Raw genomic sequence first — 72,089 nt, forward strand, 5'->3', positions numbered from 1 at the left:
TATAAAACATCATAGACGGGCCGGCGTACGTTCAGCAATCATCTTTATATCTGGCGAGTCCGGTAATCTTCGTGGCAATATCAAAGATTTTAATAATTGAGTTATCGAACGCTATAGAACAAAGAAATAACTATATTGCTGACAGTTGCAACCTTGAGACATAGAGTAAATACAATTATTAGTGTCGCTCCGTACCAGTTTCGTCCGATTCCATAAAGGCATAATAAAGAAGAAAGAAACATAAACGTGTCCTGCACTGTAATCAAAATTGTTTTTTATATAGTGTGACGACAATAGCCAGGTATGAATAAAACTGAAAACCTCAGTTGCTGTGATTTATCAACGCATGCGCTCCAATGTCAGATGCTATATTTTGCGCATCCTTAGGATTTCACTGAAACATCATTGCGTTCGTTTAATACATTTTGCCGTCTGAACCCGATTCACAGCCATAATACAATTTCCATTGCCAGAAATTTACTCATCGATTGGCAATACGTTATTCAGTGCCTTCATGGACGATTAACTGGAACTATCATTGTTGCTGTCAATAGAACTGGTAGATCATCCACCTGTGATGGTGTCTGAGTTACAGATTTGCATAATTAATGTCGAGTCAATTTAACGGAGGATTATGGAATGGGAGGTACACGGGCACTGTATGGGTAATCAAGAGAAACGTACTTGTAAATTCTTGGAAAATCCATGTTACAATAAACACCGAGAGGCTTCATAACTGCCACTGACTATCACAAGTTAGATTAATCTAGATCACTAAAGAAACGCTGCCAGTGTCATGGCTGAGTGTTGGTTTGTGTTTGCGACTGAAATTTGTAGTCTTTTCCATGTTTGAAGAAAATGCTCCCCAATGACCTGTACATATCATGTTACCATACTGAACACGGTTAATTTAACATCTGGCCTGGAGGGCCATCTGAAACGCCTCTACGATTTTGTTTCGGACCCTAGGGGTTAGCCGGGGGAGGTCTTTCCACCAACAGCATACGAGGGAAATGGAATTGTCAGTGTGTGGGGTACCTACCGCTGTCAACAATTATAGCGAGATTGCTAAACTTGTTCCACTAGCATGTCACATTGAGGAAATTGGATCAGAGCTGTTTTGCCCATATGAAACTCGAGTGTGTGCAGGTGTACGTGCAAGACGACTAAGAGAACTTGTTGCACATCTTTTGCAAACCGAATTCAGATCTTCCGATGCTGGATTGTGACGTCAAAACTAGATCGGATATTGAAAGATAACATAATATTTAACCGCGACAAAAATAATATACCCTTTGTTTTATTTTTCACTATGGAATGTGCAATTTTCATTTTGGGGGGACGGTTTTTAATGCATGTCACGCACATACAAACTAATATTTAATTATTTCCTACGGATGTCAAGCTAATGCCCATTTTGATCTGTCAGATGAAATCTTCGTGATAACGATGGATTATGACATTGTAAACAAGCATGATTAACGGGCACTGATACAATCAAATAACGCTGGGGTACCTCTGGAGAAAGGCTGTAAATAAAACACAGCTGGGATGCTTGCATGTCTCATGCGATCCAGCCGAGATATAGCTGTATAGCTACCATCCACTGCGTCACATATAAGATTCGCATAAATCGTCGACGTCATATTAACTATAACCGGCGATACATGACAACCACTAATTGATTGTTAATATGTGTGAGAATATATGGAGGACGTCTTATTTAGCTCCATGTCTCAGAGAGTTTTAGAACATATTCGTCAGTTTTATCACTCAGAACCTATTGCATGCTATCAACATACAACCCGGGTAGTTTAAACCTAAGCAGATGAGCTTAGGTGATGTTAAAATGCTCAAGAAATGCGGTTTAGTATTCACCGCCGTTTACACCAATCATAGCAACCCGATGAATTACTGTGCCTATCACATTTTTTAAAAATCCGTTCTGCATATATTTCACCTATTTCAGATGATGTACTGTCTTAATGATTGTTTTGTTTAAGATCATCATTGGGATATTCAACTATACACTTCTGTAGCATTTTTCTCAGATATATTTGAGTACTCTTATATTGCTTCGCTAATGCACCGATTTAACGTTTAGTAGGATTATTAAGTCTATGCACGAATCCAGTAAGAATTAATACCTCCATATATAGATTATAGTAAACCAAACCACGAATGCTTTACCATCTGGGTTTCTCTCTATTGTTTTGGTAGGGAGGGTCCATATTCATAAACCATTACAGACGTTTTCTACAAATTTGTGTTAGTCTCATCAATAATCAGATCTTTGTTGTTGTTGTGGTCAAACAACACCTGTTGCTATAAACGGCTATGACCAGCACGGTTCTGATCGACGACTTATATCTTGCAAAAACGTAATCGGCGTTGATATTTCAGTGGCGGAGCTCAGAGATGGCTCATGTACTTTGATAATGACCTTTGATTCTTTACCTGTTATGGATTTGATTCTAAGCCGAAGTTCATAATTAATTTATTCAATAGCATAATCATGTTGGAATGCTAACGACTTTCTAGTCTGGTACAGTCTGGTTACTTTCATCAAGCTTGATTTAATGCGCGAATACCAGTGACCTGTTAATCTCAGGTGACCGACACTTAGGCGCTTTAATGGAAGCTGAAAATCTCATCTAATTCACTGATAGCATTGTAGTCTTCGGCGTCGTTGTTTTAGCTATAACATGTTTTAGTCGGTTGTTTATTTATTCGGTCATTATTATATTTATACGGATTCTAAATGTGGCATTGGAAACATTGTCGCCCGCAGAGTATCGCCGTTGACGTCTATCTGCAGGTTGTGATGCTGATAATAATATCACTAATTGCAACTAATTTACTATCTGATATTACACCTCGTTAAACCCCCGTTCAAAGTATCGATTGTACATGCATGCGTCGCCGCCCACGTTAATGTTGTGATTTCATCTAATTTCATACCCACACAAGTGGATAGATTTTTCACGATAATATTAAGGATACCAGCCAAGCCGACAACAATAGCGACACAGATTCCTATCACCGATGATATCACGTGTGTTGTTGATAATGTGCCTGGCAACGTTGTTACTTCAGCGACCAGCGAGGACATGGCATATACAACATTGGTGATGTAAACAAGATTTGTCTGCGGTATTTTTGTGTATTATCGTGCGCACTTTGACGATTTTTATCAGCGATGCCTTCCACCTATATGCTTGATTATATCTGTAAGATTATTGGGATTCATTGTCGCGCTATCCTATATACTAAGTCGTCATGTGCAGTCTTGCTGATATTCCAGACACCGTTGAGCTTAACAGATTTTGTCTTTTATATCCAATATGAATATTTTCTTGGGATTTTCATGTAGCACAATTGATGTGGTTCCAGAAAATCTATCGGTTGAATGATGTCTCGATATTTCGTAAATATCCAAATTTTTCTAGAGATAAACACGGAGAGACTGTACACCCAGGTGACCTCAGCGCTGTGTTTGATGATGTTATGTTATTTTGAATATGCTGCTGATTCAGAATCCACCATGTATACCGCATTAATGAACGCTGTTATGTAAATTGCATGTACCTCAATCTTTCTGATACGCTCAGATAAGTCGGGGATATTTGCGTGCGTTTTATTAATCGCAGCGATTGGTGTTTGAACGTTTACCAGTTCGCCGAGATTTGTATTAATTTCGGCGAGCTTCAGGTTAACGATCATTGGACAACCAAATAAATCATTGGTGAATTTATCAAGTCGTTGAAAGTTTCTGCGAAGACCTGTAAATGTGCTTACCTGAACGTCATATTCAGCTCGGAACATGGCTAATTTAATGTCAATCTTGGTGTCGCTGTCGTCGAAGCATTTCTTAGCAGGGCGTTGTCGTCAGACCCAGTTTTCTCAACACAACAATCATTTTTCTGCCCATGTTTTTTCACCAGTCATTGTATCACCAGTTTTAGCAACATATTTACTGATCTCGTCTCTGATCGTGGCAATTGATAATTCTAATCGTGGCAATTGATAATTCTAAGCATCAGATTCTTCCGACATCAGGAAATATTGGAATATTATTGGCGTTCGCACCTACAACTCTCTGGACAATATCAGTCCACTTGATTTTGCTTGTCATTAGACGTCCATAATGCCAACCCAGGCGACGTTCATGAGATCAGTAAGCACATCTTGCGTCGCCGACAAATCAGCGCCTGAGACCGGGTTTCCTAACTCTAGCGAGATATCGTTCTTACATAAATACCATTATAAACTCCTAACACGCTTAAAATAACCGCTAGTTTATTCATGCAGGACTGTATGCGGTTGTGTTGATGACCTTGACACCGCGCTAAGAACAGCAAGTTCTTTCTTGACCACATATAAGTGGATCCGCTAATGTCTGTGTTGTTAATGTTGAATACCAGGCAGAATCGAAAGGGATTTTGCTGACATATTTTAAACATTGTATCGATGACGCCAATCCATACGAATAAAAACAAACAACACGAAGTGGATCAAACGGGTATGCAACCCAGTGAGTACCTGGACCAGAACAGGCATCGAGATCAATGATACCCGTTTCCGAACGGTTCGGTTGTTTCGGCAGTTGATGATGCATTAAAATATCTTTGAAGTATTTGTCTTTAATCGCCGAGCATCATCATGTAAATCAAAGTTAGGCATAGGGATTTTCAGCGAAAAAATTCTGGCAGTCGCAGATCTTAACCGTACCGCGTTTTTCTCAATCTTAGACCCTATCCTTTTTGTTGTTTTCAACCGTTTGCTATTAATGCTGTTATCGCTGCTAAAAATGGAAATATACCACCATTCGTTGTTGCATCGTTGATTGTGCTCGCAGAAAGATCACGTGTCACACCAGTCACTGTAATGTTTGAACTGATACTCAGTCAACGAGTGTACATTAAGGCACTGCAACACCACTGATCTCAGCTATATTGTTGATCAGCAATTCTTCTTAGATGCCGATTGTAGCTTTTTAATCTGACCGGGTATCCGGGTGACATTGACATGTTGATACGACATTATAATATTAGTATGTTAAATATTCATCAATTTCTACACCATATCACATATATATTGATTTATTGCAAAGTTTACATCGCTATTATCTTTAATATAGTGCGGTGTATCTATGTTAATGGTTTTAAATTTTGCATAGAGACTCTTTAACTGCTTGATTAGTACTGTCCAGCGCTTCACGTCATTTGTTGACGGTGTCCCTACATTGTTCAATCACTTCCTCACTCAGATATAAACTTGTATTTTTTCAAGTGCAAGCTGCCTCGAGTTTCTCTGTTCCATTTCCTTAAGTGTTTACTTCATATGTTACATCCTCATTTCAGTTTATATTATTTAAATCAGATTAAAGATGGCAGATACTCCTGTTAAGGCATGTAATGAGAATTTGTATTGCTGCTTATATTTAAATTTCTTCTTCCACAAATACCAGGACAGCAAGTAATAATTCAAACTGATCTACCTCAGTTTCTTCGTGTTTATTTCCTAAACTCTTCTTTCTTTCTTAATCATCAGCATACTACTTTTGACAACACTTGCTACACCAGTTTGCTCTTTTGTTCCAAAATCATAAAGAATTCAAACTTATCATAAACATGTTTGGCAATATTATTGTGATGCGTTTGTGAAGATATACCTGTATAACAATGTTATCAAAGATAGGAGAGAATATTAAAGATATATGGTATATCTACATATGATAAATAAATAAAGAATTGTGTTTTATATTTTATTTCATTTTATCTCCTGTTTCTTTGAATGCATATTTACAATACCATTAAATATATAGTTATTCATGTTCAATCTGAGGCTTAACATAGGAAGGATCGTACGACAAAACAGTTTTATGAACCGCAATAATTTATATATCATATTAATACATGAAACAATTACCACGTTTTATTGTTTACCCCTTCTATCTCTCCACCCTTTTCCAAGAGCAGCTAAATCATAGGAATCAAGGCAGCAAGTGAGGTCATATGTTTTCCTTTAAACAAAAAATAAAAAGATCGGTCAGGTAAAACACCATATCTTCTGCTGTTTTGAATAACACTGACTTCATGCTGCAGTTTTTCTCAATTCTTTAAGAAGAATATTTGCTGTTTTCACCCTAATATATGAAACATATGTCTGCCTGAGTCGGCCTAATGTATTGCGTGTCTTTGACAAATCACAACAGTCTTTCATGTAAATTGTTTTAGTCTTGTTTATCATCAGCGGAAGAATTTCTAATCTTCTAATGTATGGGATATAATTAATGTTATTGTCTTTACTAAATCGGATCGACAGTGTTTGATATTTAAAATATTTTTAACCATACATACGGCTATACAGACACTGTACGGCATAACATATGTTTCCACTCAGAAAATTAAAATGTCTATTCGATAACTATGATCTTGAATGCCAACTGACGTTCTGTGCTCCATATTTGAAAATTGGAACGAACCGTGGTTAACAAACATTGCATGTATATAAAACATACGAGAACATGGTTTACAAAAAAGATAAAAACATAAATATTTGGACAAAACGTTTTTTATGGCTATTCCGTTTTGCTTAAATTGTAAAGTTACAATATCAGGTGCATAAGAAAGATACATTCTACTAAATAGTTTCAGATGTTCTTTATATTGTACACATTATGCAAACTATCAAACGACATTGTCAAATCACCCGCAAATGTACAGAATAACGATTCATAAAGTGGTGTACGGTTCATGCGTTGTGTACAGTCTAAACCAAATCAGATACAAAACGGAAGTTTTAATATATACTCCATGGATGGCTTTGCACAAAAACCGTTTTCCAGATTTCATTTATATATTCCTAAACTCTCACTGGATGACATTCCACAAACATTAAACAAATATGGCAAAATATTATTAAGTTGAGTTAAGAAAGTTGTAACAGAAACAAGCAGCCTAACATCTTTACGTCTCTGTTACAGAAGCCAGACATTTGAACAAACATACCAATACTAATATAATATATTGCTATTTCCCATATTTAATGGGGCGATACATTAGAAACATACTCTAACTTATAGCATATATGCAAAGTAGCTTCGAAAACTGATAATGAAAACATTCCCAATAACATCATATTCATAAATATTTAAGTAAGAATATACTTCCTTCTCACAAAGTAAAACGTAATACAAGCCTGTAGGTACACTTCACTGAAGAACGTGTGACTAAATATAATGTTTTCTGGATTACATTCAAGTGGCTAGCATGAGTACAATGCATTAGCTATAATTAACGATGGATACAATCTGATATATATATATATATATATATATATATATATATATATATATATATATATAGAATCTTTAATATAATAAATGGGACTAATACTTTTAAATCTTTCAGTCATGATTGTGACATGATCATAGAAAGAAATTTCTTAAATGAAATTAAAGCTAATAAAGAGCATTACAAATTAAACTTATTTAAGATGGGGGCCACATTAAAAACTATAAAGAAATTAACATACACACTCCGATGATATATAATCAATTCATTCCCTTCTATACACATTATCCCATACAGTATGGGCTTTTGTGTAATCAAAATATGAATGTGAATGTATTTGTGTAAGCGCGTCAAGTTGAAAGATTAGCCAGGTACCCAATAACAGAGAAACAAATCATAACTGTTAAGGCGATGTGTCGTATAAAGTGCAGTAAAGAATATCAAACTTGCTACATTTTACAAGAGATCAAAATAAAATGCCTACACATTGTCATTACATAATGAGGTCATGGAATGTCACGTGCTTTTTGATTGATCAAATGTTATAATTTACGTCAGGAAAATCCGTTATAACTGTCCACAATTTTTACGTTGGTTTGGCGTTATGCCTACCTTAGGACTTGTTGAAATGGAGAAATATATTTGTTCCTATCATTTCATAAATATTTTTTAGTCCCTTAGGATTGGAGTACGCTGGTGAGTGGGGTGGGAGTGAGGGGGCTTGTAAACGTTCCAGTTGGGTTTAGTGTCACAAATAAACGCTTCACTGGCTCCGTTGATGCATTTGTGTTCTGCTTATAGTAAGAACATCACGTTTAAGTAGAATCAAAACCCTTAAATAATAAAGCAACATATAACTCGAAGAAAGGTTAAGATCAATAATTTTGAAATCCTTAAACAAAACGGTTTCGTTTTTCATTGTTTGCTTGACATCACATACATATTTTTTTTCGGGACTAGTCGTGTCTCCTTCTGCGACAATCTCTTTACCATGTATGCAAGACACCATCCAGAAGACTAAAACAGAGAAATAAAATTTCCTGTTATACGAACGCAGAAATTAACTCTATTTCGTTCTTACTAATAAAATTTTAAATACATCAGAATATCTGAATCACTTTTAAAAGTTATTATCTTACCTCATGTAAACGACATATTTTTTGCTTATGAAACATATATGGTTACATAGTAAAAGAATAAAATGCCACTAAATATTATTTTGCAATCATATTTTGTTGCTCTTTGGCTAAGCCTTGTTGAGGAATTGACATGTTATTTTCGGTCGGATACTTCAAGACTGCCTAGTTAATAATAACTGGTTAAACCCTGTGATCATGCACTTTTGGTAACAAATACACATAATATGTCTATAGAAGAAATGTTACAGAAAAAACTTCATAATCTTTTTCAAAGCAATGTAGCATTTTGAAGCCGGCCTTGGTTCCTGCTATTGTATCTGTCTTAATATGCTTATCTAAATGTCTTTAATAAATGGTGACCCTCTTTTCAGCCAAAGAAGAAAAAAGTTGATTAATCATATTAATAAAATAATAAATATTGTATTAAAATGTATTGTTGTAGTGTTATGTATTATAAAACTGGTGTTTCAGTCAATCATTAATCATTTTTGTCAATTCTTCAACCATCTGTACAACCATTATTTCTGCATACTTTCATTTTTTGTTCCTACATTCGCAGCGATCACCAATGGTAAAGCATGGAAAGCCAGGAAGAACTCCAAAACAATTAGAACACTGAAACAGAAATAATAAAGTGCCGGAAAAGAGCAAAAGGAAGGAAATTTGATAGAACCATTAATTTACCCATTTTCAACAGCTGACTTATCTAGTGCTGTATATTGAATACTCGCATGGATCCATCCGTCTGTCACATACAGTCGACATACAGGTGTGTGTGTGTGTAGGTTTATTCTTATACAAACAACATTCAAGCATTAGGCTAGTTCAAGTCTGACATACAAATTTTATACATATATACATTTGCATCTTAAGGACATAAATAAGTATCAAACCCAAGATTTCCAGACTATCAGCTATTGTCCAAACATATACATGATGTGAAATTTATTAGGTATGATTTGAAAACAAAACTGTAGTAAGGTCTCATAAAAAAATCTTACAAAATTAAATTTCCAATCAGATGCATATGCATCAGATTTACTTTTTATACAATATTTAATAAAAGCCGCGTACGTCGTACACATATATTCAATCCTAATATTTGGAATGTATCATTTACATATATTTACATTCAATCGTAAGCATCACCCTTACATCAGAGAATCATATCTCTATCGTAAAATGCATTAATTATATACTGTTTTAACAGCGTATACGGAGACTCGTTTATCTTTGTAGCTGTATCTAACCGCCAGTTCAACCTCATTATTTGACACGAGTAATATTAACTTGTGCCCGGTGGCGAAAACAAATTTAACACATACTAAATTTGTTTTGTTGAGTGACAGTCAATATCAAACATGCTTATGTATACTGCCACTGTTTCTTCTAAAAATAAGTGGGTAATTAAATTGCATGCGCCGAAATAACCGAATTATCAATTTAATTGAACGATGCTGAAATACTTGTTGTAAAATATTTTATCTAACTAGGAACATAAATGATATGTTTTCGATTAATGTGAGCAATCTATTGACTATTATGTTTCTGAAAACAAAAACGAACCCCGATGTCAAGATATATGTATGAATTATCTTCTAAACACAGTAAAATGATCATAATGGCCCGTCAGCATTTAAACTGATTATCTGCCTTTTGCAAGGACGTAGTATCAGTATGAATGAGCATTAATTTCATTATCATTTAACTAAAACAGGGGAGGGGATGTATTTGTTATTTTTGTTACAAGACATAATTTTCATTATTGGCATTCAGATTATAGAATTTACCTGGTAATAGTTGTATTTCCCCAAACAGTAATATTTATTAGTTTCTCTAGCATACCAGTCAAAAAAATTAAAATTTGCTGCCAAATATACGACCCATCTAAATTCCAAGTCCAATCATTTCCATTTTTTGTGCATTTTTCTGGTCATACCTTAAATGTATTTATACTTGATATTCTTCACTATACGCAATTTAATATGTACAGTTGGAACGAAAAAGTGCAATATCTTGCATAAATTAGGATTAGAACACATAATGGATTAGTTGGAAAACATTACTTTCTTAGATACTGAAAAGCATTAAATTACAGGGTATAATTCACAATTTGACAATATAAGTATATAGCTATTACCACAACTATATATATGAAGACTTGCTATCAAGAATATATATATGGTGATTTGAAATACGAAAATGCAAAACGTATATTATTAGATTAGTCACTCAGTTTTATACCAGCACCCTAACAGGTGTGACCAGATACGTCAATATGAAATGATCAGTTTCCTGTAACTACAGATATAAGTCATCATTTACTACGGATATCATAATGTATTATTCAGAACTAGAGCGATCGTATTTTTACTGACGAATTTAAATGTAATACCTATTTGACATTTATGGCGAATTCGTACAATATCAATTTTCTAGCACTACCATGCGTTAATTCCATCAAACATGTCGGAATAAAAACGTAAGTAAACCAATGTGTGTTTTATTTGAAGTTATTAGTGAAAAGAAAATTATACGGAATGAGAGTATCGATTTTCAAAATATTGAATTATTCTACATTTCAATTGGACAAATGTAAATCAATAGTGAACTAAAATGTTTCAGTTAAAATAATAATGTAAACAATGGTAAGGATTAAGTATTACATCAATTATTAATGCTGTCTTCAAATTGCTGGTTTTTATTCTGCCAGAACAGTTGAGGTTAATACGTTGATATTGCGTTAAAGCTATATTATAACAGACAAAATATACCACTGAATTTAAACTACAGAACATTGCAAATAATTATTATCTGCACCTTCTTTGCCAAATGTTTTTTATACTGATAATCGTCCCAAATGAACCTTCTCTCCAGGACTTGTTAAAGACAATTATGTTGTATCATATAAAAATTGAGATATGTTGCCATAAACAGAAACACTCCATACCCTACAAATATATATGTATTGTAGCATGTCATTGTTATAAATATCATTAAGTGTGTATATTCCTCAATTTGTCATTTTACTAGACGGAACTAAGTTTAACTAGATCTTACACAAGAAACTTCACCTTTCTGCCCAATATGTTAGCAGAACGCATCAACGAATCAGGTGAGATTCGTTACTTAACGTCAGGACCATTGTTCAATGTGAATAACGGTACTTACCCTCTGAAATAAACGAAAGTGGACAATTAGTACTGTATAATCATTCAGATGTACTTTAAATACAGTTGGCATGATATGTTGAAATAAAACAAAGCGTCAGTCATCAAAGAGACGTCAATCAACATACATGAAAGTGATGTTTTCAGATATTAGAGAGTGCAACGTGATTTCTTTTGGAACCAGTAGTATTTCAATCACATTGTAATCATTTATAAATATATACAAAGTATTTGTTTTTAATAAGATATAATGACGAATTTATATACTCAATGTGAGCTACTTTGACTGAGTTTAGGTTGCATTATTTAAGTCGTTATCATATCACCATCGACAAAAATTAACTAAATGTCAGGGTTAGTGTGCTCAAAAATCGATGCCTGGACCATTTTCGTTTATTTTATATCAAATATAGTATCACTGATATTCAGTCGAGTACGAGACTATTTTCTGATGCCACTTCATTATTAACGATTGTGGAACTCCAGAACATGGCTGCTTGAGTTCTGATGGAAGACGTAGACAAAACCAAATTTTAGTCTGATAAGAATTATTCGTACCTTTAATATAAACAAAACTAAACCGATGATTACGTGCACCAATTTTCAAGAGGAATATCAGCCATGCTTATAATAAGGGTATTGTCAGTGGTGTGGAGAGAATACAACGAGGATTGCTCAAGCTGCTTTTTCTTGGCTGGAATGGGAGTGATTAGAGGATTTGCAATATGAAATATTCGAGAGACTTGATATTAATAGGTGAAACGAAAGAAAAGTATTGGGAAAGACGTAAATTTAATGCCATATGGATTTGCTGTGGTACCGTATACTCAAAACAGAGGTATGGCAAACAAATTTGACAACAATCTGAGAAAATGTGAATATTTTCTTATATGGACTTTACATGGAATTTAATTATTGTATTTGGGTGATGCGTATCATAAAAATGGCATGAATCTTTACATTTTTTTCCCTAAGTGTGTTTTGTTATGTATGTAGATAACAGTTAGTTTATAGGATTTGATCCTCGACATAGAAGAAACTATTCCACTATTTAGGAAAAAATGTACAGTGATTGAAGTTGCTGAATCATGACATTAATAGTCATTATTGTGAACATTGTTTTGAATGTTTGCCGTTTGTATATCAGTGTATAATGCACAATTTCAAACTTAATTAATCAATCAGTTGAAATAATCATTGTATAAGGTATCAACCAAATAAATCACAGCACGTTTATCGTATCACGTCTCCGTTTTGTTAAATCAAAGAGTAAATACAAGCAAGTGGTAATTTTGTCTTAATTTGGTACATTCACGTAATCGAATGATCGGTCACAAACACAACAAATAGCTTTAGCAGGTTCATGCCTTTTGTAAATATGATATAAAATGTTGAGAGTGACGTTATACACAGAGTTACATGTAAATATTACTTCAAGCTAACAATGATAAGGACATAATGATAAGACAAAAAGAATAATGTAACTTTGTCAAAAGTATTCAGGTACCATCACTATATGACTACCAAACAGAAAGGTATCACCTAGCTCAATACGACTAGATTGTCGTTTTTCTTTAGGTCAAAAGCTTATTATAAGGAATTAGGAAAGATGAATTATTTAAAACTGCCAACTATGAAAGATGTACAATACGGTTCCAACTGACTCTGTGATGCATATTTTTAAGTATCAATAAAATAATCGTTATGATTGAAAAATAATTATAATGCGATATAGTCATAATTTTACGTGCACGATCGAATATATTGTTTTCAAGAAATATGTTATCAGCATCCATTTCAAAATTTCATGGAACTTTATATCTGTTTTAGTCATTTTAGTAGGGATATATTTTTTAAACCTGTTTTTAAGAATGAGTGTTAAGTACTTTGGTATGTTATTATTTATATGATAAAGTTCAAGAAAGGAAATTACGGAATGAATTAAGTTCGGGTTCTGAGTGGGACGGAAACTATGACTCCCCAGGTTTGGAATCCCATCCCTTTTCCAACTTTGCTGCAAATATGCATTTCGTCCTACGCAATAACACCTTTATTCATCTAATTATGTTCCTTTTTTCAAACCTGAAACAATGGTATGAAACATTAAACCACGTTTGCATTAGAGATTTGCACAATTTGTGCCATATAGTGGGATTGCAGTGTGCTTGTATTGCATTTATTTCAGTGAACTACATCTGTGAAGATATCATCGAGTTGATGGATGGTGAATGATTTTACGTCTGCGGAAGTAGTGGGTCAAAATAAATCTCTTGAACCCTGACAAATCAGAGTGCCCATTGTTAATCGCAAAGTGTAGGACATAATTAAGGAATGGTAATAAAATATCAGACATTCAGCTACGACATACAAATATGTCTAATCGAGAGTTTAATTTCTCGTTGAAAGATATCAACAAACGTGTCAGTACCAGGCGCACCACTTCTGTAAAAACGGAATATTTAATTCTTAGTGCAAAAGCTCTCCAGCTGCATCGTTTTGTACAGATTACATTCTCTGTGCGCAGAAGGACTATCTAAATTTTACCACATTAATTGGTACATTAGGTTATATCCATAATCCTTGCATAAATTTCTTATTTTGTCATTATTGAACCCAACAAACTAAATATATATGGTGTAAAATTGCACAAACCGCATCCATCATACATAAATATGTCACATATGTTGTCTGTTTTAAGGATTTTTACTATTAATATATGGCCAGAGCATTGTCAGATTCTGTTACAATTACCATTAGCAATGTTGCACGTAGACAAATTTATACTGCGAATTAAACAATGTTATTTAAAAGCGATACTTAAAGCTCGGTTCACATGTTCGTTGCAATTTGTGTTAAATATTTTATGTGCTCTAGCGCGAACACTATAGACATCATGTATATAATATACGTAATTGATTCCAATGTCAGTGGAACACCTCAAAGAAACAGATACATTTACTTACGTAATTTCATGGCGTACATTCATTATGTATATAAGAACTTACCTCCTGAAAGAAAATAATACGTATAATTAGTATTGTATTTTTATTCAGACACACTGTTAAGGGCAGTTTCACACATGTAGAAACGAAACCTAAAACGTTTCATCACACAGGTCTAAATCACAATAAACTCATACCCAAATTTTGAGATAACATTAATAACACAGTAATACAACTCTGAACCTAATTGCATGTTCTAATTTAGTTTCTAATATTAAAGCGTTCGTGGTGATTTTACTTTCATTTGTTTAAGGTTATGATATCATTATCATGTAAACGAATGAACACATACCTCGCTTACATATTTATTAGGATGTAATATAGCAATTCTATTTTATTAGTTAAATCATGGTCGTAAAACTACCATATCTTATTAAAGAAGCACTACAGCAAATCAAAATGACACAGCCGATGTGCCTGAATGGTCTACACTTGGACAATTCTTATTTGTAATGTATATTAACGACATTGTCAATCAGACAATGTACACATCACCAAGAGACTATTTGCTTGATAACAGATCACTATTAATGAAAGTGGATGACGTAACCCTAGTTGCTTGAGTTCTAAACGAGGTCCTACATAAAAGCAATCTGGAAGACGAGTGGGTATTACATGTAAATCAAGCAAGGCCAAATCAATAATCATATCTAGAAAATCTGGAAAGGAAAAATAACTACCGCATTTAATGACTTATACTCTTATTAGGAATATAAGATCTTCAAAACGTGTGGGATTAACTAATGACGATATTATATTTAGGCATAAAAATACACAGAAAATAGGCATAATTACAATGACAAGCATACCAATATTACGATGTTTTAAATTCAAACTCATTAAAACATTATTAGAACTTCGTTTTATCTCTTTGATACGAATTATTCTGAGTATGAACAAATTTGATCGCGAAGTAGGAGAAGGAAGAAACAATAAAGATACAAGCTGAATCAGGAAGAATCATTTGTGAGACAACGATGTCTATCTCATATGCTAAAATCCTGAAGAAAAAAGTCTGAAATCTATTTCATAACATGCTACAAGCATATAATTATAAATATATATTTTCAAATTTGTTGTGGTATTGCTATTGGATACACTAGAGACCAAGGCTAGGTTTCACCATGGATAAATGTTATATGATTCGGTGACTTATCGCAGATTGCATTTACCAGGACCAATATATATTAAACTTACATTTTGCAAACAATAGTTTAAGCATAAAATATTCTTCCTTTCTTTGTTCAAAACGATTCGACCGTATGAATACAGTATTTCATGTTTCACTTAAAAGGGAATGCAGAATAAAAATACAAGTATTTAGATTAAAAGTGAAAGATATGTGCATATTTTAAAAAACAAGACATCATAGCACTGATGATATATTCTGAGATTTTCATGTCATTATACACTAATTTCATTTCCTGTGATGAACAAACAACAAACGGTTTCAACCGTAATTACCACTTTGTTGTAACTGACTGACAAGTTTATTCTCATATTAAATGAAAATTAACTTAAAGAAAGGAAAACTGACAAGAAATACAACTGCTCGAAAATGTTTGTTATGAAATACTTGTTTATTGCAGGCAAACAAGAAAAAGGAAAGTATGCATTCTATAACTTTCAAGATGTCTACATTATCTCAATGTGCAATCACACCAAATTTAGATCCGTAATATGTTATTTATACATGACCATTACAATCTACACTGACGCACAAGAGTTAAAAAAGCAATATAAATATAAATAGCACCTCCGCATCATAAAGAAATGGAAAATTTATACAATAAGTTTTCAATTTGGGTCAGCTAAATATATATATATATATATATATATATATATATATATATATATATATATATATATATATATATATATATATATATATATATACACATATACATAGGATAATGCGTTTGGAATGATACAATATATATATATATATATATATATATATATATATATATATATATATATATATGTGTGTGTGTGTGTGTGTATTGATTTGCCTAATGACAATGATGTATTCCTGCAACATTCAACTCCACCTCAAAAATCTGCGATTTCTATTTTTCCAATATTTGTACTGAAAGTAATGCGGTTTTGATCACTGAATATAATAATCAGAGGATGAGCTTAACCGAGCTTAACCGATACATACTTCAAAGGTTTGAAATTCTGACAAGAACATAACGCATTCCTTCTCGATTGTGGAATAATTTGTATGGTTTAATTTCTTAAAAAAATAGCATGCTATATGATACACGCCATTTTTGTCTTATTGGTGCAATACACCATTAACTTCAACGTCACTTGCAAACGGATAATTTTAAATAACGCACTAAACTTAACAGTTGAAAAACTTGTTGTACTCTTACGGATGGCCGTTAATTTTTCTATAACCAAATGATATTTGTCAGGGCAATAAAATGTAATCCTAATCAACAAAAATTGGTAAGAATTCAGCAAATATGGGCGAATTCAAGCACATCTTATATTAATATCCAGCCATACCCAAACATCGGATTAGTTGCTTATTACTAAGAGGCACAGGAAATTCAGATTTGGTCATGTCCTTAACTTGTACAGGTTTAACTGAACTTGTCAAACAGTAAGTCTTACAAATTTAAAACAGGCATGGCAAAACTTGCTTTTAGCCATATTAATTGTCAAATTTGCATAAATAGGTAGATCAAAATTTTTTGATTGGTTTCGAAGAGATATTTTTAGGTCTTGTTGTTGATGATGTAGTAATGAATTCAATCATCGCAATTATCTAGACAGCAGTTACAACAAAATTGACAATTGACTGAATGATTAACAGAGCTATCACTACCACAATTTCTTCCCACACCCCGTGAGTTTTTATGATATAAGGCGTTACTTACTTTCTTATTGATTACATATCAACCATGATACTTAGCAATAATATACTATGGTGTATCGGCAGGAGAGACATAAATATATCATCAGTGTAAAACCTTTTCTCCTCTATAGTTGTTTCATACTTTATTTTCGACTGAGTAGAATGGAGATCAGTTCAAGCTACTTCACAAGCCTTTGGAAAACATTTGAAATTAGAGATACGATCAAAAAGATTCATGTCTGACTCCTCTGTTGAAAGACGTCTCTATTTCAATAAATTCAACGGATAGTTCATAGTTAAAAAATTAAAGATTATTTGACTCATTCCTAAACAGCAAACGCGAGCGAATTAACAATATTATCCCTATATGTTCCGTATCACAGCAATACGACAGAATCACATTTTTCAAAGTTGGATGGGATCTTTCTTGACATTCATGATGATAGGGAGAAGATTTAGACTGCTGGGTTATTTATACATGCACAACTTGTTGGATCATTCCCGATATAAAATCACAAGTCCAAAAGTATATTGTGTTCCGAGTGAATTATTGTATAGATTTTGATGATATGCCATTAGCTTTTGTTGAGTTGATGAGCCAACTTTCTTGATAAATATCTTGGAATAAATTATTCATCTCAAATTATATTTGAACACAACTATCCATGATTTCAAGGTTGATTTTAAAATAGGAAAGGAGACGTTTGTTTAACTTAGAATTTTATATAAAACTTAATCACAATATGATGACCAGGATGGGGGTCATTTTCCATCACATTTATAAACAAGTTCTCTTCTAGAACAGTCTAAGCTTAGACCATGAACTCAAACAACGTATTAATAACTTACAAACAAAATAAAAAGCAGGTACTCCTTCTACATCACTCTCGTGTCAAAAAGCAATATCAATATATATATTCATCTTAAAGTATAATCTACAGTTTTGAATAAAGGTTAGATACATAATATATTATAAATGCCATTTAAAGTCTACAAATGCACAAAGGGTGGATACTAAATATATATTTGCATATCGTTATATATGCTTAACTCCTATTGTTTATTGACTTTTCTTCCTTATTATATGGTAAGTATATATGTATTTTAGAAAGTTAATGATCTACCTTACTAGAGACATTTGTTTTGTAGGCAACACATTACATACTTAATGATTCTCTTCTAGTATAGATTAAATATTCAGATTTAAATTAAAAGAGGTAAACACGTTTACATGAATCTGAGTCTAGCAAATTAGTTTTTCACATGTTTATAAACAAGAACGATCAAAACACGAGGATCTGGACATTAACTAGCAAAGTTCAATCCTCTCTCGCTTTCTTTGTCTCTCTCTCTTTCTCTCTCTCTATCTCTCTCTCTCTCACTCTCTCTCATCCGAGTAGAAAGGAAATCATACCGTTAGTGTTTTATCGTTATTCGGACAGACTAAACATTGAGCAATATTGTACGACGTATCGAAACAAAAGCTGTTTCATCACGTAGAACAAACATACAATGTACAAATGGATGTTTCGAGACAATAATACCAACATAGCAATAAATTTTTGAATATAATCACACTGTGTCTGGCACGTTGAGATTAGCTTTCATTATATGACCGTCCATCGTGCTCTCCCATACTTGCGTCAATTGGTTGTTACCTTAATTATTCAAACAAAAAATCACTCTTCATTTAGAAGGTTTCAAAATGCTTAGGACAGTTCAATCACATACATTGGTAAGCATAAAAGCCAATGATATTTATTTGATCCTAAGACAGTTGATGTATGACTTGTTAAAAGATTTTATTGCATTTATTGCATTACCCGAGATCATCGCCCCTCTGCATCAATTAGACACTATTTGTAGCATCCTTTACCACTATGTACATTTTGCCATATGTAAAAAATTAATCCAGAGGTATTTCACATAAAATGATATTGATTATTTTCACGATTGAAGTTTAATATATACAGCAAATAAACCGTATTGCTCTATTCTAATTAAACACTTTTCTTTTATGCCTTGTCCGGTGCTGGTATGCATGTGTTTTATGATTGGTATTGTTTCTCATGCTGAATTTTAAAAAAGATCTTGAATAAAAACTTGTATTATGCATTTGAATTCGAGTATGTAATATTTCAGCATGAAACAATCATTGTCTCATTTAATAACCAGCTCAAAACCGAGTGCTACTGTTTATAATGTTGATGGAATTATGCACCTCATGTACGTTATTGATAGCCCTCTAGATTTATTGTACACATTTGAAACAAGATAATGCAATGATACCGTTTATAGCATTCGACACAACCAGACGTACTGGTGTGATCAGTTTTGTCAAACAAGTAAAGATGCAAGATTGCATACAAATAGAGAGATAACGCTTCATTTACAGGAACAGCGCAAATTCCCAGACCAATTTATCCTCAAAATACTCAACAAGCTCCCCGTTGTGTTCCAAGTATAGCGTTTGAAATGATCAGTTAATTTTACTTACGTGAGGTCATGATGCGTGTTCATGATTAATATAGACACTTACCGCAGACTGAAAAGAAACACAACAAAACAATTATTTGGATATCATAATTCGGGCATACTTTTTGCTATGTTATAACAAAATAAAAGCAGAAAGACCGAAGTCATAACAAATTAAAGAGGCGTTTTGTAATAATGGTAATGTCAAAGCAATGAAACGTTAATCAAAAAACTTGGTATTCAGATTTGCTTCCAACATTTGAGCGTTCATGGTGCTTTAACCTGAAAACACTAATTCTTTACTAATACTATGTAAGCTTAGTCATTAAAAATTAGGAACACAGTACTCACGTACGCTTTTAATGCGATATAATATTGCATTTTCTACTTAACAACCAAATATTCTGCAATAAGAGAATATATAACATTGTTCAAGTCATTGTCATGAAATCAACGTTAAAAGGAAGCACTACAGATTATTAACAGGTCGATGTGGCTCAATGACCTAAACCTCTTGTATTGTTAACATTAAAGATATTGTCAATGATATTCACTCCAGCATAAGACTGCTTTTTATATTACTGATATTGTCACTGGCATTTATTCCAGTATAAGACCGTTAAAACACCGATTCTGCACTTATTAACTCAGAGTGGAATCTCCTTTCAGATGAATGTGCACTTACTTTTGCTGCTCGTTCCTGTTGTATCTGAAATAGCATATTAAAACTGACATTAGAAACGGTGAAAAACATTTCTTTTATTTTGTCTCAAATGACGATATATACGGTATATACTCATGAACAAAATGACAAATATAATAACAGTGTATGTTGTTGCTCCAAATACAGGAAGGTTGTCTCGGAGACAAATTTCTGTATTGCATCCTTTCCGCATTTTGTTCTAGGAGTGATTCTAATGTTTACGATAACCTTTTATGTAAAAAATACACACCAGCATATACACATATAGATCGATGCGTCGACTGATTCACTGACATTTACGAATTAGTACTATCAACCTTCAATAGCACGGTGGCAGGGGCATTTCTTTAAAATTAAAATAAAATAGCACACAACACCTATCACATTATGTGATCTTTCTACTGTGTTTGTTCAATTAACATTACGTGCTCCCTTTGGCTATGTAAAGTTTTCTTGTGATTTCGATTCACGTGAAGCTTGTTTTCAGTAAAAGTGTAATATGCAGCCTAGCTTTTGTATAGAAAAGGTAAGTTTGGAAACATATATACATAAGCAAATATCCACCAAGAATGTTTAAATTCTTTAAATTATTCTGATAACAGTCAATTTAGAGATTTGTGCCGTTCCACATAAACAATGTTCTCTTAATTATTCTTATAAAGGTCAATGTATAGGTGTTGCCGTTCCAAATAAATAATGTTTTCCTGTTTTCAACGCCAGACATTGTCTCTATTTTCTTTAATTTCTTTAAAGCAAAATAACAAAACGAGCTGCTGAAAATTTGTGTAAACGTGTTCGATACGACTATCTGTTTTCTCATTCCTCCTTCTAAAATCTATATTTATAATGCGTATCTTTGATATCAAATAACAATAAACCAATCAGTGTATAAACATACTTTTCCAGAGTGATATCAAACTAAATCATAATACAATGCATTTTATCGTGTTTCCGATACGTGGAATAATCGAGGCAAGCGTGCCCATTGAGTACTGTTTGTTATATTTGTTCTATTTCTAGGATGAACGATCTACTTTACAATGATGAAATTAGGCATTACTACGTCTTTGTTCCCTTCCAAAACTTTATAACTCTGAACTATTATAGAAAACAAAGCATATATATCCTACTTTATGTGAACAAATACAAGGGTTAAATAAGTTGAAGAAGCTAGAAGTTGTGGATATGGACGATTCCGTACACAAAAATTAATTATCCAGTACTTAACTTGCTGATTTGCTCAAATGATGCTAGTTGCGTTCGGTTGCGGGACCGTCTCTTGCTCAAGAGATACAAGGAGCCACTGTCATGAATTTATATAATTTATCGCTGTGGGATTAATTTGTGCAAATGTTAAACAGGTAGTAATTGCAGTTTTGATGAATATTCATTGTAACAATCTCAGTGTTCGAACGTGATCAAGTATACACCAAAATAGCTTCATTATCATCCGAATATCACTTTCCTTTGCTGAAAACTGATGTGTGACCAACCAATCAATCAATCAAATTTCAGCTGGCCGTGATATCTCACCTAGTAGAGCTTTCCTCACGTACGCCAAGAGTTGTGGTTTCGATAGTCGCGTAGCAGAAACGGGAAAAGGCACTTAGCTCTCAGATTGTCCGCATCATACAACCAATAACGTGTAATTAATATTAAGTACCAATTAATTAACCATCGTGGTTCCTGACTGAATTACGCGATCCTTAAACCTTAAAATTTGGAAATTAACAAAATAATAATCGTAAGTCTGTAATCATATCACAAATACATTATACAAAATTATCAAAATAGCAATGTCAAATTGTTAAATATACAAAGAATTTCGGAGTGGTTTTCTGGTGACAAGTGCTGCCAGCGAAAGATTTTGTAAAATGAATCTCCATCCACATGCATGGAGATCATTGTAGCTGAATTTGTCTATGTTGCTGATATGGTGGTGTGTGTGTGTGTGTGTGCGCGTGTGTGTGTGTGTGTGTGTGTGTGTGTGTGATTTGGTATATTCAGTGATGTAACGTAGCACCAATTATTCTGGTCCAATCACTGTGAGGTTACCGGGACACACATCTTTATTCTTTTAGTATTAAATGTGATAAAGATAACAATGCCAAAGTGGTGTTGCTGGAAACAAAAATCCACATCAGAAAATAAAATGTGACGTCAGTGAAGGCAAAGTGTAGTGTAAGTTACGATTTCTAAAGAAGTAACTTTTAAAATTTAAGTGTAGAAATTGAGACAAAATTTAAACTACTTGTGATTAAAGCAGTTACAAAAGTTAAAATATAAATAATCGTGACTAACGCATTTTTCATAAGAATTGAGATCCACGCGATCGTGATGTTTGTAACAATTAATATGAAAATTGTGAAAACAAAAATCACTTGATTGCCCTCGGTAGGCGGAGATCACTTCATTTATTTAAAACATCAGGGTTGTATGGCGGTAATTGCAGATTTAAAAATTATCCAGATTTTCGTGAGTGTGCTTTCTGCATTTTGATGAATTTAGTTGACTACCTTCATGCATGCACGTCTTTAAAATAATATTCAAGAGTTATCGGTCCACGCCGTTCTAACTTTCGACTGGCTGAAAGTCAAGATGAGATTATTGCAAATAATTAGGATCTTATCTCACACTTTTAAAACACGCATTGATAGGACGGCAATTCACTGTGTCAACTTATTATCTAACATCATGTAATTTCAATAACTCTTGTCTCAAAACAAAAAAGACGCTACGGAACACGTGATTGAGATTGTGAAACATTTTCAAGAATTCATGTCTATTAAAGCAATAATATATTTTGCATGATCTATTACTGAACGGCAAAACGAACATAATTAAACCACTATCACGTGGATTAGTAAAGAAGACGTTTCTTTGCTGACTGGCTATTGTCCAAGGATAGGCAACTTTAGTAAATATGATTGTATATACAATCTTGAATTGTACTGTGCTATTTGTATTTTTGTGCAATTATCTAGGAACATTAAGTTCATTTAGTAATTCCATAAAGTGAACGGTTTTCACACTTAATCGCACACATCCGTAAGCTGAACCATCGAATGTGAATTTCGCTTACATATTATTGGAGTCTAAATGAGTATTAGCTATGAGGACTATTAAAAGAATTCGTTACAACCTTCGGTCCATAGACAGCACCGTCAATATGTCTGGTAACTAGTTTGGATTTGTAAAATACATTTTTAAAGCGCACTGTGCACATTTCTTACGAATTTGGAATAATATGATTGATTCAAAGTTCTGTTTTTGCTAGTTACGTTACGGACAGTTCCAGCTCATAGGCACAGGGTTATACATCATATTCCAGCACCACGGTCAGTTTGTGTTCCGATGCGTAGAGCTGTGCAATATGTTCTGATCCTGGTAGTAAAAAATAACATGACTTGACACTTAGTTAGTTCCATGATGCCAAATGCGCTAGAGCCTCTTTCTGGTGCACTTAGATAAATATACGTCTTATAATGTAGCCTTGTCGTATTGTGCAGCTGAAGTATCGTTCCAGGCAAGAAAAATTCCTAAGTCGTATGGGCTATTACTTTCCTTATGAATCTGGATGAGTGTTTGTACGCTTCCGTATGCTTATGGTCGGATCTCCGTCAGATGTAAACTCGGCATACGATAATTTGAATCGGGTAGACAAGTATCGATAGCACCTGGTCAAACTTGACTTTAGAAGCATCGAAGTTTCCTTCGAGGTGACAGAGAGTTAGAACGCCAAAACAAAACGTATACAGTCAGTGCCTTTTATTTGAATGAAAATACGAGAAAATAAGGCCACATGCTTTCAAATTTATTCCTTATTGCAGACGGCGAAAAGGGGCCAATGTGGATAAAGTTCTAAGTCTTACTGTTATCCGAACAACAAATACAACGAGAAAAATCGCGTCTGCCACCGTTACCGCAACGCCATTAGCTGGATAGACCTTATTGGAAACCCGCACAAAGCAATGTCTCTGGCTGCTGCAGGTTAAGTGAACTTGGAGACCATTCGAAAACTAAGAGTTGGAAATCCGAACATGGTTTTGTACATCTCATTACTACTATGAAGCAGAATATAATTTCAGATAGCACTTTTGATTTCTAATATTCTAATATACATTATAAATGTTCGACAAGTAAATAGTGTTTTTGGCGATATGTCTGGTGATTGATATGCAGACCAAGTACTAGATCAATTCGGTAGATGAAATACAAAATAAAATACTATCTTTGCATGTCAGTCTGTATATGTTGTATATCGTGTTGTCGACTACGCAATTATTTTTCTAACTATTATGCCCTTTGAAGAGGTATATAAAAATTCATTATTAAGTGTGAGCTATTTGATACACTGGTTGGATCAATTATTTTACACTCATTCCTTGTTTGGGGTTAATGCAAAGCGGAAGGCATAACATTGCTTTATATTAAATTATGTTAGAAAAATTTATTAGATTAAAAACATTCAAAACACTGATTAACCGATCTATAGAATAAATTAAAATGTGCTTGATTATCAATATAAAATGTTTAAAGCTTAAATATTGGTGAATATTTCTTATATGGGAAACTATTCCAGCTCAGGTATTTTAAATTCTCAGGCAGGAAGTGGTACTTCATCTGGCGCTATAAATTGGACTATGTAGTTCAACATCATTGTAGGTTAATTAGAACATGCATATAGATTAATTAGAACATGCATATACTTTGAATAAACATGGCATATAAAATGCTCCTATGCTCCTATGCTTTTGCTATCGCAACATCTAACCCAAAAAAATATTCAAAACTGGAATGAAATAATAAATGTTTCTGGTAGGTCAGATTATGTTCGCAGATACAGTCAAACACGACTCACAGGATTAAGTGGTAAAAGATACTGAATCTCATTGTTTCGACGTGCATTAGCAAAACATTTTTCAAGATTGAATTGGTTTCAATGTCGTATTCATGTTTTCAAAATAGGTGTTTTGATAATGATTAGTATTATGATAGCTTCGGATTGAACACAGTTCATATAGCAGTGTACCCATTAAACTCGCGAAGGACTTCTGAATTATGATTAATGTCACACCCAAAGTAATATATAAGCACACACGCACACACGGCAATACAGACGACACGCTGGTCCATTCTTTACCATTTGTACGCAAACCCTCAGTCTATTGTGTACCTCATACGAATGTTATTGTTTCTAATATATAGTAACAATATACGTCTTCTTCCTTCCGTAGTAGATATATACGTTATTGTTCTTCTACCAGTGAAATAAGATACATGGAAGTTTCAATACGCACTAATGACAAACCATTATGATAACCTATTGTCATCTAAAACTGTGATATTGAGACTGGAACCTAATTAAATTATAACATATGCCCTAAATGAATCAATAGTCATTGTAATTTGTCACAGAATAACAAGTACATCCGATATATACCTTTATACTAATGTACGTGTCTTTTAATATGATGCCCAAATTCTTAAAAGTAGATAACATGTGATTCGTTACTAATATTTTGAGATACTGATACTTACATATTTCTTGAAATATTCGTCCTGAAAGAATATGACAATCTCGGTACTATAAACGGCATCATAATTGTTGCTTGTTTGGTTTTAGAACAGTGTACACATGCATCCGCATATTTAAATCGCGACCAAACCGTTCTTTTTCAGTATGCATAGTTTACTGGGATTTTCGCAATAAAAATATCATATATGTATTGGATGCTTAATTGTTCCGTAGCTAAATAAAGTGTCCTATTTGATAAAAACTATCGAATCTAATTCTACCATTTATTAGGAATAGACTAAATAACTGTAAATGTAATGATCTCTAAATTTTAAAATATAGCTATATTATAGCTGCGAAAAATATAAAACTGCCATTTCGTTATTTATCCATGCTCCCCTAGCATACATCCATTATCACTATCTAAATAGTTGACATTAATTCGATCCGAGCTATCCCATTACAAGTATGAAATAATCACTCATAGTTGAAAGTATTAATCGTTGCCCCTGAGAAAGAGTACTCTGTTCAAACACTTAAAAAATTCACCTAACACGTAACAGTAGTTTATATCACACTGCCAAAAGAAAACAATTTTCCAAGCATCGTTCCACCAATGTAACATAGACAGGTGTGAAAATAATCATGGATTAGTTTTAGATACACTTGTCTTATGACATTCATCCGCAGTTGCTTGAATCAAACAATGTTTTCAGTGAGATGTGATACTTAATAATAATATAAGAGCTTGAACAATGAAATTATTCCTGTATACAGTGGTAAACAATGAATTAATTCCGATATATATGTATTTCAGTATATGTGGAAGTCGTACAAGTCACATAACAACTGTATAACGTTTTAGTTCATATTCTTTCATATTCATTGAGACTACACGTTGGTATTTATTGGCTAAGAGGCCCCATTGGTAATTATTGCCTCAGAGCACCGATGTTTGTACTTACCCACTTTTTCCTCCTTTCTTCCTGAAAGAACACAGAAAAAGTGATATTAGAAACAGAGAAATCAACTACGCTTATTATAGTATATGTGGTTGTATTATAAATGACACGACAACCGTATATTATACATAGTTTTTACCTATTAGTTGAGAGTGCACATGTTAGTACTTACCCCTTCTTTCCTTCTTTCTTCCTGAAAGAATATAATAAACGCCATATTAGCAATTGTGAAATCAACTTCGCTTATTTGTTTTATTTATTTTCAAAGGAACACACGCGCATATTCATATTCGCAAATAACAAACTTGACTATATGCCTACATTAAGCACCGCTTTTTTATTGGTTTGTAAGATGATGACATTAAACTTCAATCTATAATGCACTGATTATACATTTAGTTCTTGGATGTGCTAAAATATTTATGAGTAAACATCGCATGATTGAAAATATAACTTCAAAATGCATTGCTATCTGATTCCAAAGCCCTTAAAATATTTGAGTTTTAGGGCCACAAACTCGGAAAAGAAATTGTAATGTTGAAGTACTCTATGGCACCAATTAATTTTGTAGCAAATCAAGCGTTATGATAATTTGAGGCTGATGATGTTACTTTAGCTGATGATTTTCGGAATAATAATAATATTAATGTATGCATGGCATTAATATCCAATGCTGATTGTTACGTGTTTAGGCACGTGAATAAACAGTAACACAGAAAGAGTGAAAACAACAAGCTTTTTAAAATTTAACAAATAATTTATTTCCCTGGAAAAATTCTGTAAAAATGAAAAATTAAGAACTTACGGTTTCAAGAATCAAATCCAAAAATAATCCAAGAATAGTCCACGAATTAAATTGCAAATGTCCTTCTAATAAAATGTTCTACTAAATTCAAGTTCGAGTCCCGACGAAGAATGAAAGATGGAAGGCGATGACGTCAGCCGTATCCTATACAATGTTGTCGTTTATAGTTCCTTGTAAATAACACTCCTGTGTTTGAAATCAGAATAAAGTTTGTAAGCAATGTCTTTCCATAAATTCTATATGAGCACTCTTCAAATATTTCCAGAGAATAAAGAACTAATCCTTTTGAAATCCAAATGATCTGAAGATAATTAACTCAGAATCTGGCTACAACAAAGAAAACAACTTGATACCAAGTGTAAAAGCCCGAAAACTGAGAAATCTCTCTGTACAAATCCCTATTAAGACTAACAAATACGTAGTTATGGAAAAACCATAATTGCGAAATCAAAGGGGGGTCACGTGATCGTGTTTATGTCACGTACACCAAAAATGACCCGACGAAAACCAATCATTTTCTCTAAGAAATAAAAATTAATAAAAGTTGTTTACATCTTAAACCCAAAGCCCCATCATAACATTGACAACAACTAATCATTTTAAAATGAAAATAAACTTTGTATACTAATTTTGAATCAAGGTCAGTATCTAGGCCAATACCTGGTGTTTATGAAAGAATGATTAAGGTCAACCGATTTTCTGGAAAAATATTATCTCCAGTGAATAAATTTACATTATAATAGCACATAATAGAATAAAAATTTAAAACTGACAAATAATTAATTAAAATAAATATGAATTAAATCCGCTATACGTAACATGATCATTTAGTTCCATTTAAACATGAAAAATTATTTAAAGTACAAAATTTCATATTCCGTCAACTTGAGTATACCTATATTCGGTTATTTTCTGTACATAGGTAGACAGAAAGAGAAATTTGCTCCAACACATATTAAAGCTCAGGTTCAGCAATATTTTCTCACAGTATCATCTGATTTTATATATACCATATAAACACCTCTTTTCCGGCTTAAAAACAAAATCTTAAATACAACTGAATTGAAGGATGTCTGATTTGTATGGTACTCGGATGATAAAATTAGTTTCATTCTTTAATGAAGTTACATTAAGTTTATCGGAAATAATTTAGTATGATCCATAAACTAGCACTAATGCCATCTATCACATCCTTTCTCCATTCTCTCTTTGTCTCCCTTCCTCCACCATGACCGCTTTTCTTCTCACTGTCTCGCCCTCATTTATCTCACTTTTAAAACACTGTATCTATCTAGGGCTAATAAGTCACAAGGGTTCTGGTCTATCGTGCTAGGCATATGTTTTCTAAACACTGTCATGACGAGTATGACACAAAAAGACGTCATAGAAAAACTATTTGGGCTGAGTCGAACAAAATATATGCTTCCTTCGACATAACAAAATGGCAAAATGTAACTAGTTAGATTGCTAGCTGAAGGACCTAGGACCACTCGAGGTTCTTGAAAGATTTGGGTGTGGCAAGAAACGCTCGTTAAGCCGTATAGTGTCTATAAAAGCAGGTACATTAACTGCAACGATAAACCTGCTTTTTAGCTCCATTGCAAGATTAAAACTTTGACGCCAAAGAGGACTTTCCGCTCCTGCATTTTTAACACCTTTAATTGAGTCGTAGGTGTCCTTTGTGATATCGTACTTCTTCGAAATGACCTGCGAGTTTCCATTAGAAGGTCATGAACTATTAATATTGCTGTTAAACTTATCTTTCTCGTGAACAGAGTACATACCTATAAAAAAAACTATAGCCAAGGCTGTTACAATCACAATTTCACAAAGATATGAAAGCTTGAACAAAAATGATCAGTACGCATTTTATCTAACGGTCCTGGGGAGGAAATGCTAAATTGTTGTTGCACGATTATTTATCTAGTGTCCACAATGGAATGTACTGTAAACTCTCAGTCGACCTCGTGAGGGGACGATTTCCTGTGCAAGTGGCAGGTTGAAGCAGTCTGCAGGTGAGAAAAAATGTAAAATGGGGGTCTGAGACAGATATATTCTCTGTTTTGTGTTTTGTATTGTAAAGTCAATGATACATGTATCCAAACTATTGCATACTTCGGGCTCTAGGATACCCATTCTTTTCTTTCCTACACGCTACCCCTCCCATGGTGCATGCATCACGCTGAGTGCATTAGGATGATCAAGCTTATATAACAAAACTATTAGACGAGACTCTTGTAAACGATCTAGAGGAATAGAAAGTGCATGACTAGCGTACTACACAAGAAGAGATTATATACAACGCACAACTCCGAGAATATTATACCAACCGGCCGAGGAAGTGTCGATGGAGGTGTGGATGAACGACCATGATGAATGAGGATCATCATTGACATTCTTATGATGAGATGGGAGAGCAGAACGTACCAAGTAAACCTCCCGGCATAGATGACTGAAGGTGCAACCTAGATGAACATCGCGAATCTGATGTTCTGAACTCTCGTCTTCTCTTATAGTTGAGATAAATATTTCAAAGTTAGGCGAGTTCTTATCATTCCGATCTGGCTGGCATACATCGCGCCTAACCTTATGTAGACATACTCACTCACCACCTTCATGGGAAACATTGAAGGATACATATAATAACTCAACGACGGAAGACGTCGAAGATAGTTTTGACACACTCGGTCATCCTCACTTGCGTGTACCATCCCCTGATAACTATTGTACGACATCACAACTCTCTTCACGGTTCTGTGTAGTAAGACAAGTATCGAGCCTGCCACGTTTCGAAAGAGGCGTCCCAATCGTTATAAATAAATGCACCTTGGTATTATGATCAACAGTCAAACTCCGCTATAATAGCAATGTTGGTATGTAATGCAGTCAACATGAAGCTGCCATTTTCAAACGGGAAGTATGACAGCTGCCCCTACAGGTCCATAGATATGACCAGTAGCATCATTAAAGGCGCGAAAGGCTGTAACATTACAAAAAATCGATTCATCTGAGTCGGTTAAACGTTTTACGTAGCTATCTATTTTGCATAGGTCTGGTATTAGCTATGTAGTGTCAACGTATTTTCTGGTCAGACTCTTTACCAAAATGTGAAGATACTCAGAAAGTCACTCTTCTGACATGGTCATATTTTCAGCTGCTAATGTAAGGTCCCTGTGAACATTGTGGATCTATGTCGGGTATTCAATGTCAATTTCAAAGATCATCCTTGAACTGAACATCAAAGTGCACAATTGTATGCCCCAAATTCAGTTATGGGCTTGTCCTCTTCCCAGTGAAATCATCCAGCCGGAAGTCTCCGGATCATGAATTATCTCTATAGGTTGTTAGTTTAAAGTAGGTAATCCAACTGGTGAGTTTGGCTGGGTCGTGTTTAGGACACATCGGATTAATTGCCTTAGCACGTGGTTTATTGATCATTGATACTCCAATTCGCATCACATTTTCCAGAAACAGAGGCATGTTCATATACATTAGCAGTCAAATTTCGCACGCACCCGTTGTTTTTAAGAAAGCATACCAGCGCCTCCTCAAGGATGAGAATTAGTGTGCATGATCCAGGCTATATATATCAATGCAACTGGCACGAAAGTCTTGACAGTATTACACTATTGTACATGTATTATTCACGGTAGTAATCTAGGGCTGACTCCAAACGTTCGCGAAAGTTTTAGAGCGTGCTTCCACACAACTCATGTACATATAATCGGGCATGAAACGTCTTCATATGGGGTGATATGCATCTTTTCGAACATGTTTCAGCCACTCGTATCCTCGTATAGGTAGAAACCCCTTTTTGGTGAGAAATTCAACGTTACGTACTGTATATGTAATGCTTCTTTAGAGAGACTGGACTCTAGTTTCTCAAGGCTATTGGATAGAGCTATCCCACTGAGGCTGTCATATACGACTCAATTGGGTTATCGTGCAAATAGCCGCTGTTCAAGCAAATATAATACCCCTATCAGGAAACACACGATGTAGCCTTGGATATTGTTAAATATTACTGACGCCATCGTTTGGTCTGGGCTGGTACGTAGATGAACGGTACAGTGATTGTGGGCTTCAACTGGTTTCTTCTTGCAATACTGGAGTGACTTGGAGGCCGAACCTCCCCAAGCTGACTGTTACATATGCTATATTTCGTAATCTGGTCGAATGTTTTAGCATCATTTGCATCGAAGAGTATCTTAACTAGGTTCCAGAATCCCTTGCAACTTCGTCAATCTCACATTTGATTCCTTTTGTTTTCAAAGACATATGCCATTTCATTACCATTGCGCCAAAGAGACTAACATCTTTTATTGACACTAATCTGTTTTAAATGCTGTTATCGACGTTTCATCCTAAATGAAATGATAATAAATGCAATAAATGAGGTGATACCATAATGTCATCAAAAATGGTGTTATCGAAAGGTTGATAAGAAATAAGATCATAAAATACATGAGAAAAGAACTGAAAACATTATAATTTGAGGTAAAACAAAATATATTTTTTCAAGTTTGTTTTCAACAGAAGTACGTGTCTAATATATCATTTAAAATGTCATAAAATACATAACTTGTTTATACATAACAGTTTTTATATACTGGTAGTAAACTCGTTGTTTCTGATAAATTAGTACTTACTTGTCGTTTGCGCCAATCCTTCTAAAAGAACATGATAAAGATTATATTAGAAGCGGCTAAATATGCATTTCATATTTAGTTTCGAAAGAACGGCAAGGACACATATATAATAAAAATACAAATACAGTGTATGTCATTTCCTCGAATGAGTATTCAACAACAATAGATGTTGTTTTAACTAATTTATTGTTAATGTTGTCCTATATTTAAATGCTTGGTTTTTTTTCATTACTTATCCAAGAAAGATAATAATCAGCATATGTTCGTCTCTGCAATCTGTCTCATTATTGTTGCTGTTGTTGACGATGATGATGTTTTGGGGTTAAAGGCCATTTCACAGCGCAGAACAGGCTATATATAGCGGCGATTATAACTGGCGGAGGAAGAACACGGGAAAATCACAGTACGAATTACCCACCCACGGGACTTTACTCGTAATGTTTCTCACATAACCACATTGACCAAGCCCGAGACCCAAACCCGCAAGCACAAAGATGAGATAGCTGTGATTGGTAAAGGCGACAGTTTGAGAGAACTTGTATAGATGGGGCCCCTCTCCTATTTGTAAAATATGTTCAAGTCATTTGCCATCACGTAATTCAATACGTGTTATACGTCCACTATGGTAAGTACCCGAAGTAAAGGCAAGTTCCACTGGATTGAAGCAAAACCTTGTAAAGTGTAACAAACGTTACTAATGCCGTCTTGTCCAACGAATCTAAATAAATCAACCTAGACAGGTCCGGTACGTTATCTTTCCAGAAAAACGTTATATAATGTTCTATTTGTTTTCTTGTAATAAAAGAAAAGAATTACTAGTGGGTGTATGCTACGCGCGGATGCCTATGCCACCGACTCTGTGACATCCTTTTTTGATGATGTGTAAATGATCGAGATGGTATAGGGGTCCGTACTTTTAGCAAGGCGATGGGAGCAGTTTTCCAACGGACCATGTTTTGAATCTCCACAGAGAACGATATAAATTTCTCTAACATGTATAATGATAATGATTCGTATATATTCAGGTAATCTCATATGATATCATTATTGCCATCGTCGGTACAAACAATGAACACTCATATTCCTAGATGTACTAGATAAAATCAGCCTCTCAAAATTAAACAGATGGTCGACTGAAATGAAATCAATGCACGTACTGAATCTGGATTCCGAAAGGGAAACCTAATAATAGGCTGAATGTACGCTTTCAATACTGCTAGAAAATGAAAGATAATTTCGGAGAATAAACTGCACTGCGTATTGATAAATGTCAAAATTACTTTTATACCCACTAAATTTATATTTAACGTGACCTAACTGCATCGAACTGAGTTTCGATAAAATCGGTCAGCAATCAATTAAATCTTTGCAGACATAAATACAACTGAAAATTATACATTTTGTCCTCAATCCAATTAGACATAGTTACCTCGTTCAATCATTTAGAAATTATTTTTTTCCAAATGGTAGTTCGTATCTGTCTCATAAACGTTTTGTAAAATGTGCTTTGTTTGGACTATTCATGTGATGCTCGTTGATATAAAATATGCGTTTATCAGTCAGTAAAACTGGTACGTTATTCAACAATATTGACTATTCAAAAAGACCTAACTTTGCATGCTCAACAGAAGTTAAGGATATTGTGAAAGAAACAATTTTGAACCGATTCGTTCAAACTCTGCCTGAAAATGAACATCTTTAAGTTTGACTTATTTATATCGACAACAAGGTATAATACCATTGATTGTTAACAAAAAAATTGTATTGCGTTAATATTGTTAAGCCGTCTTTAATAAAGAAAACAACGTCAAATCTGAGTTATATCAAAATCAAAGAATAAAACGTTCTAAGCAACGAAGCATTACGTGTAAAACGTACGCTTTTATGGCGAAGAATGGTTTCGTTAAATTATGACTGAAGCTTAATTGGGCTAAAAGTAAATTATGAAATGTATCACTTAATCAAACATAACATCATCTGGCGAACCAGACTATCCATGTATCAATGCGTCTGTCCGGTTAGACTATCAATACAAGTACAAAGTTATTTCTGGTTTCTAGGGTTTTCTGGACATAATAGCGGTTAACTTTAAGATGAAAATATATAGCAAATCTGCACATACCTCACATAATTATTGAATCAAGGCGCTATCGTGATATACAGAGATACCTCAGATAATATATTTCTTGCCATTTAAACGCAATTAAATCAGAATGAAGTTCTGTTTTTTTTGTTAAAAAATCAAGTTTCTATTTTATATTCACACTCACCAACATTACGTTCGGTTAAAAACTTAAAATATGGTATGTTGCAAATAACAATTCTAAGGAACTTGTTAGATTATATATTTGGTTATTTTTAATGAGGCAAAAAGTCATGTGACTTCTTAATAGTCATTTAATAAAAGGAACTAAAAGCTGCTAAGACAAAATCACATCCAATAAAAGCATGAAGAACGAGAATTCGATTTCATAGATGGTTCTTCTCTCTCTCTCTCTCTAACACGCACACACACACTCTTACATACACACACACGCTGTCTAACACGTACACACACACTCTTACACACACACACACTCACACAAAACATTTATGATTGTATTCATGATGTCATACTTCTATCACTTAATCACCATCGGATTTGTGTTCGTATCTCGTTAGACTACGAAGGAAAGATTTTCAAACCTACTTGACGATATTATTTCCGCATATTCAAACAAAAGCATTTTATCAAGCCTTCTTCTGTCTTTGTTTAATGGTGTAAGTTAATCGATGATACTGAGATTCAGTTTACATCAGGCACTAATCTGCATCATCCTCTACTGATGTGTACATTGTTTACACATGCACACACTTGCTGGTAGAAGCATTTCCAAATACAGTAGGATTGATTATTGCCCTAGCATAAGATCCAAATTAAGTATGTCCCTCCATGTGCACCTTACATGTTTATTCCAGTTTAATCCCTTGTCATTGTATGTTATGTGCATATATTTATGCATGTTAATGATGATCATACTTAATATAAAAAAGTGTTTTGGAAAGTTGGGGTTCAATTTTGACATTCATTTGGATTCTCACATAAAATGGTTTAGTTTGTCATTTTTACTAATCACCACTTAACTTCAGGCTACTAAAATTGAGGATATAATTATAAAGATAAAATAAACGTTTGTATACCACGGATTGCCATCTAGTACGTATGTACTCATTTGATATGAGAGGAGGCAAACATTGTGTTTCTACTATTGCCACTGACGTCTCACCTATTTCTGCACGGGTACGAGTCTCGGACTCGGTCTATGTGGGTCCCTGAGAAAGATTGCCAGTACCTTCCTGTGGGTCGATTGTTTTTCGCGGGATTTTCACTGGTTCTTCTTCCACCAGTTATACTGGCCGCCATGTATCATGTGCTGAAAAATGGCGTTAAACCCCGTAACAACAACAATAACCGCTTTGTTACAATGAAAGTATAACTTCTGAAATTATCAAGTACATTTACTTACGTAACGTCGTGATGTACGTATACTTACCCAGAGCTGAAAGAAATAAAAATCATACAATTAGTGCTGTTCCATTAGATGCACTATAATTAGAGTACACCTTAAGCTCTTGCTTCAAGGAATTCAAAATACAAGAAAGTGATGCTCGTAGAGAATATTAATACCAGAGTAATACAACTTTTAATATAACAACTTCGTATCAAACATCTTGGATTTTCTTCCAAGATTAGAGCGTTCTTGGTGCTTTCACCTATTCGAACCGCTCCGGTGGCTTAGTGGATAGAGAGTCCGCCTAGGGTGCGGTAGGTCGCGGGTTCGAACCCCGAACAAGTCATACAAAAGACTTCTAAAATGGTACTAACAGCTGCTTCGCTCGATGCTCAGCATTAAGAGGTAGGTATTAGGACTGGTCGGTCTGGTGTCAGTATAATGTGACTGGGTTGGACAGGATGCTACATGTCTGCGGCATGATATCCCAGTAAGAGACTTTACTTTAAACTGCCACACTGCAGAAATTAAAGCGATATGACTAAATAATCGTTAAAGCTACGTTAAAAATCCAAATCTCTCTCTCTCTCTCTCACACACACACACACACACACACACACATACGCTTTCACCTATGCTTTACTCAGCTCTTGGTTATGTCAGTCACTTAAAGGTATGGACTCAGTACAACAGTAACATAATTAATGGGATATAATACTGCATTTCATATTTAATACAATACTTTGACCTATTATAATAGATAACATGATTAAAGTCTATCAGGAATCCATTGTAAGAAGACCGCTCCGATCGCCTAGTGGTGAGAGCGTCCGCCTCGGAAGCGGGTGGTCGTTGGTTCGAACCCCGGCCAAGTCTTCAGCTACCTCGCTTGGCGCTCAACATTAAGAGGTTAGTGTTAGGACTGGTCGGCTGGTGTCAGGATAATGTGGCTGGGTGGAACATCATGCTACGTGTCTGCGACATGATGCCCCAGTGCTAGACATCACTATAAACTGCCACACTGCAGACATCGCAGCGATATGACTGAAAAATTGTTAAAGCTACGTTAAAAATCCTGATCACACACACACACACACCAACGTAAGAATGAAACATATCAAATATTCACATGTCACGGTTAATCTGCGTCAACGATTATTTTTAATATATATTAACGATTCTTTCACCTCATTGAAATATAAGATTATTTCCTTATTAGTGACTGTGGAGATACATCACTAGCTATGATCAATTTGTTGGGGACCATCGGATATTAGTAGATCTAATTCCAAAAAAAACCATGTCAATGACCTTAACCGAAAAATATCAAAGGGATATCACCCACTATATGTAATTAATCACACGTTTGCTAGGAAGATCAACTCTCCAAAATCATCTTGGATTAACTTTTGATAAAGTTGTATTTTAGCATAGACATATGTAGAAAATAACATTCATGTCTTTGAAAACCATACATATAATGCGATATTTGACATTCAAAATTACTATAACATTATTAGGGCTGATTTATATCACCGTGATAACACTTTGGTATAGGTAAATAAACAGTATTCGGACAAATGCAGTAAGTATGAAAAAGAATAAATATACACGATACAAGCTGAATATGGTACAACTGTTTGAACAGTATCAATATTTATATCATATGCCAGAATTTCGAAAGAGTAAAAAGCGGCAAACAGAAAGTACAGTCACAACGAAGCTACAAGCAAAACCTTAGCATTTCCCTCGAATATAAATTAAGAAAAGCAAAACATAAGCACGACATTATGTCTTTTGGATACAGAAGGCATTGATTCCACAACAGGCTCCATAGGTAAATAGTATCCGACATGGTGATAAATCTAATCTAAAACCCAAAATGTCAGCGGACAAACTTATATGAAACCTATGTTTGATGAAAGTATGTCCCCCCCCCCCCGATATATAGGGAATAACTCTTCTACTTTAATATATTATTTTAAGTTACACTTACAAAGGACCTAGATAAATTAAAAGCATGTTACTATCAAGTTGAAGAACTGGTGGAAAACAAAATCTCGTTATGCAATTTCTTTTTTAAAACTGCTTTATCCTTAACACTGTATTGCAGTCGGTCGAACGCCAAGTATGCATCAGCTAAAATTGTCTTTGTCGAAATCCGCTATCCAACACAAAGGAGACCGGATTACATCGGACGTACGTTCATAAAATTGCTTATGGTGCATCTCAATCGTATCTTTCTTAACTACTATCCTCCCAGGTTGGTGAATCCAACAAAAACAACCTTAGAAATAGAAACAACTTCTTGCAAACGAATACTCATTGAAAAATAAGTAAATCTTCATTTCTAAATCCCACTGTTCATAACGAAGCAAATTACACAATAATTAAATGTAAACCTGAGAATAATGCCACACGATTGTTTTCCTATCATTTACATGGGATAGATAATTAAATAGCCAGCACACCAACTTCATACGCATATCTCAGATAGTACAGCTTCATACGCATAGCACAGATAGTACAGCTTCATACAAATAGCGCAGATAGTACAGCTTCATACGCATAGCTCACATAGTACAGCTTCATACGCATAGCACAGATAGTACAGCTTCATACGCATAGCACAGATAGTACAGCTTCATACAAATAGCGCAGATAGTATAGCTTCATACTCGTAGCTCAGATAATACAGCTTCATACTCGTAGCTCAGATAGTACAGCTTCATACTCGTAGCTCAGATAATACAGATTCATATTCGTAGCTTAGACAGTACAACTTTATTCCCATAATTCAGATAGTAGAGCTTCATACTCGTAGCTCAGATACAGCAGCTTCATGCCCATAGTTCACATAGTAAAACTTTATTCTAGTAGCTCAGACATTAGAGTTATATACTCGTAGCTCAGTTAGTACAACTTCATACCCATAATTCATATAGTATAGCTTCATAATTCCAGCTCAGACAGTAGTTTCATATCCAAAGATAAGATAGTATACATTTATACCGATAGATCAGATTGTACAGCTTCACAACGTTAACTCAGATAGTACAGCTTCATACTCATAGTTCTGATAGTATAATTTTAGACTCATAGCTCAAGTAGTAAAACTTCATGCTCATAGCTCATGTTGTACAGGTTCATACTCATAGCTCAGATAGTTTAGCTTCATACTCGTAGCTCAGATAGTACAGGTTCATACTTATAGTTTAGATATTACATGTTCGTATTCAAAGCTCAGATAGTAGAACTTCCTGTACATAGCTCAGATTGTACAAGTTCATGTTCGTAGATCAGATAGTATACCGTCATAAACATAGCTCAGATAATAAACGTGATACTCATAGCTCAGATAGTTTAACTTCATAATTATAGTCTAGATAGTACAGGTTCATATTCATAATTCAGATAGTCTAGCTTCATACTCATATCTCAGTATAGCTTCATACTCGTAATCGAAGTGTCGCGATACCAAGCCAGGGAAAGTACTTGATTCCGATTCGCTCCGCATAACTTCAAAGCCATAAACGTGACGAGAAAAACGTTTAGAAACCAAGCAACCCTCCAACCAACTAAAGAGGTTCTCATGAGGAAGAGTCATGTAAATGTAAATATTTAAAGTCAATGCAAAGTAAAATAAAAGGTAAGTCTGAAACCTGCCTCTAACTTTACAGATTTAATGAATCAAGGATATAACGAGTATATAGAAATGACAAGGTTACTTTTTCAAAATCGAAATCGCTACTTGGGTACGTACCAAGGATACAATGAGTATATATATATATATATATATATATATATATATATATATATATATATATATATATATATATATATATATGACAAGGTTACCTTTTTTTAATCGGAATCGCTATTCCGGGTAAGTTTTCGGCTTAGTTAGAAAATGAGTACAGGTTGTTTGTAGTCTCTTGGGATGGGGAGGGAATGTCCAAATTTGATGGACGAACAAACAAAAATATCAGCTACATTGATGTGTTGACTAAGAAAGACCATTCATTTTATATCCAATGATTCACCACAATTTTGCGCCTAAAGTGCCAACCTTGAAAATTCTGTTTCCAACAAGATGCAGCCATTATTTGCTACAACTCTAAACAACAGACCCTCCTTAATTCCCATCGATTTGATCAGACTCCAATATAAAAGTTATTGTACTCCTGGTATTATCAATACATAAAGACTATGAATTCAAACTTAAAAATGAATGTTACGTTGAAAAAGATATATTTGATATCCACATTTTTTCAATATTTTAGTCCTTTGTAATGTTAACCATAACACATTGCAACTTGGACGGGTAAACGTTCTTAAATGGTGTTACTTTACCATAAACACTACGTCACAACCGTGATAAACCTAAACGTAGTTCTTTTCTGGAAAGGAAAGGAAAGTTTCAATTATGGGCATGCATTAGGATTCGTGCATAGAAACGAGTTACTTTAAAATAGAAATTGTCGTTTTTACTAATCAGCACCGACTTCAGGCTATAATGAGGACATTGCAACTGGATGTACTGAGTTGCATCTCGTGCATTACCATCTAGTATTTCTGTGCTCATTTTTGAAATAAGATCATGCAACAATTGTGATATTGGTAATATCACTCAAGTTCACAGGACCAGATTAACAGATGTCAAAAATTTTGTCAAATATATAATAATACATAGTTACATAAGACTGCATTTTTTCTACAACCACAGCAACAATATTTTCTTGACCAATTTAGCCTGATGTTACATGAACTCCTAAAATGATAGGTGTATTTACTTACGTAACATCGCGATGCACATTCATAGTGAATGCAGGCACTTACCTCATCCTGAAATAAAGAAACAACCTCGCATTAATGTTGTATCATTTATCAGGTATACTACACTTAGAGCATGTTGGTATTTGGTAACAAAAGATAAAGCTCTTTCATTACACAGACTAAACTTTCACTACATGCAAGTGATGTTTTCAGACAAATAATAATAGACTTTTGAAACTTTGACAAGTTAGGATCAACTTCCAACATTACGGCGAAAAGCTTTTTCGTTAGTCAACTCATCTCTTTGCTATCTCCATTTAAAATTATCAATACCGTACTCGCTAACGTGTTCATTGCGATATAGCAAAGCATTTTCTACTCTAAAATAATTATTTTGACTGAAGAGATTATTTAGCATTATTTCATTGGATATAATGAAACCAAACTAAGAAGCCCTATACATTATCTGCTTGATAATGACGATGTGCCTCAACAATCTATGCTTGAACTACTCTTAAGCTTAAATTACATTACCGATATTGTCTTTGACATTAAAAACAGCAAAAGATTCTTTGTTGAAACGTTATTAAGAATTATTCTGGATGTTTATTTCAATAAATATTCAAGAGAAATATTCACATAGTATTTGTAATTCGTAGACCATTTTGGATTTGATAATTAATCAACCAGACGAAGGGAATTATTATTGAGAACTCATCAATAATAGTGTTGTGTGTGGCTAATAAAATAAATAGATCCACTATTAAATAAACACATCAAATATTAAATAAACACATCCAATATTAAATAAACACATCAAATTTTAAATAAACACATCCAATATTAAATAAACACATCCAATATTAAATAAACACATCAAATATTAAATAAACACATACTTCAAATAAAATATACTACAATGCGAATACACATACATTAAAATTAAATAATCAATTTTCTAAATGAATGAGCTGTACCATTCATTATATACATATATTCGTACATATAACTCTGTTTTACTATCTTTGTTTAAATCACTACATTGAAAAATGTCAGTAACTGATATAGAACTGATTATGACAGACACATTCGAGTCATCGGGTATATCTTGCTGAGATACGATATAAATTGTGTCCGAAATTCACACGATGAAGTCCGGATACTGAAATAGGTCAGAATTATGCATTTTCCCGCCAATGACTTTGCAAAATGTACACACACCTAATGGCGATAATATCTGGCAAAAGCCCTATCTCTGAGACAATTTATCTGTAATCAAATTAACGCCTGGGCGGACTATGACATACATTTTTAATAATATCTACCTTGAAAGAAATGTGATAGTAGAGGGAGTCACATTTGCTGAGTATTTATTACAAGCATTATCGCCCCTTTACAGCACGGAGCATGCTACCATTTTGCTGATAACATTGATAAATACACAGTATAAGGAAACATCCCAACAGCACAAGCCTAACTGGTTTCACGAACATGAATGAATACTTGCACAGATACAAAGGGGAATGTCTAACCCATTGATCGTGACATTGTATAATTTATCTTGAAAACAAAACATCCGTCTTTAAATTTACACTTAAAAATAATGTAAAACATAAGTTGTGTACTGTGTATCACACCAAATTAAATTTCTTACTCCAAACAAATTTTGGTCAGAGTACAGAAAGAAAACAATACAGTGATAATGAATCCTACATCTGAGCAAAACGTCGGGGTTTGACAACAATCTTTACTTCAATAGCTGCTTCGAGAAAACTCAAAAAATAATATGCAATTTACGTTTTCCTTCAACTGTAGAAGACACATATTGTACCGTGTACTTATTCGTATATAATTCGATTCAAACAATAGATTTTCTCATACTTTAAAGCAAATCATTAGGCAAAAATAATTTGATTGAAAATGATATTATTTACTCTTTCTCTGAATAACAACAACAATCAAAATTATCAGCTCTTAACTTCTTTTTGGTAACGGGGCCCCTGGTGGCTGAATGGTATCAAACTCCGATTGGCCGAGTGGTCTAAAGCGCTCGCCTTTACCGATGACTGCCATCTCTTATCTATCCGCATGGGTCTGAGTCTCGGTCTCGGCCAATGTGGGTATGTGAAAAAGCTTGCCCGTAGTTTCACGTGGGTTGGCTGTTCTCCTCAGGCTCCTCCTTTACTTTTTATACTGCCATCCAATAATATGATGACAAATGGCGTTAAACCTACAGCAACTTCGTGGGAAATATATTAGGAAATTTTGACAAAAAGGTATGTTAAATGCATGTACGCGTCTTATCAATCCTAAAATAACCTTGTGAAATGCACAGCATGTACCTGGTGGTTGAGGAGAGAACATAATACTTACTCCATCGTATTTCTTTCTTTCTTCCTGAAAAAAAATAATATAAAAAACCGTAATATCATAATCGGGGGAAACAAATGTCGCTTATTTGAGCTCAAAGAGATGATTGAAACGCATGCTCATAGTCACATATACGATTACAGTGTATTATTGTGTATGTCAGTACTTTGCTGATATTCACAACAGTTGCCTTCTGAACTAATCTACTTGGAAGGTTGTCCCATGGCCATGTTTCTGTATTTCAAAATATATGTTGTACTGTTCGGGGCGGGTCAGTTATAAACAGGTAAACATTATGCAGCTGCACTGATCCGCCGTACAATACATGTAAGAACAAAAGTAGACTGAGCATTTGAAATAAATGGGCAGATAGATTTTCCGTAACTTTTACCAACACTTATAAATGGTAAATAACAGTCAATATAGCATTATAACGTCTACCTACTGCTAAGTAAAAAGGACTAATAGCGAAAACGTACCGTGGACGCTGTTGTCACGGAAAAGGGGGCACAGAAAATCAATATTTGGTATGGCCAGTTTAATTTTTCAAGAGACTAGTTATCTGCTTCATGGTGCTACTTTTGATTATTATGTCATTTCTGTCTAATTGTACTAATGGTTACAATCATTCTAACCATTCCTTATTCTTTCTTTTTAATTTTTTTAATTTAATTTATTTTTGTAAAACGCTGAAGTAACAATATGTATTCCAGCAATGTCATTGTCATTTAGGGGTGAAATTGACAATCGAGATATCAACATATCGATATCTGTTCCATATCGATACAAGAGGTGAAAAAGGGATAAAAAAAACTATATTTACCCTATACAAGTCATCATAATCTTCACCAATCCAGAATAATTGTTAGTTGTTTAAGTTTTGTTATTTAAACTGAGAATTCGTCCGAGACTGCTATCACTGGCATGCGCACTCATTTCTGTCACTTTAAATAAATTTAAAAAAAAAAAAACTATTAAAATAAATTTTAAAAACATGCGACAACGTCATAATCAAAATATAATGACTACCTCACGCTCATGTGGTTTACAAGCTGCTACCATCTCGTCAATCCTAAGTCATATACTTTATCCCAACAGCAAGTTTAACCACTGATAACAGATATTAACGTAAAGGAGACATTCCAAACTGGTTCCTCGTCTATGATATAATTAATTTAATGATTATTTAATTACTTTTAAGTGAAGTGTATCTGCTGCTTTGTATCTTGTCAACTTGAATTTGAGAGCTACAATTCGATGTAACATTCAATGAATATGCGATATTCATTTATGATTGTTGATTACTGTTTGTGTTCAAGTCCTGTGTAAACCACTAACCACAAATCGGAAAAGTAGGCATATTCAACGTGTGACACGTTAGACGTCTGCATCAAAACGCGATCTAAACAGACACAAAGCGACAGATACATTTCGCACAAAATGATCTGCAAAGTAATTAAATCGCGCACAGGGAACACTATTACGTTGATATAAGCAATCAGTTACAACACGTGACAACGGGACAAAACTAAAATTAGCCCACCAATGGCGAGGACGCAGATCCCAATCCACCTTGTAATAATAATTTAGAATAATAGTAGGTGTTGTCAATAATGTCAGTTGTCACCGACAGGAAGTATGTTGATGTGGCAGTTGTTTTGCATCTGCAGTAAGTACTATATGGTGGTTTTAGTTATTAGTCATCTCCCTCAAACACTCAAACGTGTTGAAGTCACGATTGCGCTTGCATGAGAAAATCAAAAGTGTATTCTGTTTTGAAGATGATACCTTCGAGCCTTCTAAATTCAAATGATGACAGGAAACAATGCATTTTAAAAGTATTCATCCAGTGCAACACAAAGGGCGTGCTGGCTAAAGTGAGTCCGGCATCTTGTCAAATGAAGTACCCTGAAATGGCCTAAAATGTTCAATTTAAATCACTGACAACAGTTAGTCTGTTTCGGAAGTGTAATATTTTTTATCTTGTCACGAAAGAGAATGGCATATTCACAGATCATGCGTCTATGTCTGTAATCCGCATACTCGAAATACAACCAAGATGTCAACACATATAAAACGCACCTCCCTACTACTGGCACATCTTTAAAGATGAAATGACCATCAAGTTGACATTTGTATCGATACTGTGTCGTATCGTAGGCTGTGCATCGCGAATAGTATCGATAATTTAATGCCTGTAAAATACAACAGCGGCACTAATATGTTACATGTACAAAAAGCAGTTGCAAACAAGAAAGGTATACTGTAGATTTATAAGGAGAAATTTCTGTTAACTCTAGGTTTCGGTTTTATTTATATTTTTCACCATAAGATGCAACAAATTGAACTATTGAAATTGCCCTTTTCCTACATTGAGTTCAATACTGTTTGACCTGATTAACCTTTCTTTAAGCAAACAACTAAAATTAGTTTCATTATTCTTTATTGTATATGGGCGAATTAATATAATTATTATTCAGGTAAACATGTTGATTTCGATCAGAGCTTTGGAGATTCTAAAAGACATTTAATATGTTAATATGTTATTATGTGTTACGTAAGCAATGCTCATTAAATCGAGCTAGAAAGTTATTTTCCATTAGGCAATTATTGTTTTTTAGAAAATGCTTTCTTGTGACCTGAGGTTAAGCATAGAACTATATTATCTTGAGACTGTCATAATTTTATCAGTCGTGCTTTAACGTCTGACACGTTAAGGTGTATTATCTTGTGACCAGTTTGGGCTGAATTGTTTTTCTTCAAATTATTGAATTCAAGTTATTATTTTCGATGGGAAATACAATAGTGCTCCGATATAATTCTAGGACAAAGATATTTACTGAATTTTATACAGAATTCAAAACTGGAATTATGTTTTCTATGATTCAACAAGAGATTGTCTACACATTAGTACAACGCTATTACACACGTCACAGCGTTCAATCTTGAAGTTCACTGTGATAGAACTGAGATTCACTTTGACCTTTTCGTTGATATTACTTGTTTTTTAGATCTTGGATTATTTTTGGATTCAATTCGCAATACCATAAGATTTTTTTATTCTCATTTTTTACTTTGTGTCTCGGGAAATAAATTATTTGTTAAATTTTACAAATTTTGTTGCTTTCACCCTTGGTTTTGGACTTATTTTCAGAGCATAGATTCGTAACAGACAAGTGGGCGAACACCCTTATTATACGAATTTTGCCAAGATATTTCAGAAAACTTTGTTTTTGTAATATAAATTCCCTTAGTTTCGGAATTTTAAATCCCAATTATTATTTCACATTTTAGAAATCTTTCGCGAAATCAGCAAGCTTTTTTCAATATCATCAAACGTAGAGAATATCTTTGAATTCTACTTAGGAGTGATTATAAAATTTGAAAGTGGAAGTGCATCTAAAATTGGAACTTGAGATAAGACATGTTCAGTTATAGATATAAATCGTACAAAAGGACGAGAGAGGGAAGTAAGACAATGTGATTTGAGAAGGAAAAAGAAGATAGGTTAATGCAAATGTAAATGCAAAGAGAGAAGGAAGTAAGGGAATATCAATTTAGAATAAGACAACTAGAGCTGGCAAGTGAAACGCACATTCCCACTTTACATACAAATTCAGATTCAAATTTCTTGCTTGGATCAATCAAAATATATTGATAACATTGATCCTCTTTTAACTATTCATTCTCTTTCTTCTGTTCAGGGTGACAAACGACAATTACTTGTCCTCGAACAGGAAAAAGGTCATGAGATCTCCTATTTGTCTTAAAGGGCCAATAGTGAAACTGAAGCCAAAGTAGTACATGTTTGTTATTTCATTAACAATGGGATTCTTATGAGAAAATTGAGACCTCCCGAGGTACCTGTCGGTGACAAGTAGTCAGTGAACAATCAAAATGTAGTTCCTAAATCATACAGAGAGGAAATACATAGTCTGGCCCATGCCACTCGTTTGGCTGGTTATTTAGGGAATAATAAGAATTAAAGCAAGATCTTGAATCACTTTTATTGACCAAACATTAAAATTGATGTTTATAAATACTGCAGACTTTGTCTTACTTGTCAAATGGTAGGAAAACCCAATCAGAAGATACATAAGGCTCATCTGCAACCTATTCCTGCATTTGACGAACCATTTAGCAGAATAATGGTAGATTGTGTTAGTCCCTTATCTAAGACCAAGTCAGGTAACCAATACCTGTTGGCTATACTTGTGCGTCAACAACGTTCCCAGATGTAATTCTGTTGAGGAATATTAAAACTAAAACAATAGTAAAGTTTTGGTAATGTTTTTATTTTACTCAGTTAGACCTTCCTAAATCTGTCCAATCTGATCAAGGGTCAAATTTTATATCTGGAATTTTCCAGCAAGTTATGTACAAATTAGGCATCCGAAAATTCAAATATCCTGCCTATCACCCTGACAGCCAATGGGCTTTAGAAAGATTTCATCAAACTTTGAAAAATATGATTCGGTCATATTGTTTCGATACAGGTAAAGATTGGGATGAAGACATTCATTTAGTTTTGTTTGCTGCTAGGAAATCAGTTCAATAATCTTTAGGCTGCAGTCCCTTTGAACTTTTTTTCTGGACACACTATGCGTGGACCACTGAAGTTGTTAAAAGAGACAATTCTTTCTAATGTAGATACTCAAATCAAACTTCTCGATTATGCTACCAATTTTAAGTATAAGTTGTCAAAGGCGTGTGAGGTTGCAAGAACTAATCTGCACTCTACTCAGTCAAATATTAAATTAAGGTATGATAAAATAAATACGATGGAAAGGAGTACTTAGCCTGGTGATATATTTCTGGCTCTCTTGCCCATACCACAAAATCCTCTTCATGCCAAGTAGTATGGTCCCTACACAGTTGAAAGGAAGGTAAATGATTTGAATTGCGTCATAAATACTCCTTGGGTGGGGGAGAAAAGAAATACAACGTTGCCACATTAAAGTGTTATGGGAGTATGTTGAGAGAAATAACCAGGTTAATCAAGCAATTAATTTAGTTGTACCTGTCCCACTCAGTGAGAACTTAAGCGAAGTAATGCAGTCAGACTATACTGATTTATAAGTAACAAATCTTCGGAATTCAGAATTATACATAATCTGGACCAGAATCTTTCACATTTGCATCAATTGTTACTTGAATATGAGCACTTATTTCCAGATGTTCCTACAAGAACAAACGAAATCTTCCATGACGCTGAAATTGTAAATTCCAAACATGTGAAACAACACCCGTACAGGAATACTTGAAAAAAAGAAATTGAGTATTTGGTATAGAATGATTTTATAGTGCCGACTGGAGATCACCATTTATACTTGTTCTGAAACCAGATAGTACTTTCCGAATGTGCACTGATTATAGAAAGTGAATAGTGTGACTAAAACAAATTCATTTCCATCACCAAGAATCTGTGACTGCATTGATAAAATTCGAAATGCAATGTGTCACTACATTTGACCTTCTGAAATGATTTCGGCAAATTCCACTGACGGAAAGGACAAAGGAAATTTCGGCATTCGTGACTCAAGATAGACTTTATTACTATAAAGTGATGTCGTTGGGATGAAAGTTTCGCCAAGTACTTTTAAACGTTAAATGAACAGTATAATCTCTTGTCAAAATATTTGTGATTATTACATCGAAGATGTCATCATCTACAATGACACCTGGAAATAACATTTAACGAATTCGTAAATTCTTTGACAGACTCACTGATGCAAGTTTGACAATTAATTTGTCCAAAAGTAAGTCTTGCCGTGCCTGTGTAACATTTCTAGGACATAACGTTGGACATATACAAGTTAAACCTATATATGATAAAGTCAAGGCTACCCTGAATTCCCTGCTCCTTTCAGTAAAAAGCAACTGATGCGATTTTTGGATATGGCTGGATGCTATCGGACATTTTGTTCCAATATTTCCATAACTGCTGAACCCAAGACAAATTTACTGAGGAAGAAAGGCAAGTTTCATATGGATTTAAAACTTTCAGGAGGCTTTTGATAAGTTAAAAGCCATATTTAAAGGTCAACCAGTTCATACAATCCAAATTTCAGCCAATCATTTAAACTGTCTGTTGATGCAAGTGATGTTGGGGTTGAAGCAGTATTTGATTCAAGAAGATAAAAATGGTATTTATCATCCAGTGTGCTATTTTTCTAAGAGATTAAATAAGCACCAGATAAAGTATTATACAATCGAGAAGGAATGTTCGGCTTTGGTACTGGCGTTACAACATTTTGAAGTTTACAGTAGTTCAGCTCCTTCTACAGTTGTGGTGTTTAGTGATCACATCCCCCTTAGTTTGAACGGCAAGATGAGCAACAAAAATCGGAGATTATTAAGGTACAGTTTGTTTTTACAGGAATATAATATTGACAATAGGCGCATCAAGGGAAAAGACAATTGAATAACAGATGCACTTTCACGTGTTTAGAAATATATAATTTTATGAATACCTTTTCTCATTCATACGATTTCTTCTTATGTTCTTTTTTATAAAGCACATGTATAATTGACCTATGGTAAAAAATAAGATTTATTGTATAAATTCTTCTTTTTCGTTATGGGAGGAAGTGTTATACATATTTAATTTAACTGTTTCTTAGTTTCTCATTTTTATTCGATTTTATGTTATTGTAATGTAACATTGTTTACTGGACTTAACCTTGTCCAAAATTAAGTTCAATTCTGTTTGACCTCATTGACTTTTCTTACTTTTTAAGTAAGCAACTAAAATAGTTTCATTATTCTCTATTGTGTATGAGCAAATTAACCAAATTATTATTCAGATAAACATGTTGATTTCGGTCAGAGTTTTGGAGATTCCAAAGGATGTTTAATATGTTATGTTTAAAGTAAACTAGGCTCTTTAAATCGTGCTAAGAAGTTATTTTCCATTCGGCAATGGTTGTTTTTAGAAAATGTTATTTAGTGACCTGAGGTCAAACAGAGCTATATTATCTTGAGACTGTCAGAACTTTGTCAGTCTGCTTTAACATCTGATACGTTAAGCTCTATTATGTTGTGGCCAGTTTGGGCTGATGTTTTTCCTTCAAATTATTGAATTCAAATGATTAGTTTCCATGGGAATACAATAGTGCACTGATATAATTCTGGGACAAAGATATTTACTGAATTTTATACAGAATTCAAAACTGGAATAATATTTTATGTGATTCAACAAGAGATTGTTGACACATCAGTACAACGCTGACTATTCCAGACATCATAGCCTTCAATCTGGAATTTTATTGGGATTCGAACTGAAATTCACTTAGAACATTTCCTTCATAGCACTTGTGATTTTTAATTCTTGGATTATTAGTGGATTCAATTCGCAATACCGTATGTTCTTATTTATTCTCATTTTTCACTTTGTATATAGGGATATAAATTGTTTGTTAATTTTTACAAAGCTTGTTGTCTTCACTCTTCTCTGTTACTTTTTAAGAGCATAGACTCATAACAATATATTTCACAAAAATAAGAGTACTTTTATACACTTAATAAGTAAATCAATACAAAAAGAGTGCGGTTTATGAATCATACACTGTCAACTACTGTTTCAAGGGGCACGGCATGATAAAAAAGGACAGATATATTTAATCAGGCAAGTAAGGAGAGGTACATCACCGTGTAATTCTACTATCAATGAAAATTAATTAACCTTTATTTATATGCCTAACTAGACAATACATTACGTACCTGCTTTGAAAATTTCGATGGTTATTTAAATGCAATTAATTTTACAATATTCTACTGTCTTTGTAAACGTATATTTAAAGCTATAACATATCGTACATTGTTACATGACGGCTGTTTAGAATATTGTCGCAAGATGGCTGTTTCTTTACGCAACGAAAATGACAGCTTACTAGAGTCGGAAGACGATATTTTCACGTGGACTAACCCCGTCATCATGTAAATGATTGAAATATTGGTTGATATCAGTTGGTCCGGAATCTACGCCCAAATTTATAATACGTTCAGCAATCTAACCATATAATACACAAGCGAAATTTTCAAGCAGCGGCGTTGATATGATACCAATCTTTTATGTCTAGTAATTGAGCTCTCCCATCATCGTCACGAATAAACTTTCTGGTATAATGCATCCAACCTCTCTTAATATGGGGTGCAACTTTAATCAAAATTAAAAACAAAAACATCATATCTGTGGATTAGTATGGAGAATTGTTATGGGTAAATAATGTCCAATTATATGGTCCGTCAACTTATAAGATATATGGATTTAAGAATAGATATAATGTTTGATTTAATCATGTGATATAATAAGTATAACGCCCTTAGCTGAGAGCACAAACACAATTCCAGGTCGATTGCTCACTTTGAGGCCTCAGAACACATATTTATTACATAGCATTACCTGTGATTTCTGAAAACTTCCAAATTTGTAAAGCTCTGATAGCATATGGCTTATTTATTCATAAGTAACAATACTGATATAATATTCTTGTATAAAACGTGAATGTATCGATCTTATTCATCCCCATCTTCACACATGCAGTTACCATTACAATATTTCAAATTTTGTAATATGAAGCAATTAATATATCCTCGTTTCTTTTCTACCTTAACTTTACATTATCAGAATTGTGCAATATTCGTCCAGACTGTACGGCTTCATACTGCACGACACGTGTGTCTAAATATAGTATATTGTATTCTGGACTACTTTATGAACAATGTACGCTCAAGTAGCAGACGCTTTAGCTTTGGATGAGATTTCTTTGTCGAAAAACTAAACAAGCTGTTATGTCCATTTTAAAGTAGAGACATAAAGTTAACAATGCGGATAAGTTCACGACTCACAAAATAATCTTTCATTCATGCAAACGAATGAACGTTGGATTCGCAATGTTCACAATAAATATAAGATATGCACTAATAAAATACTATTCTGATCATTTAAACAATTACTTTGGAGAAATGCTCATAACCTGTAGCAAATCGAATGGTTCAGACCATGAGCCGTGCTCTCTAGGGTCTATAAAAAAATAGCATAAGAAAACACATTAAGGCCAACGGCTATTGCGTCTCCCGTTGATACGTCCCATTTTACAAGTCATTAAAAACACTAAATTCAAAAGAAAAGAAAGGACTGAAGAAGGTTTTGGTAGAAAACATGAGCCTCAGATCCATTCAGCCAAGACGAAGAAAATGTCTTATTTCCGCTGGCTAAATGGACTGTCACACCGTAGTTTTTCAATTGTCCCCATTTCACATTTTTTATAGTGTTGAGAATTCCAGCGACAGGACATATATGTATATCTTCCCTGGCTGGTATTATAAATCGCATTAAATATACTTACATTTTTGCATCTTGAAGTTACTCAAAATGCACTTTCTTGGCACTCCAAATCCGAATTACGTCGGTTCCAAGACGTGATACACACTGCTAAATTGTAATATCGATTACATTTCCAACAGAAATGACGCGATATACACTGCTAAATTGTAATATCGATTACATTTCCAACAGAAATGACGCGATATACACTAAGTTGTAATATCGATTACATTTCCAACAGAAATGACGCGATACACACTGCTAAATTGTAATATCAATTACATTTCCAACAGAAATAACATTCTGCAGGATGCACTCAAAATAAATGAATGGGATATTCCATTGCGTATTTGTTTTGAGAATTTCTATTAAAATGATTTATATATTTCCCACATTATCATTCCAAACAATTACAGATCAGAAACACGCGTACAGTTGAACCAAAGCCTGTCCCTTCACTGCTCAGATACACGTCATACGGAATTGACCCAGCTTATAACTGTAGTCCATCATAGTTAGAAAAGCAGAACTTAGTTGGATCGGCGGAAAAACAAAATCTATCTATTCCAGACCAAACGGAAAAATTGTTTCTATGCGCATTGATTCATAATATGACCCTAACTTTCATTATAAGTAGACCAAAACGAGAATCATTTTTGAAACAAATGACTGAGCTGGCCGGTGGTATGTGCGTATTAATATCGTAACTGTGTATTGATGAACCTACGGATGTGTATTTACTTCTGTAGTCCAAATAAAATAAGTTTCTTGATTTTGTAGTGTAGTCTTTATATTATTCAGCCTTAAGCTGAAAAGCAAAATGAGCATATAACAAAAAGGTAAAGTTGTGGAGTATTGATTAGAAAACCCCGTTGATATTTTTCATACAAATGCAGTATCCTATTCTTAGAAATTATAGTTTTTTTATATATGACAAATTTATCTTGTTGATTTGGTTTAATTGTTTTGTGGGAGGGGTATAATATGAATAGTTCTAAAGGATATTTTCGTAGTACATATACTGCACCCCAGCGCCAAAGTTCAGCGCTCATCAGTACATTTTAAGAATATCTGTGCAGGAAGCTAATAAAAGAAATGAAAATGCGGCCATTGCTTCCATTGCAATTACAAACACTTCTTTAATCAATGGGAACGATTAAGGTTATAGTTTTTATCTAAACTAGTACCTGCAGTTTATGAGAACTGATACTTACGGGGATTTTTACAGTTGAGTCTCGCATCATTCCTATCAGGGGAATTAAATCACGTGGCTTGATTTCAGCTGGCGAAAAGAGGTTCCTCTCCAACCGTGTTTCAGGTGCTCGATCAGTCTTTGATATGGCTGCAGAAATTAATTGTTCCAGAGACAAACCATTCTTAATTATCTCGACGTCCGTCCCATGATCAGTTAACGTTTGGGCATTGTCATGTGCGTTAGAACACGTTTTGTATGCATCCTCGACCTCTCGTTTGAAAACTGCATTTTGTTTTTTCAGATTATGGTAAAAGGAAATTATTTTATCTTTCACTTTTGTAAATTCCTGATCGAGTACTGTGTATAACCGCGAACGCTGATCTTCAACTGCTTTTATTTCCTTCCGCTCCGCATCGTCTATATTTCTATCCAGCTCTTCTGCCTTTTGTTTGGAAGCATTTATACGTTTCAGCTTGCTTGAACATTCATTCAGTTTGGTTTGTATAGTCTTTTTTATTTCATCGGCAGCATCAGCAACAGTTTTTGTTGCATGATTGTCGTGACTAACTGCTTTGCACAGGACACAAATAAGTATATTACAGTCTTGGCAGAAAAGCTTGATCTCCTCGTCCGTATGCTGATAACAAAATATACGCTGTCGAATCTTACCTTTCATTTCAGGATCTAGAGTTCCCAAATCACATATTTTGTGATTCCTTGTCGCTTTTGACTTTTCGTGGACATAATGACATGATTGGCACAAATTCTCATCGCAATCCAGACATCTTTTACACGCCACGCTTTTCGGACCACAAATATCACAGCAAAAGTTCTCACCGAAGTCACAATCAATGAAATAGTTGGTTTGGAAATCCGACACACCTCCCTTGGGTAATTCTATATTTTTCCTGCAAATGGGGCAATCAAACTGACCATTATGAAGGTTAACTCGTATATAATCCTCAAGACACTTGTAGCAGAAACTATGGTGACATGATATTAGCTTAGGATCCTTAAAAATCTCCATACAAATACTGCATTCATCTCTTGTCGCCGCCATATTGGAAGGTGCTGACGTTTCATTCCATCAGTATAAAGTCATATATGTATGGCAAGCCGTTGCGGACCAAATAATTTGGTCCTTGCTACGATGGAAATTATTATTTATTACAGTAGCACAACCTGTTGGGGAGAATAGCTTTATGATCAGTAGTATCGTCCCTTCTGTGGATAAAATATAAAATTTGATAGAAATTACGATATTGATCATTTATACCATGTATAATTATTTCGCCAAGTAATGATGCTTAACCAACGTAACAAATCATCTCTCATTATGCATCATTTTAATAACAACACAAAAAAGCAATAGGAAAAGAACAAAAACTGTGACAGAGCAACAACAACAAACACCTATGATTAATAAAATGTGATAAAAAAAATCTTAAGTGAAGTATTAAAAATAATACCTTTAAAAAAGAACACTTTGCAAAATATATAAACAGACGATATCATGAAAAGACAGTTTCACACGTACATATTATCCACGGAAAGAAACAAAGCAATTAATGTGATATATCTGAATACAAATAGAGAGAGAGAGAGAGAGAGAGAGAGAGAGAGAGAGAGAGAGAGAGAGAAAGGGAGAGAGAGAGGTTGGGGGGAGAGAGAATTAGAAATATGCACCAGACAGAACGGAAAGTGCTTTCCCTGGATTCCTATACAAGAATGCTTGATAATAGTAGACAGAATTAATATTTTAATGCAAATAATACTATCATACAGGTTAGAGAATTTTCAATTCGTACTCGACGGGGATTCTACGGGATAGCACTTTCCGTTCTGTCTGGTGTATATTTATAATTCTCTATAATTAATTCTATATACCTTGATTTCTTTCATAGGAATCCGAAATGACTGTGTAGATACACGAGAATTAATTACTAGGTCGTCTTGCGAGTGTTTCTGCTACAAACGAGCGCAAATAATACCGATTGAGTAAAATCATTTTTGGTGATGTGTGCTTAGTCGTGAGGGAATATGGGCTAGTGTGTGTAGGCAATGCGATGGGTGCCGTTTACCCGCGGACCTGGGTTCGAATTTCAGTGGAGTACGAATTACAAATTATCTCACCTGTATGATGGTATTATATATATATATATATATATATATATATATATATATATATATATATATATATATATATAAGCCATCGTGGAGAACTAAAGTAATTTAAAAATTTACTTTACTCATCGTCATATAGTTAAATGATTAGTCTATTCCCAACGTAGATAATGATTTTTTTTCTCTCCCGTTTTAGGTCAAATCCGTCAATTTTAAATATTTCGGCAGTGGCAAATTAGTTGCTTCTATGTTACAATAGAGGTACAAACTACACACATAATAAAGAAATAGAAGCAATAAACTATATTGGATTTCACTTTATTAGTTGTCCATCGCAAATCCTGGACCAAATGCTACTTTGATTTTTGAAAAATAGTTGACGGTATTTGGGGCGACTCTGTCAGTGTAATATACAAACACAGGTGGCATCAAAAAGTCGACTCTGCGGTCTTTTTGACACTGTGAACCAAGACGGGTAATATCCTTTTCTTTAATGCCTAGTAATAATCCAAATTCATTTCCCGATGTTTCCGACACATTTGCGTCTAAAGACTAAAGTAATAATGTTAGAGAGAGAGAGAGAGAGAAATAGATGGTGCCTTTAAACCAAAAACACGTGACAGGTTATGACCTTTAAAAAAATATATTTGGTTGCGACTGAACCAAAAGGAAAAAAATTCCTCACGCTGAGCAGATACACTGACTAACAACACTTTTTCTGCGATGTTTCCCAAACATACCTGCAGAGATGACAGAGAGGGGAGGGAGGAGTGACGTGAGACAAAGACATAGAGATTTGCGTTCAATATAAAAAGCCCCCTTGATCAAAGATATGGCTTCAAGAGTTATTAAAGATCACACGGCACATGAAAATCGCTCTTGGTTTCATGACAAACATATGTGTCGGGAGTTAACAGATAATGCTTGTTAAAAAGATAACGCATACGTTTTACCAGTCTTGTTCCACTTTGCGGACACTTGGACTCTTAAAAAGACAATGGATAAAATGATTAATGCCTTTGACCATTGGTGCCTCCAAAAACATCACTCCCACACGACACTTCACCAATGCTGAGATTAGGGACAGAACGAAACAACTGCCGTTCACAGATACTATCAGGTCTAGATTCGAGCAGCTTTCTGGCCACATTGCAAGTGCGCCTCCAGCTAGGGGCGATAACCAGACAATATAGCTGCGATTGGAAAGCCAGTACTGGAGTGGAAAATCCCAAGTGGCTGATCAACAAACACCTGGCAACAAACGGTAGAGCATTATTGCTTCTTGGTCTTAAACAAAGTAACAGAAAAGAGCGAAAACCATCACTTTTCGTAAAATTCAACAAACAATTTAATTATCTGAAATACAAAGTGAAAATATAACAATAATAACTTTGCTACTGCGAATTAAATCCCAAATAATCGTAGAAATTTTTAACACAAGACCTAATGAATAAAAAAAACAGCAAAGTTTGGTTGCCTTATATTTGACCATTCTTCAGTTCATTAAAACATGTCTTGAAAGACTACTGCTATTAGAGACCACCTGTCTTGAGAGATCAGGTTCTCCCTGTACAGAATTATTGATTATACAAAGTTATGACCTGTAATGAGGGACCACCTATCATGAGAAACCATTATGTTTTGGCAGAAGTAGTGGTCTTTCAAGACAGGTTCCAGTGTGTGTAAAGTTCCTACCACTGACGCTTAAATCTTTTTTGCTACTGACTTTACTGCAAATGCTTCAGAATTTTTCATATTTACAAAAAATAAAATGTCTAAAATAGTTCGCAATAAATTGCTAGCTTTAATATAAAAAAATGTATTTGTCTTTGCAAATCACCTACATATATGTCTTAACATCAGAACCATCAAATTACATTCCTTGCAAGTGTTATGCCCTAAAGAAGCGTATCCTAAGACGTACACATGAACAAAACAATCGCAGTCATATCACAGCCTGTAGTGGACTGTCATTAAATAATCTAGAAATATCCTGAACTCAGGACCAAAATATTTCATCAGGAGGTGTCAAGACATGAAATTTTCTTCAATTAATTGTGGATTTTTCTCCTGCTTTACTTTTCTCTCGGCAAGTTTCATGACCAAATGGATATGCGAGGATCTGCAGATTTTTAGCAGGCAAGAAACATAGCATGCTGAGATTTTCTGCATTAAGGACTTTTAATAATAATAATAATAATAATAATGATAATAATAATAATAATGATGAGGACTTTGTATAGCGCCTAATCTTTAGAAGCTATAAGCGCTTTACAACATTAGACAACACCTATAAGATAAAAAAAATATAATGATACGATTACAAACACAAACACCATTAAATTTAAAAAAAAAAAAAAAAACATGCTGAGAATATTTAAGGTAGGAAACATTATTAGATCCTTAAGTTTATTTTTGTTGTCGAAATAAGTGAATTTTTTGAGAACTCTTGAACGGGATTATAGTGTCTTTGTGTCTATGTTCAGTGGGTAATTCATTCCACGTTGATGGGCCCTGGTATGCAAAAGAACGCTGTCCATATGACTTTGTTTTCATAGTGGGAATAATGAGTATACGATTGTCGGAAAAGGAGCGTAAGTATCGTGCTGGTGTGTAAACTTGGGTGAGGTCGGATAGGTATATTGGACTAGAGTCCGACAGTGACAATTAGCACAGAGAACAAAGTTTGTGTTTGATTCTGTATCGAATGGATAGCCAGTGTAGGGTACAGAGCAGCGGTGAGGTGTGCTCTGATCGTGGTACTCTAAGTATGATCCGAGCATCTGTGTTTTGAACTTTTTGAAGCTTCTGGAGCAGATATTGAGATGAACCAGACATAATTGAGTTACAATAGTCCAGTCTTGAAAGTATTAATGAACACACAAGTGTTTTAGTGGCATCAACTGAAATATATTTGCGAAATGAGCTGAAGCGTCTCAGCTCGATATGCAGCCTTGCATATGTTCATGATATGTTGGTGCCATGTGAGAGTACTGTCCAGAGCAACACCTAGGTTTCGTCCTGACTGTGTGAATTTAATGTTGGTGTGATCAGAATGGCTTCAGTTTTATCATCGTTCATCTGCAGCTTGTTACATGTCATCCATGATTTCATATCAGAAATGCACTTCTCTACACCTTGGATGGTAGCATCAACTTCAGTTCGGTGGCTAGATTTGTATATTTGGGTGTCATTAGCGTACAATTGGTGAGACACTGGATGATGATCTATGACAGTTGAGAGCGACTGAGTGTACATAATGAAGAGAACACGTCCAAGAACAGACCCCTGTGGAACACCACAACATAGATCAACTGGACTTGAGTGTATTTCATTTACAGATATAATTTGTGTCCTGTTGACCAAGTAGGACTTGAACCACAGTAAGGCTGTACCATGAATGCCAAATACATGCTGGAGATGGTGAAGTAATTTATCATGGTCAATTTTGTCAAATGCTGCAGACAAATCAAGGAGGGTGAGAACTGTAATCTTTCCGCTATCCAACGCAGAGAAAATGTGAATAACTACTTTTAGAAGAGTAGTTTCAGTACTGTGGCAAGGGCGATATGCAGATTGTACATTGCTAAAAAGACTGTTTGAATTCAGATGAGATATAACCTGGATAGAAAAACATTTTCTAAGATTGTTTATATGAATGGGAGATTATAAACTGGGCAGTAGTTCTTTAAATCGTTATGGTCTAGTGTTGGTTTCTTCAGCAGAGGCTTTACAGTGGCAGTTTTTAAAATGATGGGAATACACCGCATGAGAGAGAGAGGTATTAATAACGTCAGTTAGTGAAGGCAATTCTGGATCTAAGCACTCAAGCAGCAGTGATGATGGAATTGGATCACGTTCACATGACTTTGGTGCACTCTTCATCAGGATTGTACGTACGAAATCCATAGAGACAGGTTCAAATGCTAATAGTATTCCCATCTAAATTATATCATCACCATTTGTTAATAAGACATTAAGGTTTGTAAAACAAATAGAAAAACGAAATATATTTAAACATCATTAGCTTTACTAGGAAGTAAATGCAACTGAGGACATACAAAACTGAGTTTGGTAAAATTCGATCACTCACTTCGAGTAAAGTGTACATTGTTACTCATATTATAAATACCTTAAATGAAAATGAAGATTAGCTTATTATTTCTTGTAATTCCAGGACTTAACAGATTTAGTCGATGTATTTTGCAGTGGTAATCGTCAATAAAAATAATAAACAATACCATTATTCACAAATTATTATTATTATTATTATTATTATTATTATTATAGATTAAAGAAAAGTGTAATAAAAAAGTGATTTTATTTCCTCTATTACACATTTCCATACAATATCAATGCTTAAATAATGAGGTTTTTCCACAGAGGTGCGGGTGAATGTTGTTTATGAAATTTCATTGTCCTGAAGAAGAAAAAAAATCTTATTTCTTTTTTTTTTTTTCTTTGCTTCATACCATCAGACATGTTATACCCGCCCTTGTTATTGTTACTAGACTGTTTTTTTCATGTGAACAGTATGAAATAATAATAATAATAATAATAATAATAATAATAATAATGGTGGTGATGAAGATAATAGTTTTGTTATTGTTATTATTTTTATTATTATCTGGTTCCAGAAGAAGAAAAAAAAATTATAGTTCTTTCATACTGAATAGAAATTTAAAATGAACAATAATTAAATAATTAGTTTTCATTTTAAAAGTGAAACCCATTTTAATCTGCCATCAATGTATAAATAAAATTTAATAATAAATTCACATAAGATGAAATTTGATTTGATTTTCTGTGACACGGACTTGATTTGGTATCAATATAGTAATGGCAGTTATCACCCTTGTTTTAGTATGATTCCTGACCTTAGCTAAAATCTAATTATATTATTATGAGATACCAATATTGATTAACTTGGTGACCATTCCATGACTCACTATGCTCATCGTGTTCAATAAACTCTCATTATAATAAAGGCCGATTTAAAGTTAGACCTTAACCCCAAGAGTTCTCTGTGATTATCTTATGAAGTGGCGAATCCTTCCAATAAGAATGAGACCAGTGATGAAACAAGACTCAAATTTAAGTTCCTTCTGATTTATTTACAGTCAAAAATCATATGGCAGTTAAAATTCAAGAGTCAAATATCATATGGCAGTTAAAATTCAAGAGTCAAATATCATATGGCAGTTAAAATTCAAGAGTCAAATATCATATGGCAGTTAAAATTCAAGAGTCAAATATCAAAAGCATCTAAATAATTACTCACTGATTTGACATCGCAGTGACAGTGTACAGTTGGATAAATATACCTAATGTAAGCAACAGTTTATTATGATAAAAAGTTGACATAAATATTTACAAATAAAAAGTTTTACTGTTCAGATTTTATATTAACACTATTGTTAAATGACAGAAACTAACAAGTGTGGAGAACCAATTGATTAGAAGTAGTAGTGAATTGTCAGATGATGTTGATGATAAGGAAATTTGCTGTGGTTGTCTTGTCTGGCAACCAGATGAAACAAGGGGGGGGGGGGCGGTTGAGCCAGTTGTTTATGTAACTTGACGAAATTGTGGTTTCTGCCAGTTTTAGAACTGACGGTATTTTTAGGTGCCCTCACTTTTTAAGCAAAGAATGTTATAGTTTTTTTCTTCAAATAAACACTGTACTTTAGCATCGCCTGATTTCTGTTGAATTATTGCATTTTAACACATTTTAAACTTATTTCCTCGATTTCCGGCTACAATTAACTTTTTTCTATTATTATTATTATTATTATTACACTGTGCACAATGTACAAAGTATCTGAACAAAACTTATGACATGTAGACGCCATCGTACATAATTTTTGGTAATTTTCATGATATCAGAGTAACTCCCCTTCGATACTCCGCACTCAAAATGCGTGTTTATCGATGGTTTAAACCAAATAGACGACGTAGGTTTGACACGCAGTTTTCTTAAAGATTAAAGAACAACAAAGGAGGCATATACAGTATCATCAAGTTAAGTTTATTTATTTACTAATTTTACTATCGCAAACTTCAAGACCCAGCATTTCATGGCGCTTCGGTATAACAATTTAACTGAGTAAGCAGATATTTCAATTAAAGTAGCCAATTTAAAACAAAAAGGAATAAATAAATAAATATCAGAAAGATTTTTATTATACATATGTATATTTCCTTTTATACCTGTCCCAAATTAGCATTATTGTTCCTGGTAACTATTTATGAAGACATGGAAAAACTGTAAAATGTAGATATAAATAAACAAGAGTTGCCTTTTCTTTGCGCACTGCCTTATATGGACTTCGTAGTAAAGCAGTAAAAAACTTTTCTCACGCACTGACTTAACATACAGAGGTATTAACACGAACTTCGGAAATCAGACCAGGTCCCAGCACCCAGCATAAACGCTGAAAAACCCTTGTATAAATAACTTCGTGCAGAATTATGCAGAATTCCACATCTGATGGGATAAATTCTGCCGTTCGCTGACACAGAAAATTCACGGGGGTGGGGGCAAAGCTGATGTGTACATAGACCAGCCGGTGAGTATACACATTACTACACACACACACACACACACACACACACACCATGAAGTGGCTGTGTTCGCTGGGTAGCAACTAGGCCTAGTCCTACAATATAAGACCTCGATCCTGATATTGTGGGTCGAGGTCTTACATTATAGAACTATAAGGTAGCAACTAGAGATTCGATAAGTACCGGTACTTGCATGAACAACCGTACCTTGCTACCGCTAGCAAGAAAAACACACCTTAATAAATGACTGATTAAAAATCTAGATTACCTAGAGTGTTAACTAAGTATGCATATAATGAATATATGTCTAAATGGTCAAAATTTGCAATACCCCCAAACAAAATGTTAACTTGAAAATTAGTCATACCGTAATTAAGCAACTATTTAACATTAAGTGAGACAACAAGTATTCAAAATGTGCCAAACAACCACTATTGTTAGTACTACACCTCACCTCACCTGACCTTACCAATGAGAACTTTTTATTACCGAACTTGATTTAAGTTTTAAAAACAATTTGAGGCTAGATTTTCTGTCCACTACAATATGCTTAAGTGTGGCAGTCTGCCCTTGTTCACAGCCTGATGACTGGTTTACTGACCGCAAAATATGAACATATTAACTTATTTCAGATCCTGCAGACCAGAGAGAAATACCACAGCAGTCAGTGAGTTAGGCTGATTGATTTTCGGTTTTTGTGTCTACTGCATGCATGTTTGTTCTGGAAAGATTTGCATGTCATAAATAAAAAATTGTGTGTCCCGTTCACATGATAGTGACATATTTTTGTAATCTATTGCAGGGGCTGGTACTTAAACAACACCTGAAGCAGGGGAGGATGCAAGATTTAATTCAGACAGGATTTGTTCAGAAGAGGTGTATGATTTTACTTAAAAATGGCTAACATTCTTATTTTTCACCTAAAAGTATATGATTTTTAGAGATAGAGGAGGCTAAACCTGCCATCTTAGGTAATTCCATTCCCAGTGGATTTCTATACTGATGTGAAATAAACAATGGTAAGGAAAACATGATGATTTACCCACTAACTGGAGAAAATAGCTGTGAGAGGATCACCCTGAATTTCAGGAATTTTCCTTAATAATTCATTTGATTTGACCTACCTTAGTTCATACTCACACTTGATCAATGTTGCTGTCTTTTCATGTAACATTTTTGCACTAAAGCAGTTTGCTTTGTTTAAAAAAGACTAACAGCTAATGAAATATATTTTGTATACAAAGTGCTATTACAAAAGAAATTGTACAGCATATCAGTACATCACTGTGGAGTCAGGTTTCATTTTGACAAACATTTGAAATTTATGATGCATACTACTGATGTACTGCTCAGATGTTTGAAACTGTTTAACTTTCATAAATAGTGTTAGAAATAATTATGATATAAATGATTTGAAACAATTATGAATCTGTATTCAATTCATTCCTTCCACTTTGTTTCTTGTCATTTATTCACAGATTTTAGAAGTCCCCAGTAAAACTGCATGATAGTGTATTGGTAGAACACTGGTAATGACACCATGTTGGTTACCTATTCTGTTAGTATGCTACAAATTGATTCCAGAATAAATGAAGCATAATGTAAATGACTGTGTGGAATACAGTACTCGTTATTAAATATATTCGGTGGTTGCAGTACAAATCATAGGAGTGATTGCTGTAAATAAGTTTGTATAGTCAATTCATTTAGACTAGTGTTAGAGCACAATCATGGCCATGTCCATAGGTGATATTGGAAGACTGGTAATGTGAGTTTCCTCTGACTCATCCCACCCCACTTTCATATTTGGACATATATGTTGGGGTGTGGATTCAGTGTAAATTGCCGATCAAGTAGTTGGAATTTGCCATCACCGTCTTGTGGCGGAATATGGTAGTATGTTAACAGCAGTCCTAGAAAACTAAAACAATTTTAAGTCAAGTCACACCTGCATGAAATCAAAAATAAAAATGATTTATTTTCTGAGAAATTGCAAATATTATAACAGTCATATCTTTAATCCGCTCTCAGATGAGACAAAACTACAGCATTCATAATATTTTACTAGGTACTCATCATTTCCATTGCTAGTTGCATGAAAACACAAATGTCGCAGCCTAAACATCCTTGACATCAGAGGTCCAATAATCATGTAACAACAACACAAAACCTTTCTAATTTTGTTGTTCAGGAATTAGAAAATATTAAATGAAAGTCACATATTATTTATAAAAGAGTGAAAGGACACTATTCTCCATAAATTTACTAAAGAACAAGTACAAGAAGCCTTTTGCTGTTTAGCAACTTGGGTAAAGTCCAATTTAACAAAGAATATAGCACATGTCAACCAGTTTTACTTGACTGCAGCATGAACATGTGCTCTCTGCTTGTTGAAACTGTGGATATGTCCAGGTTATAGCGAGAGTGGCAGGTTCAAATGTTCAAATATCAATAATGGGATGAAAACTCAGAATAGACAGGGCTGCCATTCTTAAAGACAGAGTAAAAGGTCTAATTGAATGTAGCATAAAATGTTGAATGCAGGAGCAGAATATTGTTGCTAAATTGTTATGCTGTGTAATGTGTAGCTTGAAATATCTTGATTCTTATACATCTTGCTGGGGAAAAGGGTGAAGTGTTGTTATATATACATATTAGGTACATTTTAAGAAATGATTTGAGCCCATGTGAGTATCAATACAGGTGTGGGGAATGATGTTTTTGATTACAATCTGGCATAAAAAAGTAGATTGTTAAAAAAGTCAAGCATTTTTATACAGTAATATATCTATATACATTTTGAAAGTCTTTTATAACTAAGTCTTAAAAAGTGTTGGATTTTTAACCAAATCTTTTTAAGGAGTTTAGGTTGTTTGAAAAATGTTAGTTTTTGGTTTTAATAGCACAGAATATATCAAAGTTAAAGCTTTATCCTTAATGAGACAAGATTCTATCACTTTGCATTTGTTTTGTTTTTTAAACTGTGGTTGGAAATGTTAATTTGTATATTGCAATGTAGATTTCAAATGGTATGTGTTCTGAAGCGCTTCTATATGGCTTTGAATTTGCTGACACTAGCATGTTAATAAATATATATTCTACTTGAGACATTGCTATCTTGATTTACAACTGATTATTCAGATATCTTTAAAATTAAAGTTTGAAAGGAAAACAAAAGTAATTTCAATACTTTATTCTAAATTACTGTAATGCAGTTCGGCAAAGTAAAGTTAATATTTCTATTCTATAAATTGAAATTACTTAAGATGCAAATTTTATATGAGTTTTCAGTATACACAGATATATTACTTGTTATGTATATTGGATTTAATTTATATTTTATTTAATTGTAAGTTTAAAAAAAATATTATTGCATGTTAAAGTAATGTACTTTTGTTTATTGGAATTTGATATTTTCCAGAAATTAATTTGACCTGACTGTTAACCCTTTACCTCATAGAGCAAAGTTACCCAGTGCAGTGCGCTATAAATAGAACACATGTTACCTATTCGACTCCATACGCATAGGCCTGCCTGTTAACTGTTAAGCAATGTAGTGTATGTTATGTTTAACAGCAATTTTAACCATTTTACATTTTTGGTACACATCTGTTATGTGTGGAAAAATTTAAGAGTCAAGTCCAGTTGCTATAGCTGTGTAATTACTTTTCACGGAAGAATTTATTATGTGCTTTAAAATCTTGAGAGAACTCGTTCACCATTAAGTCAGTGAAGCCGCTTGACCAACCATAGATGCCATTTCTCATTCTCAAAATTTACAAGTTTTTGTCCGCGTCTACATCACTAAGTCATCTGAATTTGATAATTTATAAAAACTAATTGCTGCCTACATCAATATTAGAGCCTTTGCCTAAGTTACTGAAGCTTTCATAGTTGTGATTCTAATCGTGAAAACTTCGTAAGTACTAAATGAAATCCGCGACCTCCATTTTGGAGAGTGGAGATTATGACCCAGTTACTTTAAATAGCAGATTTCGACCAGAGCATAAAAAGTGACCTTGTGATCTGATGTAATTGTCGTTCGCAGAAATGAATGTAGTATCTAATAGGGGGTTTTCCCCAAAGGTGGCGCTACGAAAACCTGCTTCAAATGGCTGATGTTTACAGCAGGCATCAAAAGGGGCTTCCATGCAAATGGAGTACAGGGTCAAAAGGCGCTTCCATGCGAATGGAGTAGATGCATCCAAATGTGCTTGCATGAGGTAAAGGGTTAAGTCAAACAAACAAAATATAGAACTTTGTATCTTTGTGCTGACCTAGTTCCTAACCTTGATTGAGAATCAAGTAAACAACTTCCTTTTTTAAAATTCATTCTTAAATGTGATTGATAATAGTGAAACCTAGGTTGACTGGGACTTTGTGACCTTAGACGTAAATAGCTTCACTGATGTTCTAGAAATTCTGGTTTCACCGGAGGGTTGACCCTCATCTGGGCATCTGCTTTGTGTAGTATTCAGGTTTTATACTGACATCTATTGATAATTTAATCCATTTGGCATTTAAGCACTTCATGTCAAGGTGTTTTTTTTATTGTAACCAGTTTGGAGTTACATTCTAATTTCTATTCAAATTATTTTGATTATAAAAGATTAATTCGTTTTCCTGGAAATATTTTATTGTTCATACAGAATTCTTGGACAAAGATATTTCTTTAAATTTTATTAGGAATTCAAAACACTGGAATATTATTGTTTGTGGAACAACAAATAACTGTAGACACAACAGCGCTATACTAGCTATAGCATACATCATTGCCTTCCATTTTGGATTTTCATCAGGATTTGAACTCAAATTTCATTCGAAAATTTTATTATTAGGATTTATAATGTAATAATTCTTTGATTTTTTGGGGATTAATTTGGATTTGATTCTTAAAACTGTAAGTTCTTTTCCTCATTTTTAGATGTTTTTTTCAAGGATATAAATTATTTGTTAAATTTTACAAAGCTTGTTGTCTTCACTTTTTCTTTGTTACTGTTTATTAGAGCCTAAACACGCAACATAAGATACTGTATATGTACTTAAAATGATTGTTTCTTACATATGTGTGACTCAGATGTTATGACAGAGTTATGAAATATAAACCTTTTTGATTTGAGCAATGAGTGTTTTCTAAACAAAAACGTCCATAATTCTATTCATTCATGGTTGTAATGTGAACCCTGAAAAAATTAATTTCAACCTGGAAAAAAACTTTTAAAAGCCGAATATTTTTAAGAACTAGGTGGATAGAAACAGAGAATGGTGACTTCTTACAGTGTGCATACAAGGAGGGCACACAGGAGGTAGATTTGACCGAGTTACCCATAGAAAAAAGACTAAGTATGGCAATCATAATGACAGCGTTACAACTAATGAATAAGGACTTTATCAGCTTGACAGAATCGCTAAATAGAAAAGGCTTTAAAAGATATATTTTATGACCAACGGGAACCATGCCCATACTACCTCTAGGAGAAATAACAATTGATGGGAAGAAAGTGTTGCTTAAAGAACCTCTACCAAAACTAAGAAAAAGAAAAAAGAAATCAGTGGAATTACACCTGTCAGATATACCAGTCTAAATCTCTCTACAGGCATCAATCGAGAGATTTAAAGGGAAGTTCAAACTAAAGGTGATGAAAGCAAGAATGGACACTATCCCCCCTACTCCCATCAAAAATGGGATAAGGATATTGGAAATAGAAAAACCTGAAATAAGGAAAATGAAGCCAACATTTTTCTTAAATGGCTCCTTAACCAAATCATGTTACAAAGGGTGCATCAACCACAGAAAAGTGCAACAGATGTGGGAGTACAGGACAAACCAAAGATGAGGGAAAGCAAGAATTTTTTGTATCAGAAACGACAAACTTCCCAAATAAAAAAACAACCAAAACAGCAGAAACAAGAATAACATATACAGGTCCCTAATCAGAAAGAACAACAGTAGCAAGAACACCAGAATATCAAACAAGAAAATAAACAACAACAAAACCAACATCAGAAGCACAAGCAGAAACAGCAACAACAGGAATAATAAAATGTAGGGAAAACAACGATAGAGACAAAAATCTAATAACAAAAAAGAATTGATTGCAAAACAACTGAACACAAAAATGGCACCAATTGTAGCAACAAGAACAACAACAAAAACAATAGCAAGGAAAAGAAAAAAGAAAACAAGAGATAACAACAATTAATGAACAAGAAAAAGGAATGGAAAAGGAAAGAATTAAAATGAGAGCCAGAAGGAGACAAACAAGACAATAGGATGAAAAGATGATGGAAACTTACTTATTGGACTTTGATAAATACTTGGAATAAAAAAAATTAAAAAAAGATCCACAAGGACAAAATTGACTTGGTAAATAAAATAACTCAAACAGAACTAATATAATTTATAAAAAAAAATAATTTGGAAATTGGAAACACATAGCACACATCAAATATATAATGTTAAGCTTCGGCAACAATACAAGTAGGGCAGGGGGCCTTCCTTAACGAGTCTGAAAAGATCAAACAAGGGAGACCACCCCCCCCTTCAAAAAAGTGGCTCTAATTTCACTCATCTTGCATACATAACAGCTGATCTTTTCACTAAGCAAGCTTGTGTGATATTGTCATAACACGTACCATGTACAAGTATTTCTAGTGTATACCCCTATAATATTGAAATGTACCATGTTTTGAAAAGAATTACTATAAAAAATAATACATGTGTTACAATACATTTATGGTATTATGAGTGGAGTTTCCAATGTATAATAATTATCCGATTAGTGTAAAGATCATTTGATGTTAAAGGTTGGGGTGTGAAGCAGTGGTTCATCTTCATGACAGTAGCATTGATCACATCATTTTATTCATCACTGATGAAGCCTACCAAGTATTCTAAATGTATAGGGTGCACATGGCCAGTGGTATAACCAGCATCCAGAGTGATGATGATGGCCCAAAAAAAGCCAGAATGAGGCTTGAAGGGCCAAAGCCAGGAGAGTGTTCTTGGGAAGAGGCTAGTACCACCTTCCACCGTCTAGGGTGTTGGGAGAAGTGTGTTGACCTCCCTAGCTAGGCCCATGGCACAACCCTGACCACCAATGATTTTCCTTCAATTTAATTTGCTGGCTTTTCCTAGCATCTAAATTCTTTCATTCAGACAAGGTGATCAAGTACCATGTCTTTTGCACACTAGGCCCTTTAATTTCACTTCAAACATATTACTGGTTAGAATATTTAGAAACCATAGATTTTAACAAAATTGATTTATTTATTGGCTGTTTGTTTACAAAAATATATATGTATGTCCACACAGCAAATGAAAAAGTTTTTCAAAGCTTGTAACAATGTTAACTGCTCAATGTTGCCATTTAAGTCCATTTTAAGAGATAGTACTGATCAATGTCTGGATCCTTTTCACTTGTTTTGGTGAGAAAGAGGATTAATGGAGTGTTGGGGGGAGGGGGGCACACAAATGAATAGAGTAGTAATTTGTTCATGAAGCACATGCTGGCAGCAGAAATGAGTTTACCAATTCTTGTGCATTATATAATATGCTGAAATGTCCGGATTCACAGGTAACAAATTTACAAACATAATTTTTGTCATTTTAGAGAAAAACAATTATCAGCTTTTGGCACCCCATGGTCTCTGGTGCCCATCCACATCCCACCCACCCCTGTTAGTACATTATTGTTAACCCTTTTCCATTCAGGCATGTATGCTACCCACCACTCACCCACCATCATTTAGATCAGCATCCATTTTTTTAATGTGTTTTATTCTAAAGTATGGGTATAAAAACTTGGTATGGTCCTTCTGTTTTGATACTATCATGACAAGTTTAGGATCTCATGTTTAACAACAATTTTGAGAACAAATGTATACATATTAATACAGTGTAAAAAAAAAAAGCATCACTTAGATTATACCATACAATTTTATGTTTATTTTCTTAAGATTATCTTTCCAAAAAGAGTTTGAAAAAATAGGTACAAGCTATTTTCAATATAAAGTACATTGATTTTTTTTTGTTGTTGTAGGGTTTAACGCCATTTTTCATCACACAATAGGCTATACATGGCGGCCAGTATTAATGATGGACGAAGAACCCAGGAAAACCGGAAAGAACCACCGGCCCACGAGAAGCTACTGGCAAGCTTTCTCACATACCCACATTGGCTGAATCCGAGACTCAAACCCACGCAGACAGAGGTGAGATGGCAGTGATCCGTAATGGACAGCACTTTAGATCACTAGGCCACTCAGGGCCCCAAAGTACATTGAAAGAAAGAACATCTTTGCCCTTATTGAATATTAAAATCATGAATAGATCTTTCCAGTCATATTAAAATACTACATACCAGCATCTTTCATAAAGATATAAATTTGGATGAACTATTGACAACTATCTACAGCAGTTAGTGTCTTCCAGTTTGCAAATATTTATATGAATCATGATGAAATAGTCTCCATAGCAGCAGAGGGGGCGAATCGGACATTTTGTCCAATCGTTATTTTGCTTAATTATTACTTTCTGCACTCAACGATCTAGTGTCGTCAGCGCCTGGTAAAAAAAAAACGACGACGTCGTTGGGGGATCGTCGCGTCGTCATTTGGTTTAATTAACACCTTCTGCGCGTCGATCCCCAGCGTCGTCAGCGTCCGGTAAGCACATCGACGACCGCGTCGATGTCATCGCCCCCTCTGCTGCTAAGTGGTTATTTACAATGAAAATTATTTACAACTAACCGAATATTTGGTCAAGTCCGATACGATATCGTGTCCGAGGATCATGTAAATTTATCGTTACAAATCCATGTGGGGTCGACTGAGCATGACTAAAAAAGTTTCGAAAAACATTAAAGTCCATGTCACCGCCGCACCATGTCTGCCAAATATTTCGTAGCGTGTGTGTATCAACGCCGTTGAATACAGCAAGAATATTACAGTTGTCTCTGATTACTTTTGGAATCTGAGTGTATCGTTGAGTGACATATATCACGTCAGTGTTTTTATGCCTGCCTCTGGAAAATATCCTAGCTGGGTTTTTTTGATTGTCTAACATAACATCATCGTACACGACTAGATTGTTAACGTCGCCATCAATATCATCAATACCCGGTGCATCATTGATATCCGTAATAAACTCAATAACATTTTTTTTAGCGATCGCTGATGCATTCTCGTTGAAATCTTTTAACACCTCGTAGCATCGTTGATCATCTACGCTAGGAGCAACCAAATACAACTTATCCCACTTCATCCATCTCATTATTAAATTGAGTAACAATTGCGTCTTGCCGGATCCAGATGGTCCGATGATAATCATCCGGATCGAGTTTGGTAACGCTGCAACATGCTTAACTGGTTCTCTTGTTTTAGTCGCCGAAAAATCAATTATATTCATATCTCTATACATAAATTATGGATCTATATTGTGTGAAGTGCAGAGTGCGTACTGGCACAAATGATATGACAACCGTTACAACAAGAAATAATAGATCGGCGCTTACTGGCAAGTGTGTACAATGCGGTACAAAGAAATTTAGATTTATTTCTATTAAAGCCGGAGATGTTTTAAAAAAAAGCGAGGAGGTGACATCGCAGCCAAATTGGCAAAACTCCCCGGAACACCGTGGGCAAAGTATC

General features: G+C 34.2%; 1 protein-coding gene and 3 long non-coding RNA genes across 6 annotated transcripts; 1 reads left to right on the forward strand and 3 right to left on the reverse strand.

The window, feature by feature from the left end:
* Positions 1 to 5,753: 5,753 nt before the first annotated feature.
* On the reverse strand, positions 5,754 to 15,001 carry LOC149783804 (uncharacterized). 3 transcript variants are annotated; one of them, XR_016413673.1, is made up of 4 exons: positions 14,571 to 15,001; positions 11,498 to 11,611; positions 8,970 to 9,052; positions 5,754 to 8,315 (listed from the first exon to the last, which is right to left on the reverse strand). It is a non-coding gene; the product is annotated as an uncharacterized LOC149783804 (long non-coding RNA). The 3 variants fall into 3 exon arrangements; XR_016413672.1 differs by having other exon boundaries at positions 13,541 to 15,001; XR_016413671.1 differs by having other exon boundaries at positions 11,498 to 15,000.
* A 5,637-nt stretch (positions 15,002 to 20,638) lies between these two features.
* On the reverse strand, positions 20,639 to 34,923 carry LOC149783805 (uncharacterized). Its single transcript, XR_016413674.1, has 5 exons — positions 32,591 to 34,923; positions 27,309 to 27,329; positions 27,140 to 27,160; positions 26,198 to 26,218; positions 20,639 to 20,662 (listed from the first exon to the last, which is right to left on the reverse strand). It is a non-coding gene; the product is annotated as an uncharacterized LOC149783805 (long non-coding RNA).
* Positions 34,924 to 39,115: 4,192 nt separating this feature from the next.
* On the reverse strand, positions 39,116 to 54,816 carry LOC149783806 (E3 ubiquitin-protein ligase TRIM56-like). The gene is made up of 4 exons (XM_089932915.1): positions 53,770 to 54,816; positions 43,231 to 43,254; positions 40,921 to 40,926; positions 39,116 to 39,157 (listed from the first exon to the last, which is right to left on the reverse strand). Exons 1-4 carry the CDS (start codon positions 54,808 to 54,810, stop codon positions 39,116 to 39,118), a joined length of 1,113 nt encoding a protein of 370 aa, XP_089789041.1. The 5' UTR covers positions 54,811 to 54,816.
* Positions 54,817 to 61,786: 6,970 nt separating this feature from the next.
* LOC149783807 (uncharacterized) lies at positions 61,787 to 65,544 on the forward strand. The gene is made up of 2 exons (XR_016413675.1): positions 61,787 to 61,980; positions 63,241 to 65,544. It is a non-coding gene; the product is annotated as an uncharacterized LOC149783807 (long non-coding RNA).
* The last annotated feature ends 6,545 nt before the right edge of the window (positions 65,545 to 72,089 follow it).

This window comes from Sinohyriopsis cumingii, chromosome 14, assembly GCF_028554795.1.
Source record: "Sinohyriopsis cumingii isolate HCF-2022 chromosome 14, ASM2855479v2, whole genome shotgun sequence".
NCBI classification, from domain to species: Eukaryota; Metazoa; Mollusca; class Bivalvia; order Unionida; family Unionidae; genus Sinohyriopsis; species Sinohyriopsis cumingii.

Bases quoted from the DNA above. Each gene is read 5' to 3' on its own strand.
- LOC149783806 (XM_089932915.1), bottom strand. From the start codon at position 54,810: ATGGCGGCGACAAGAGATGAATGCAGTATTTGTATGGAGATTTTTAAG. The intron at 43,255-53,769 runs GTAAGTATCAGT...ATTTTTTTTCAG, and splicing joins ACTCAACTGTAAAAATCCCC to GAAGAAAGAAAGAAATACGA.